A 61,573-nucleotide genomic window follows, 5' to 3' on the forward strand; every position below is an offset into this window, starting at 1 on the left:
AAATTGTTACATTGTAATAGGAAATTAGCACTACACAAGTGGCAACGGTGGAATAAATACAGGTGAAGAATACAAACGGGAGATAAGCGGGGAGTTCTAGACCTCCACCTAGCCATTATTTCCATCGAACCGGTCACCTCGTCGACCGTTATCCCTTACATGTTTACTTTTGTAAGCTTCAGTCTTAAGAAGAATAGTGATAAATGAAAAAAAAAATACATATCAGATTTTTTTAAAAATTGCTATATGTTGGTAGCAACTTGGTTAGATGAAGAATATTGCTATAACTCATTAAGTACATGCTTTGTTTGACAGGAGTGTATGTTTCAAAGTACTCAGACTGCCTGGACGTGAAACGATGGTACTGTGGGAAGTCTGGCCATATTGCTATAGTAAGACTTACAAAGGTAACTATTGTTTTCTGTTGTGTGTTAAGCTTTACTGTTTTACACGTTCTTTCAGGGCTTACGTCACTGAACATTTTATCGGACATTGGCGTATGCCTGAGTTCAGGCACAGTGCCTGAAAACAATAAGCCTTGCATTATGTTCATTATATAGAATACATTATTCTATGCTAATGTCGTTTTTTAACATACTGTATGAAATGGAAATAAACTTTTCCACAACTGTTTTGTATGTAGTGATTAGAGCAAAATTGTGTGGTTATATACATCTTTGTCTAACTAACTATTCTGTCTTGTCACCAGGGCAGAGTGAAAGAAGTGAGTGACAACTACACTGTGAACTTCACTCCTCCCACAGAAGGGTTTGACTGCCACGAGTCAGATCAACTCAGCACAGTCACAGCCACTACCAGCTCCTTTCTGGCATTTGAGAGAACTCAGGTGATTCAAAAGAGCAATTATAATGTATATACCCTGCTAAAAAAAACAAATCTCAATGGGAAAATAACACCATGCTGGATATCAGTACTGATATTGACAGGGTTTTTTGGAAATGAAAATGATTGACCTGCAGAGGGCTGAATTCAAAGACCTCACAAAAATCATTTTAAAAATGATGTGGCAGGCTAGTCCGTTTTGCCTAAATTTCACAACTGCAAGTCGGAATGGTACTCAGAAGTGTGTATGGCCCCCACATGCTCCTTATGTGACAATGGATGATGTCCTGGGGGATCTTCTCCCAGATGTGGACACTCCCATCACTGAGCTCCTTAACAGTCTGTGGTGCAAGCTGGTGGTGTTGGATGGGCCAAAACATAAAGTTCCAGAGGTGTTCTATTGGATTTAAGTCAGGAGAGTGTGGGGTCAGTGGTATCAATTATTTCATCCTCCAGGAACTGCCTGCACACCCCTGCACACATGTGGCTGGCTATTGTTGTGTATCAGGAGGAACCCAGGGCACACCGCACCAGGGTCAGATTGGCTTTGAAAATTTCATCCCAATACTAAGAGGGTGCCATTGTCTAGCCCGTAGAGGTCTGTGCATTCCTCAAGGATATGCCTCCCCAGACCATCACTGACCCACCACCACACACCGGTCATGCTTAATGATGTTGCAGGCAGCATAATGTTCTCCATGACTCCATCTCCAGACCCTTTCACGTCTGTCACATGCTTAAGGTGAATCTGTGGAAAGCACAGGGCGCCAGTGGCAGACCAGCCAATTTTGTGTTCTGTGGCAAATGCTAATTGAGCTTCACGGTGCTGAGCAGTGAGCACAGGACCCTCTAGAGGCCATCGGGCCTGTTTTGGGGGGGTCGTCTCATAGTTGCCCCTCTAGTGCACCTGTAGTTCATTTCGTTGACAGCAAAGCAGATGAAACTGATCACACTCACCTCTGTTACATAACTGGCCAGATCAATATCCTTTGAAACAGTGTTCCTTTATTTTTTTTCATCAGTGTATTTGTCTCATACAACATCCAAGTCCACATTAAAAGTGATGGTTATTTCAGTCACTCTGGCAGAATGTTGAAAGCGCTTATAATTTGAGTTGCCTTGAATGCCCTTTAAAGTCCACAACAACACACTTTCATTGATGTGTATGGCAAGTATTTGATATAGCCCGCCTTGGCGTACAGCGTGGAATTGGTCCAAAGCAAAGCTAGCTGATTGTCATGCTACGCTTAGTGGATCTGGACAGCATGGAACATAAGCCGTTTTTAACATTACATCAAAATGAGTACTCTTTTTCCATTTTTTTATTTAGAATATTTTAACTAAAAATTCTACACTTGGTGTTTTTTGGTAGGCTTTAAAGCTAGACAATATGACTAAACAGCTCCTGATGATATGCTGAGGTCTTGATTGACACAATGAAAATGTTTTTGTTGACTTGCAACCATGAAAGTAGTGTTTTTTTTACATGTAAAATGTGCGTTCCTGAGCCATGTTGTGTTTGCATCTTACAGCACTATATGTATGAGCTGATGAATGGAGGTAGAGACACAGAGAAGTGTCCTCGACATGTGTGTCCATTCGCAATAGTGGCATTTTCTTATGGCAAAGCACATCCTACTGTTCCTGAATCATCAGAAAAAAGGTAACTCTATGGCTTTGTTGTAGAGGATATACAGTATGTAGTATTTAGCCAAACTCAACCTTTGATGTCACAATACTAGCAAATGTGAACCAAATGCACGGCAACAAGATTCTTTCGGATTCAGTGGTAAAATTTAGGAGACGCACAGTATACATGTATACATTTAAACAGGAAGAGACAGAACAAAACTAGGGATGTAAATACACAGAACTTAGGCAGACTAATAAGGCACAGGTGGGAAAGGAACAAGGCCATAGACCTCTGAAGTTCGCCTACAAAAAAGCTACCATCTTTGCCCAAATAAAGTAATCCAGTATCTTGAGATTTTTTCTATGGGAAACTAACATGGGGATTTTGAATTATCGCACATGTTAAACTCTCGCGGGGACGAAGAAATTGGAAATGCACTACAAAGTTTTGCCCTCTGCCTTTGAGTGGATACTGTGGTCTTTGGTAGGTGAAGACGACACACTTTAATCTTTGCTACCCCAGAGCTAACTTACAATGCAACTTGCCATGGGGCAGTTAGCTTCAATTAACACCCGGATGTCCTTATGGACAAAGATGGCAGCTTTGGATCCTTTATGTAGTATAGGTTAACTTCAGAGATCTATGATAAGGGGAACAGAACGAGACTTGGGTGAGGGGGCGGAGACAGGGATACAAGGAAGAAGGAGCACATGACAAGGGTAGAAAAAGGAGCGCATTGTACAGGACACAGGAAGTAAAACAAAGGCATAACAGGAAGTAACAAGGGAAAGGAACACAAGATATGGCAACTAGTCTGAAACTGATGTCTCTGAAACTAGTTACTTTGCCCTCTTCCCAGCCACTTCCACTCGAACCTCATAATAGTGTACCTGTTGAACTGCTCAGTTTTCCCACGTGTGTTTAAGTTTCAAAGTGATACTTTTTCTCCTTGGAACAGGGCCTTTTGAGGCTGAGAAAAACATTTACATTTACATGGGGATTAAGATGAAGAATTTAGGCTAGCATTCAACTTGAATGTGAGAATTTTGAACAAATAATTGTGCAGCATACTAATCATGTTAACCAGATTTGATAGCAATTTAGCAACCATGCTTGCACAAATGTTTGGATTAGACGTGTGCTCAGGAGTGGTGTGTGTTGAGACAGAGTCATAGGGCCAAGGAGAGGCTTTGCACGGTTACAGTAGTTAGGCTCCTTCTGTAGGCTACAGTACTCTTGGTCTTTGGTTAAGTTGTTCTGCAATGAAAGAGCTATGAAGTTATTTATTTATTTATTTATTTTACAGCATAAAATATTTGTCCGTGTAATTGTATCACGATTCATTTTTTTCCCTCAACCGGTTGTAATTTTCACCCGTTTGTATACATTTTTAGCCAATTGACGGTGCTTCCCACTCAAGTTCACTCAGTAACAAAGGGGGAGTGGGTAGGGATCAGTTTTAGAAAGGCCCAAAATATCAAAACCCTAAAGTGTGACACAGGTAGAGCATAGAAAACCTTGTGTGTGATGTGTGATATCTTGTAGGTTCCCCAGATTATTCTGGAAGATAAATTAATGGTCATAAACGTCCACAAAAAAACTATGAAAATGGTTACAAAAAATGTTATAAATACATTGATGGTATTTTGCACATTTCACTTGTGGAAGTCACATATTGGATGTTCACATCTTTTCTGTCATTTTTCTTTCAGTCAAGAGAAAACAGGTAAGAGTTGCTACACATAAATATTTTAACCTTAGATTGGTGTTGCACAACGGCCACAGAAGTCTAAATTTCAGTTAACAGTTAATATTTTTCGATATGGCTAAGTGCTGATAACTTTTTAAAAAACTGTTTGTGATGTCAAGTCCTGGACATGTATACATATTAAATGTTACAAATTGTATATAGATTTTGTGTGTTAGACGTACATCATCAACTAATGTAGTTTTCTACTGTATTTTCTAATTTTTTTCTAAACAACCATTCTTTTTTTAAAACAGTGTTTTACTACCAGCCCTGGACAGGCCAATTGGTGGTGGATTCTTTAGTCTATGAAATTGGACTAAAGTCCAGCAATGGAGCTTTATTACCAGCTAAACTGTATGTTCCAACGTTTTACTTTACATTTACAGTAAAAGGCTTGTTACATTCGACTTATTAATCATTACTTATTTGACAACCAATATAATTTAATCAATTGATGTCTCATTGCACGGATATCTTAAAGGAATATTTCGGAATTTTGGACATAGGACCTCATTTCCAACTTAGTCGGGGTGATATAGGTCGGTGGAGACCATTTTCAGTGAATTTCTGCCCTTCCTTAAGTTGTAGCGTTCATCTGTTGCTAATCTGGTGCCGAGATAACGCAAATCAATGGTAATATCCAGCCTGCCACTGAAAACAGTCTTAATCCACTCCACAGAACACCCTAAACCAGTGGTCGGCAATAGGCGGCCCGCGGGCCAGATGCGGCCCGCAAGCAAAAAACATCTGGCCCGTGAGATCTTTTGAACCAGAGAATGAAAAAAAAAAAAAAAACTTTTTAAAAATCGGACTGCCAGTCTCAAACATGCTCTTTATTTTGAAACGTAACTTTCCAGAACAGAAGAATTTCAATCAATCTAAATGCTTAGATATTTGTTTCATCTGAATACGAGTGAAGCACGCAGCGAGGTGCAGCGTGAACGCACAACATGCAAAATCAAATGAAGTCAGTGGACAGCGCTGGTTCTCAAATTCCAAGCTAGTCCCTAAAACACATGTTGTCATTCAAACAACGGACATAGGCTTATGGTGATAATTAAAACACGACTTCTTTTAAACAGGCCTGACATCAAACAGGCAATTTACGCACATAGAACTGTGAAAAGTAAAACACGAGTTTCAAACATTAATAGCGTGCGTGTTATTTAGGAACGCAACCTTTAAATTAGCATGCTTACTTTCGTGGTGCCGTCTTGTACTCTTTGCATGCAGAGAAACCCTCGTTAGTTGTTACAGATCAGGCATGTGGGCTTTGCATTAATAGGCCTACAATTAGGGAGGATGAAGGCATAGTTCTCTGTCCATTCATCATTGAAGATCCTGTTTTCGCTGTTAACTTTTCTCTTCAGATTTTTTCATAGTGCCATTTTTTGACAGCTAACAGCAACGCGTGGAAATGTTTTTCTGGTGTTTTTTATTATTATTTTTTAAAGACACAGGCATATAATAGCGCCCCCAATGACCAGTCGACAAATTTAACCTACATCAGCCTGCTTGAATGTCTCTGCTCTGTCATTTCAAGAGCGCCTATAATTTTTACCTCCTCCGATATTAATTAATTAAATTAGCCATTGTTTTGGTTGTGAACTTGTGGCCCGCTATGTAATGGCTCGGAAAATATCTGGCCCGAGGCCAAACTTAATTGCCGACCCCTGCCCTAAACAAATAAATTATAACGGCAGACTATCGATGCACATGTCTGTGTTGATAGAACAATGTTAGAAATAAAACGAACCTTGCATCGCATTGCAATAGCCTAATTTGTTCCCTGTATGGCAGTAGCGGATTGATATTGAGAAACTAGTCCCTCAAAATGTAATAAATCATTGAGTTGCAAGGTTAGTTTTATTTCTAAATAAATAATAAATAAATCAATTTACTAGTCTCGGGTGTGCTGTGGAGTGCGTAAGACTGTTTTGGATGTTACCGTTGAAATGCGTTAGCTCAGAACCAGTTTAGCAATTGGGGAATGCTGCAACTTAAGGAAGGGGTTAACTATTCCTTTAACATTCTTTCATGTGCTGTCTTGTTTCATATCTTGTCATTTCAGACCAAAAACATTAAGGATCAAAACTGTAATCAGAGTATCTGATCTGAGGATATTATTGCCAAAGGAAATTTTTGAAACCTGTTTTTCTGGTGAAGGTAGGGGTTGGATCAATTTCAGCTTGTGAAATAAAGCTTGCTGGTGTTAAATGAAAACAAGTCTAGACGTCCATATTTGTGTAAAGTTCATTTGTGTACATAATGTCTAAAGGCCAGTTTTGTGGTAGATTATTTCAGAAACAAAGTACTGTTTCCTCTGTTAGAGCCTCTGTATTCTAATTCTGTTATTGCAGTTATAGTGGGAGGAAAATGTTGCACTCTTTTTGAGGTAGTATCCACTGCAGCAGATGACAACCCTCTCTCAATTCTCACTAAGGAGGTGAAAGAGAAAGACATGGTAAGTTTTTGGAAACATTACTTTTTCTAGAAATATGTTACACCAGTGGTCTTACCTTAGTACAATATTCTTACCAAAGTACTTATCTGCCCACAGGCTCTTATTTTTCAGTTGGATGATGCTGGGTTTTTCGTGCTGATACACTCATCTTACTTCCTTTCATATGAAGGTAGATCACTTCCTTCCATTTCTGCAGTTCCTGTTCCAGTTATGTTACAATGCATTCAAATTACAATATTCAGACTGTAATCTTTCTATTGATATCATGAATCTCAATTTTGGTGTCATGGTAATTGACATTGACAATCACATTTTTTTTATGAAGGATATATTTTCAGATAAAGGCTATAGTTCAGATCAATGAATCACAATTCTTCCAAATCTTGAAGTCAGAAGTTCAGAACTGCAATGAAGTGTTCTAAAACAAGTGGATAGTTTTGAGACAGATTTGGTCGGATTGGTCAAGTATCGGTAGCTGACTTGCTGTCACTTCACTTCCATTTGACTTTTTGACTTTAAACCAAATTGTTTATTGTTTTTCTGTCTCTACTCTGTCTCTGACACTAGCATAATATGTTGTTCAGCAATGGTTTCATCTTTGTAGACAGTTTGCAGATCAGACAGACCCTCGTTACAGCTTATTGTGACAGCGCAGTAAGGCTTGTTTGTTTTTGGAATTAATTCCAACTGCGACTTTATTGTTTCAGATGCAAACTCAGAGAAAAAAGAGGCATTACAAGGCATGTTTATATTCCCAGACTCTCGGAGTATACAGCGAGGTAAATCTTTATAATTTTCATAAATGCAAATAAACATTGAATTTATGTTATTTTTTAAAACAATACCTATAGAGATTTAGCTATCTGCAATAATGATAATAATAATACACTCTTATTGTATTTTAGTTTAGTCTTGTTAGTTCAATCTCTCTCTTTGAGATTCCTTTTTGAATATCTCCTATCCATTTCAGATACTAAGAGTTGTCGGAGAAAGTCACCATTTTCATCGGAAGTTCTTCAAGTTCTGCCAGCATTGAATTATGCAGAGACAGAAATGGAAAAGTCTGGTCCAGGCCAGCATGAGAAGATTACAATACTCCTGGAGAAACACCTTGAGCATTATGGGACTCTGATTCATCCAGGGTTGCAAAGCAGTCCCCAAAGGGAGGCCAGTATGTTTCCTGACCAGTATGATGTGCCTTCTGTGTTCAAACACCTTTTTCCAACACCAAAGTGGACAGAAGTAATCAAGTTACAAATGAGGTCATATTTGGATCAGCCCTGCTCCTTTGAGTTTCCTGTGAAAAGGGCTACTGAGCTGCTTTTGGCAGGTCGAGAGCAGCGCAGGGACGACCCAGATGATGAGGTGTATTACTGCATCTCATCACCAGAGGAAGCTCCTAGGAGCCCAACAGTTGTGTGGCTTGAAAAGCCTTTGGAAACAGATGTTAGTTGCCCTACTGACACTTTGGAGATTCAACCTGCTGAAGAGTTATCAGAAAGTTGTAAGCCGCCAGAGTCACCCCCTAAATCTGAACAGCCTGACCTGTCTGACTTAAGTAAACTCAGTAATACTGAGATACTGAGCAAGGAAAACATTCCTGTCTTAAAAACTTTACCTACAACCTTATCCATGGAGATATCGCAGCCTGCAGCTGCAGTAGTCACACCGGATGTCTTGACACCTTCTTTCCCAAAAGAGAGTGTCACTGTGAACTCTTGTGATGACAAAGCACTGCTGATGAGCTCAGCTGCTCAGGAGGTGGTGACTAATGAAAGTAGACTTCCTATCAATTCAAAGACCAATGCACTTTTGGAGGCTAGTCATGCCAAAATTGTTAGGACTGAATCAGGTCCAGATATAGAGAAGAGAGAACCAACCCAAACTGACTGGAGGAGCCAACCTCGGGGTAGAGGCAGCAAACGCAAGAGAATATCTAAAGCGTCTGTGTCAAAGGTGACGTCAGTGCATTCCAGCAGTTTATCCCCCGGTGTTGCAACTAAGGACTCAGATAGTCAATGTATGGGAGCTGAACAGAACCAACCCGATACTGAAAAGGACCAGTCAATCCTACTGAAACTGAACATTGCAGATAAGCCATCTGATCAGGTTGAATTGCCAAGCAGTAATTCAGCACCTAGTGAATGTTGGACAAATAGTAATTCCCAGAGTGAGGAAAGAGTAGAAAACATTTCATTTGAAGCTGATATTCTCCTTAAAACTAACTGGAAGAGTCTTCCTAGACGTTGCAGGAAAGACCAAGACGGTCAAACTGATGTACCCAAAAGTGGTAAGGAAGAGCCTTTGGGAGAATCTAGTAAAGAGACTACAAAAATCCATCCAATGAAAAGAAAGATGGAGAGAGAGAGTCTAAGATATGGTCTAAAAACTATAGTCACTGACTGTGGAAGGATATTTGTTCCCCATGGCTCTGAAGTGCTTAATAAGGATTTAGATTTAGTAGTGAAGCGTCAGAAAACAGCTGATGGCGAAAGTGGTTTAAAGAAAACAGAGGTTGAGGTTGAAGAGTCGATTTCACTTTCTCAGTCATCAGATACAGTAGACAGCGCAGATATCAATGAGACCATAAATGCTGATTTGGTACCAAAAGTAAATACCAAACAAGATTCACTACCTTTGACCAAAGAAATAAGGGCAACTACAAAACACTCGGAGGAATCCCCAGTTCAAAATTCAGACACACCATGCCAGACAGTCCAGACATATCCTACTGTTCATGAGCAACAAAACACTGGAAATGAGTCTTCAAGTGCAGCAAAAATAGCTACAGATGGAACTCAGTCAACAGATCCTGAGAAAGGTAAAGAAACGGGTAACACAGAACCTTCTCAAAAGAAAAAGAAAAGAGGCACTGAATACACTATCATTTCAATCAGTCAGTTAAGAACTGTTTTGAGGAGAGGCAAAAAAGATAGTGGTTCAGAGAGGCCCCAAGGTGATGATGACAAAAGCAAAGATGACTGTAAAAGCAACAGTGACAGTGTCACTCAGGGTTACCCAGATCAAGTCAGCTCAGCCGTTACAACAACTGAGGATTCAGTGTGCCTTCAGCCAAGTCAGAAACCTCAGAGTGCGCCAAGTTCGGAACAGAAACCATCTGACAAAAAACACTTGGAGCCTAGCATAAAGCTGTCTGAAGACTTGACAAAGCAGGCTCAAATCAAGCACGTTTCATCTGATGAAAATGTGCCATTGCCTAAAAAGGCATCACCAAAGGGAAAGAAACGTGCCAATTCCTCAGGAAAAGGGCGTAAGGGGAAAGCCAAGGATGTCTTCAAAGAAAATGGTGAGTATGTCATGATATTACAATGACTGTGTTACAAGACAAGTTGATACATATCTCTCGCGTTTCAATGCATGCACTCAAAGGCTCTGGCGAACGGCGCTACTGATAGCACTTAGCTAGCCTAGTTCATTCACTCGGATCCAAACAGAGATGAAGTTAGAAGCGACAAAACACCATACTTTTTTTTTAATTTTATTTTGTCTCACCATACTTGTAACTACTTGTGTACCTGTAATAGGGAAAACTTTAATAGGAAAAACGTGGAGGTGTTTGGTCGCTTCTAACTTCATCTCTGTTTGGATCCGAGTGAATGAACTAGGCTAGCTACTGTAAGTGCTATCAAAGTAGCGTCGCGCGCCAGAGTCTTTGAGAGCACGCATTGAAACACAAGAGGTATGTATCAACTCGTCTTAGTTAAGAGAATAACGTAGTTTAATACGAAAAAAAAACATTTTTGCCATTGGACAAGAAAAATGTCCTAAAGATGATTTTATATTCCTCTTTTTAGTCAACTTTAGCATGGGTTCAAATAGTTTTAGCCCGTTTGTTCGTATAGCATGAAATTTGGCACTGCACACACATTAGGATGACACCCACCAAATTTGAGAGCAGTCGGATGAGTGGTTCGAGAGTTATGCGTGGAACAGACAGACAGAGTGACACACAGACAGACGTTCCTTGCATTTATAGATAGATAGATTCTCCCCACTCTAAGTGTCTTTAGCCTTAGTAAATGCATTTCTATTTCATATGTCATATATTTAGCTAAACTATATTTTCAATACTTTTGGCTTATCAAAGAAAATGAAAAAAATATTAGTTCATTAGCAAACATTATCTATCTTTTGATTCTATCTGTCAACTCCTACTACTTATTTTTTTGATTTTGTGCTTTTACATATTTGAATGTCTACCTCTTGTCTGTTTTATCCTTACAGAGCATCTCAGTTCTGACACACCAGCATCTCAAAACACTGAACAATTAAAACAAGCACAGTCTCAAACAGCCAATGACACCCTTACTGGGCATGGGTTGGAAGAGCCATGTGTTGGCTCAGGCCAGAAGAGCTGCATTGTGGAAGAGATGGTCAACGCTGTCTGCATGCCAGCTGATGCTCTGACCTTACTGGCTGACTTAGCCCTCAGTGGCAGTAGTGGGAAAAATGAAATAACATTGCAAAATTATGGACTTGATTCAGAGGGCAAGCTCGGTCAAAGACGGGGAACGCGAGATGGTGTGAAGGAATCTGGCTCTCAAGTGTCTGTCCTCCATTCCCTATTGAGACACCCTAAAACATTAAACATCCCAATAGCTCCGAAGTCACCATTGTCTAAGGGTCTTGTTATGAAGGGAGAATGTGTTGTGGTAATTTCCAAAGATCACTCTTACTCACAGCCATCATCTCTGGTGTTGGGTCTGTCAGGTGCACATCTCCAGGCCTTACCTTTCCAAAAGAGTGCTGATTCCCTCACTATGCCAAATTCTGTGGAAAAGTTAGGCAGACCTTTGAATAGCAGAAATGAATGGATACTGCAACAACGTAAGCCAAGGGTAAACAGAAATGGATGGGAACAACAGCCACTCATAAAAAAGCTACCGCCATCCAACAACAAGGAGATGCGAAGATGCAAACGGCGGAGACAGATTGTTGAAAAAGATGGATCAATTAAAGTCACAAGAGTGTGGGAGGAACAGTATGACTTCAGTCTGGATAGCAAGTTCACAAATGACCCACACGATAAGGCTGTCACAAGAGCACTGCATGGGTATGTCACAATTTGTTTCTCCTATTGTCTCAAAAGAATAATTGTGTTGTATGTTCTGATAGATGTCCTGATAGTATTGTGGGCGGGTTGGGTCAAAATCACTAGATAGCAACATTCGGAGTAGCAAATATCATTGTGCAGAATTGCTTGTGATAGGCTAGCCTTTGTACTCGGCTAAAGTGGGATTTCCACTTTCTTGTCTCCAAATGCGCTTGCACACCAGAGGGTATAGGGTCTCCATTGTTGGTTGGATACAAAAATACTCTATTGGAAGGGACAAAACCAGTAATTTCCTATGTATAAGCTGCATTGTGTATAAGCCGCAGGGCAGTGTTTTATGCAAGTTAAAGGAAACAAAACCATATTAATACCATACTACAGTAAGCGTTAGTGGTGCAACGGATCATCATTGATCCGTGATCCGTTCGGATCAGTATCTTCGGTTCGGCACACACATGATCCGCGGATTGATTTATAATAATTATCAATAATAATGTCCGTGTTTTCTTTTGAAGTAACATGCGTGTCCACAAGGCATGCTTCTAGTCCGTCCCTACAGAGCCATAGGCTCTGCTCCCCTAGCCTGCCTGCGCGTCTTTTCTGCTCTCACACACGTTATTAGCGGTCATGCCATAACCAGCAATACATGGCTGCTAGTTTAAGTGCTGATGTGGCTGCCTAATATCAAGTTCGTTTGTACACACTTACATCTCTCAAGTTTGTTGCGCACTTACCTACCTATGATATTTAGGTCATTTAGGCTTAGCCTACTGTTGGGTTCAATGTCAGCAATAAGCTACGCAACCTTGGCTAACTTGTACATCTGGAGATAGCTTGTGCTCACTAAAATCATAAAGGAGCATTGCAAGACTCTCATCTCTTTTTTGATCCCAGAAAGATTTTCTTCGACTTGTTAGTTTTATTAACATGTATTTTATCTAATGACATAGAAAGCATAACGAATTGCATCCACATATCCTTGTCATCATGCACTATATCCAACTTATTTTCACAAGAATGAAACCGTGAGACTGAAGGCTAATTACCCTCACGTAATTTCTTAAAGCGACAGGGGATCAATTACACACACCTCCTATGCGCACTCCTACACACCACATCAGTACACAAATGACTAAACATTTGTAGCTACTAGTAATTATGCAGATTGTATGTGGAGGGTCAAGCAGAATCTTGGATGGCCACTGGTGTGAATGATCACACAATATTCAATATAAGGCTACTGGTGATTAAACACCAAATCAACAAAAATTGTAAATAAGCATCGAAAAGGTCATTCTTGGCTTAGTATCGGTATCGAAACAATATGGTATCGTGACAACACTAGCCTACTTTAAACACATGCTGAAAGTGCTTGAGCCACGCTACAACATCCCGTCAAAGACAAAACTATGTTTATTTGTCTTGTCTTTTTTTTTTTTTGCTGATCCGAAAAATGATCCGATCCGTGACTCTTGATCCGAGGAACGATCCGAACCGTGACTTTTTCGATCCGTTGCACCCCTAGTAAGCGTTACTTGAGAATGGCCATTTCACTCACGCTTTGCCTGATTCACGTTCAACGTGAAATGTATTACAGCTGCATTACAACTTACCGCCACTAGGTGGCAGTACAGTCCGCTGTAGCATTGCTGCGGTGTGATTGATACTGTAGCCCGGTTCTACTCATTCAATAAGCGGCCAGGAAGCAACCTCTGTGGCCCAGCCCATATAGTAGCCTATATTTCGGAAATGCCAACAGAAATCCCAAGGACCCTAGTCACCTACAGACTGCAACACTGCAACTCTTTTATTGTTGTGTTTTTCGGGTGTTTGTCAATTCAGTCTGGCACTCTGAAAATGTTCGCAAGGCTCTGCACTTCGAAAAAGACGAGCATGAACTAACAAACTATTTGTCATAGTTCAAAATTGCCATTAGCACAAGCAGCAGATTGAAATAACACTTTATGTTTCATTCGAGAGTTTGACAACAGTGAGGATGATTAGCACTATGCAAACAAGTTTTATTGAGTTAGACTGCGTCTCTATAATAGTGCCGTAATCTGACGTAGGCTTCCTCATTCATGTAATTCTGTAATTTCTCTTTGGATAGCTATCTATCTATCCAAGGGCGTCAGTTTAGTTTTCAGGGGACAAAAACGCTATTTTACAGCGTGGTTTGATAAGTGCTGGGGACATACATTTTATATGATCTTAACGATGTTGAGGACTTGTTGCGTTTCTGACTCTGCTGCGCCGTTGCCGCCAGAACCAGTTTTAAACGCACGCCTAGGCTATATTTAGGTTAGGCCTACTTTATCAGCTTCGTACTTAAATGGCTCATTCCGAGGAGAATTAAGGCTAGTTCGCTGGCTTCTATCATGTCCTCAGGACTCGGCTCGCGCAAAAAAAACCGAAACCAGAGCCAGAGTGATGCTGAAACCGGTCTGTGTCCCTAGTTCATTCTAACTCCACGAAAATTACCACCGCTGGTTAGTTTGCTTTACTTTATGGAGTAATCCATATAGATTGGTGAATATGTAGGCTTTAGACCTACTTTCTCGGGGGGCAGAGACATTTTTCAAGGTGGTGTAGGCCCTGAAATACAGTAGCCAAAGCATAAATATTTTAATCGTAGTTGGGCTATTCGAAATTGCGCTCTGATCAGCGGAGGACGGGAGAAGTGAATCTAAGGCCCTGTACACATTAACACGGGTAAATATGAATACGCTTAATAATGTCTCCGTTTACCCCTCCCGTACACACTAATACGGTGTATTCCAAAGCCGTATACGGTGCTTTTAAAATACGATAGCTAAGGTGGATAAATCGGAATACAACACGAAGCCGGAGTTGTGTGTACAGCGCAGCCGGCGAGATTGAGATACAATGACGTTCGGTTGCCATGACGATGACGAAAGTTTATGCCAAAGATTCTAGAACAGAAGCTTTGGTTTATGCTCGAGACTCCAAAACCACCATAAACATGGCAGACGAAATGCTGCAGATGATGCTTTCTCTATATCATTTACTGTTATATCTTCATGTACAACTCACTCTGCTGTAGCCTATAGTGCACGGGTGTTGCTACAACGGAAGAGGCGAGCGCTGTATCTCATGTGTTAGATAGATAGATAGATAGATGGATAGATACTTTATTGATCACCAAGGGGAAATTCAAGAATTCAGGAAATGTTTGAATGATGGCCAAAAGTTGCAGCGGCGTTTCAGACCCTGTGTAGCCTACACCGACGTTTCTGGACTCGGTGTTACCGTTACGGATCTCGATGGGATCCTGTTAACTGGGGATAAACAATGAGTGCGAGCAGGCAGTTTTACCTAATGTAGGCTACTGCAGATATGACTCCGATTCTAGAAATGGTACGTTAACCACACTAACTTTGCATTGAGCCCATTGGACCTATAGGCTAGCCTACTTCTGTGCAATGAAGACGTGGTTTCCACGAAGAGGTCCCCTTAATTTGTGTCCAAGACAAATAAAGCGATATATAGCCTATGCCTGACTAAACCTTTTTTTTACCGTCCATAAACAAAAGGCAACATGAGCCTTTGGCAAAAACACCCACTGAATATTCGAACCTGCGCCTCCTCAATATAAAGTCAGGCTGATGCGCTACCAGACCACCTAGCAAATACAACCTTCACATGATTACTTAAACAATTTAGTCATAGGCAACGTTGCCATGTTAATTTTGGGATCGAAAGCTTTCACAGAGATAGCCTACGTTTCCCGCAAATGCAACAATTGCAACGTTGCACTGCATTATCTTGATGTAGGCTAAAGAGTAACTCTTCCAAAGACGAAATCAAGTGCCGAAAAAAATGCCTCGCTGTTGGCTAGCCTATTGGTGTAAAATCGCCAAAGTTAGGCTGCATTGCCCACATTTCAACGATGTATCAAATATGGAGTTGGTTTTAAAATGCTTGTGTTGGCGCTCCCGTAGCCTAATCTGTCTGCCTGGCATGCATCCTGCCGTTGGTTCAAGCCCAGATGTTGACATTGGTGTTATTCCCAGTAGGCCTACACCTGTTTATTGTAATTTAAACCCTTCCTCAATAACACACTTTAGCGCAACCATTCAAAATTAGTAGCCTATATAGGCAGGCCTATACCGAAGCGAGCGAGCATACCCAAATCAATGAGCTGCAGGCTGCACTCTGCCAAATTTACACGAACTATGGCTGTAGAGCAATAACTGGTCTTCAACTGATCGCAGAAATAAGGCTAGTTTTTGTATTATGGACACCTCAATAGCCTATGTTCGCGCAGAGTTCTGTATCGCGCAGATAGTCTTGTTTTATGATCGACTATTTGTTGAGTCACATCTGCAGTAAATTAGGTAAAACTGCCTGCTCGTGCTAATTATCCCCAGTTAACTGGATCCCATCGAGATCCGTAACACGACTGGTGGGACAACTTTATAGGCTATAGGCCTATGAGGTAGGCTACTCCCCGAGGAGTGGAGAGAAAACTTTCGGATGACCAACTAAGCCAAAGTGATCTCCTACACGCCCGCACATTGAAGGTCCGACAACTCGGTTGAGAGAACCGGTGGATGTGGTGAAAAAGGCTATTGGTCGTTTATCGAATAACAGTAGCCTACCATGCCTTACTATTATCTTTGATATTTCATGTGCATGGTTTTGAATATTTTAACAGTTGCCAAAAAATATAAGGGATTCAGTCAGTCGAGTATATTTGATATTCGCGGCATAGGCCTACACTTGAAACGCACAATCAAAACGTGTTGTTTCTGCGTAGACAGACCCTCGGCTACACTTGACATGCAGTTGTGTTCTGTTCTCAGAGCATATGCTTTCTCTGTCTATGATTGTTAAGGGTAGACGTGGTCGGCGCGGTGTGAGGTGGATGGAATAGCACTCAGAAAAAATGGGATGAAATAAGATGGGAATTTATTTGCCCAAATAAGGCCCAATGGGCAATAATAAAGTAATTTTAACAAAAATAAAAAATAACAAAAATACTTTTGATAAAGAAAATAAATAGACTTGGTAGTCAAAAACAATAATTCAATAATGCAACGAAATACAGTCAACTGTATAGACTAATTACACTAGTCAAGGGTAGGCTTATTCACCAAAACAGAGTATCAATTAGACTTACGTCTCAACACTATGAACTCCCCTTCAGACTGAAACCATCAGTTTAAGTAAGCCTGAACGCACCCCTTGGAATTGGATGAAACCAATACACTGAACTTCAACAGGGGTGTTTACAGGCAACACAATATAAATGCGCTTAAAACAGCTCAAAATAACATTCTAACAAGCTAGAAAATAAACAAAATACACAAACAGTCACTTGCTACAGTTTGGCCTAACCAAACAAGACACAACAGCAAAAGCACACATAATTACAATTTAATTACAATGTACTGGACTTCCGGGTGACCCAGGAAGTGCCAGGATGTTTTTAACCAGACGAGACGCGGCATTCACTCCTTTACAAACAAACTGAAGACGCGACAATGGAGACCGGTAGGACAAACATGTAACGACTTGATAATGGCATGATAATCCTTTGAAGCTAAATAAACGGAACATTACGACAAGACATTGTGTGATTATTTTAACGGACGTGATGTGATTGAATGGGGAATGTCTTAAACTGTCGGGAGTTGTGATGTTAGGTGTAGCTTGGCGTACGCCTCGCCGTAGTGTTTGATTGTAGGCCTATACATGTAACAGCTACGGGAGAAACGGGGAAGGGTCTGATGAATGACATGTATGACTGATGAATATAAACGGTACACGGAACAACGGGAAACAGACACATTCGACAAATATATACTTGCAACCCGACATAGACAACGAACATAATGAAGGCAGTACTATACTGCCGTGACGGTGGCTACTCGCCCCGTCACAATGATCTGCAGCTTTTTTCACGAACTGCTGACCTCCTCCACACTCGACAGAAAATTCGGCCACTGAGTTGCCGATGCGATGCATGCTTCTCAAGTCTGATAATTTGCAGCACGATCGAATGGTATTATGGAATCATGGACTGAAAGAAAAATTAAATAGCCTAGGCTACTTAATTTAAATACTTCTTAATTTAATCCCACTGTCAACTCAAATTGGTGAGGGTTCTGTTACATCTGCGACCAAGTGATTTGAAACATAGAAAATATTATAACGATTAGTCTAGTCTAGTCTTTGACTTTTGAGTCGTTTTCCAAGCATCTGCCGTGCCGACTGAGGCATTCCATTCAGATGGCTAGCCTACCACAAAGCGAGCCATCAAGTGTTGGAAGCTAACTGTACCATCCCCCCTCTGTGAACTGACCTCTGTGCCTTAGAAGACGAATTACCCCCCCCCCCCCCCCCCAGAGCAGTTTCACACATCATTAGCAATCTTATGTTGAGTGTGCGTCAATTTCAGTTACTTTAACTGGAAGTGAAAGCTAGGGGTATTTAAGTATCTTTGCCTCGGTCTTGTCTTGGTCTTACTGTCTTGGTCTTGCCGTCTCTGGTCAACATAGTGGTCGGGAGATTTGCAACAAATTACAAACAACAAATTTCTGGCGTAGGGGCCTACCGAGGTGTTTGCGGAAAGAAAAACAAATCAGGTTCGCGGATAGAACTCGGTCAGATTAGCGCGATATGGCATTGAACATTTTGACATTTTTGAAAATAAAATACATGTAAAATATTTCCCTCACATCCGTCTTCCTATGTGCAGAAATGTGTTAAACTACTGACAACAAAATACGTGCGTTTAAGCCGCACACACAGATATCCGAATCGACCCTCTGACTGATCGCATGGCTGATTTTAAAAATCGCGCACTCGTCATCGCTCATGAGCATCCAAGCTATCTTATTGTAGGCTACACGGCATCTCACCAGAATTCTTGAAATTGTCCATTACCCATGCAAACATTTATTTAGTAGCCTATTTACAAACTCTCTGTGTTTATTTTCAATTTCTCTCGTTTCTCTGCGTTTCTCTCCATACCAACTAGGCAATGTAGCCAACTAGGGCGACAAAGGGAAGGAAATATGATTTGACATTTAAGCTGACAGTTGTCAAATTTGCCGAACAAAATATAGGAGAAGACAAAACAAAGACAAAACATGTGTGGCTTTCAACTTGTATTGATTGAAAATAGGCCTAATGTTACGATTTTCAAACCTGTCAATATTCAATAGGCTTACACTGCAATGCAGTGATATATGAGATGCATCCCCTATAATCATTATAGGTCAAAAAAGACAAGTAGAACGGCAAACAACGGGATTCATGAGGTCATATCCTTTTGAAATAAATGAAGCTACCGTTAATGCCACGGGGCAAACGTGTTTCTTAGCGTCTTGAAACTTTCTTCTGTGAACTGAAAGTCCGATCAAATTTCATTCAAAGGCAGTCCATAATTCAAATGAAATTGTTTTCTAACGAAAAAGTCCCAACTTTTATAATAGGCCCAAATAATAGAATATTTAGGCAAGATGTTTGTAGTGCTTCGGAAGATGGGACATTTTATATTTAATCAAAACCGTTCAGTTCGTAATTCATTCTCCCTCCTTCGCATTCGGTTTGGAAAGAAACAGCATAAGAGAGCATAAACCATAGTTTCTCCAGTACAGATGGTACGGGTTGAGAATGCTCCTTTCTTTCCCGCACATCGGGACTCCCGAAGCATCGGGAAAACTGCAACCGCAAGGGGGCAACATAGACCGCCCTAATAATATGAAGGTTCGGCTCATGGAAAAACCCGAGGACACCGCGCTGGTGACAAGCGGAGAAAAGAGACATGACGCTCGGCATGTTAGATTGCAGTTGCAGAGTTTTCGAATGTTTACAGCCTACCTCACAGCTCTCTCACTCGACGTAGCCTATAACTCAGTCAGTCCAGCAGAGATGCCAGAGCAACGTTTGGTCAATGGAGAGGGAGAGAAATGCTCCGCATATCCGTCTCATTTAATCATTAAAATGAAAGTGATTGGCGAAATTAATCAAACGACGTTTCAATAAACCATTGTTGAAATGAATGAAAATGGTTTTAGAAACCTATAGGCCTATCAGAAGGAAATAACCTTCAATTCAACCTGAAATAGGCTACTCGAAAGGCAACCTTTTAGATTAATTCATGAATTCATTACGGTTACAAGACCGCATTTCCGTGAATAGGCTATTATTGTCAACGTGAAGGCGAAGACGAAAGAGATGGACAAGATGGACATTTTGGCAACATTTACATGCTAGGAATACTTAAAAATGTGTAAGCTATTTTAAAACGGAGGCTTGTTCATTTTAACCGGCGACGTTTCAAGTACATATCCCGAATAAAGCCTGTCGAAGCTTACATCCAGCTGTGGCGCAAGTGGTTGAAGCATAGGTATCGTACGCCAGCGACCGGGGTTCGAAACGTAGTCGAAGAACCTCTCCAGAACCCATCAAAACAAAATGAATCGATTTATTAAAAGAAATGAAAGATTTCCTGTTTTGAGATTCTTTTTATGTTTGCGATGTCTGCTGAAAAGAAAAGTTAATATGTTAATTCGTGGTTCAGCGCGCACTCACACACATTTTTACATTGACATAGTGTCGGGCTCAAGTGTCGTCCTCAGTGCCGCATATAGGCTATAATGTAGTGAACTGGTTAGACGAGTGTGGGGGAGGGGGAATGATCGCACAAGACAATTGCTCTTCATGAAATGGATCTCACAGGCGGCTGTCGGTTTTTAAATGTAGCCTACTACACCACTTGCGAAATCGGACGTGGCACATAGCCTAATTATTAGGCTACTGGATAGCAAATCCATAGTTCATCCTATATCCTTAAAATGAAAGTGATGACTGGCGAAATTAATCAAACGACGTTTCAATAAACCATTGTTGAAATGAATGAAAATGGTTTTAGAAACCTATAGGCCTATCAGAAGGAAATAGGCCTTCAATTCAACCTGAAATAGGCTACTCGAAAGGCAACCTTAGATTAATTCATGAATTCATAGGCTACGGTTACAAGACCGCATTTCCGTGAATAGGCTATTATTGTCAACGTCAAGGTCGAAGACGAAAGAGATGGACAAGATGGACATTTTGGCAACATTTACATGCTAGGAATACTTAGAAATGTGTAGGCCTAAGCTATTTTAAAACGGAGGCTTGTTCATTTTAACCGGAAGTACATATGCCGAATAAAGCCTGTTGACGTTCACATCCAGCTGTGGCGCAAGTGGTTGAAGCATAGGTATCGTACGCCAGCGACCGGGGTTCGAAACCCAGTCGAAGAACCTTTCCGAAGCCCATCAAATCAAAATGCATCGATTTATTAAAAGAAATGAAAGATTTTCTGTTTTGAGATTCTTTTTATGTTTGCGATGTCTGCTGAAAAGAAAAGTTAATATGTTAATTTGTGGTTCAGCGCGCACTCACACACATTTTTACATTTACATAGTGTCGGGCTCAAGTGTCGTCCTCAGTGCCGCATATAGGCCAGTGGTTCCCAAACTTTTCTGGCTTAAGGCACCCCTAAACATATCTCTCTCCATCCACGGCACCCCCATTTTTTTTTTTTACTTTTCACTCAACCTCCTTTGTGCCTTATTTGTACTTCATGCCATTTTCTTTAACCTTGTGATATGTTGGATAGGCCAAAACTGCTTTTATTATAGGCATTACTAAGATAAGGTGAAGTTAATATCTTTTTTTGTTTTATTCAAATGAACTACTTTCATTCAACTCATTTAATTGAACTTTTGAATGAATGGTGAACAGGATAACCAACTTGATAACCACCTGACCTCGGTGTGCAGTCTTAACCCATTTCACTGCAGAGGGCAGTGAATAACCGTGTTTGAAGGGGACGTGATTTAACATAATTAACTATTTTTACGATCTATTTCAATACATCCGTCAGGTCTGGAGGCATCGTTTTTGCAGTAAGAGCCTCCCGATGCAACATGCAATGCGTCGCTACCATGGAAGGATTCTGTTGCATAGCTTTCGTTACAAAGCCTTTGACCCGACCTGTCATTGAGGCCGCCCCGTCAGTGGCAGTGCACACACTTACGCACATATCCCAGCTAAGATTATTGTTCCTTAAGTATTCATCTGTCACCAGAGATGGGGGACTCGAGTCTAATGACTTGACTCGAGTCAGACTTAAGTCGCCAGATTGAGGACTTGTGACTTGCTTGATCAACAGTGAGAAAAGACTTGACTTGACTTGGACTTGCTACTCATGACTTGAGACTTGACTTAGACTTGCATGCAATGACTCGACAAGTCATTGCTGTCTTGGTTAATTGGTGAATAATAATAATAAAAACTATTTTCGATTGGATATTTCCTGTTGCATGTGGGCGAACCTGGCAACCTCTCTACTAGGTGCTAGGTGACGCGCCCGCCATCTACAGTAGAGCGGTCGGGGTTTAGAAGATGGAAACTGTTACCAGTTCTGCTGCTACTGCAGCAGACAGTGTTCCCAAAATCATAACATTTTACTATTCAACTCAACAAAAGAAACGATTCGCCGAGTGCAAGGTGTGCAGCGCAAACATATCCGACACATCCAGCACCACGTCAAATTTGATCCGCCATCTCCGACTACACAAAGAAAAGTAAGAAATGTCTCTAGCTAATTTCACATTATTTTTAATCTAACTTTAGCTGGCAGCTAACATCCCATCTCCATCAGTAAAACGTGACAAGAGCTTACTGTTTGCATCACATTAAGTTGTATCATGTTGACTTAGTTTCACATTGATCCCGCCTATCAAATAACAGACAATTTGACTGAAATACGGTAGCCTATCTGAAATCGCCACTGCCAGATTGATTCACTTGGCAGATCAGGTCTAGCTAGCGCTAGTTGCTAGTCAAGTCTGCTAGAAAATCACTCAGAGTGCGCAAATCTCCTCCAAGCGAACACATCACCTCCTCTTGCATCCATCCATAACTTTTTGAGTTATCTTGCGAACAAACAAACATATACAGACAAACCAACAAACCCCGATAAAAACATAACCTCCTTGGTGGAGATAAAAACTTCGAAACGGTATTTGTCCCGACGCACATAATTGTTGACATTCTCGATAATGTGGTGGGGAAGCTGAGACAAATCATGCATGACTGCAAGTAGGCTACTTCTTTGCTTTGGATGAGAGTAGGCTAGGCTACAGATGTGATGGATGTTACATCACATCTGCACTCACCATGGACGTTAGGAAATATCTATACATTCTTAAAAATGGAGTGGGAGCATAAATGCATTGAATAGGCCTATGAGCCTATGTTGCACTAACTGGTTTTCAGTTTTGTGCTATCATTGAATGGTGATTTATGTGAGCCCTTTGCACTGAAATTAATACTTTCACTCATGTGGCTGTAAAATACTTGTATTTGTCGTTAGGGAATGTATAGGCCTATTAAAAATGCATTTGAGCATGAAAAAAAGGCCTATATACTATATACATTTCATTCTTATTCAGAATTATTTTGTAGCTTCTCTCATGTCAGATGTGCGAAAGTGCACAGCCACATTTGGCCCTCTGATGGTGATGATAAAAAATTGTGGCCCTCTTGAAAGTTGCCCATCCCTGGTCTACCACACCATAGCTGTTAGTTTGTTAGCGCTCTGCTTTTATTTTTGTTAAATCATATAGCCTATATATAAAGTATAACAGCCAAACAACATGCACAAACCCTATTACTGTAAATGTATGTATAAGTATATGAGAGATGTATGACATAAATGAGAAATGGGCCACTTTCAAGAGTAAATCGTAGTATATAGCCTAACATAGAAGTGTCTCCATTTCATTTCCGTATGGTATTTATTAATGGAATATTATGCAATGAAAACATGAGCTGAACACACATACACACTATCTCTCTCTCTCTCTCTCTCTCTCTCACACACACACACACACACACACACACACACACACACCCTCCCCCCCCCCCCCCACACACACATTCACAACATACAGTATGAGAGAGTGAGGCCTTTTTGAAGGAGTAGTGGACATAGAAGTTGTATTTGTTCAAATTCATTCCTCCTTGCACTTCTTTGTCTTTTGTCTTTTGCAACACATAAAAAAGGACTGTCTTTTGCAACATATCGAAAAAATGGTTGTAAATAAATGGAAGTGGTTTGCTGCTGTTCCCATGATCAACTACCGTGTTGAGTACTCTGTCTGGTAATTATTGTTTGGTACACCAGGCCCTGTAGTCGTTCCTAGTAATTCTGATCCTGCTGGTCCTAGTGAGCATTTATAATTATTCTTTAGCCTTATATCCCCTTCTTCTATTTGTTAGCCCTTTTGTGCAAAGGAGGGCTACATAAAACTTAGGCTGCCGTCTCTTCAAGTTTTAAGACGGTTGTCTTCCAGCTTATTATATGACTTGACTTGTGACTTGCTTGACCTAAGCTATGACTTGACTTGACTTGACTCGACCTAAGCTATGACTTGACTTGACTTGACTCGACCCTCACAAAAACGACTTGGGACTTGCTTGAGACTTGAAGGTTAAGACTTGAGACTTGCTTGAGACTTGCATATGTGTGACTTACTCCCATCTCTGTCTGTCACCCTGAATATCTCATCTCCGGCAGCATGGTTGGTCAGTTCTTTGCAAAATAAAAAGTTATCTGTAAATGTGTCCTCATCGACATCTCACGTTAGCGAGCAGCTGGCAAAGGCCACTAGCATAAGTGGACTCGTATTTGAAGCGCAAACTTCCCCAATAGCCGTAGCCATCGTTAGCCCACGTCTCCCTGCAGACCAGGCATACTGGTCTGGTGTGGGACACGTTACCTCGCCAGCCCAAGTGAACCCATACTGGAGGTAGGAGTCGTTATGTTGCCTCACTTTTCTCTTTGCTGATTTCGTCTGGTCAGATTCCGAGGTCTGTCCCTGTGGAGGTGCATGGCGTTCTCTTTAAAAACGTATCCATTGCGCCTATAACTGCACTCCGCCATACGGAATAACGAACGAAGTCACCGAACAAACAATAAGTAGCCACTGTATACAGCACAGTAAACTGTAGCCTATTGTTTGTGCTGCAAATACGTTTTTGCAATAAAATGAATTTTGAAATGGATATTATGCTTTTTAAATTTTCATTAAATTATCAAGCCTAGACAATTCCGCGGCACCCCTGAGCATGCGTCACGGCACCCCAGGGTGCCGCGGCACCCACTTTGAAAACCCCTGATATAGGCTATAATGTATAGTGAACTGGTTAGACGAGTGTGGGGGAGGGGGAATGATCGCACAAGACAATTGCTCTTCATGAAATGGATCTCACAGGCGGCTGTCGGTTTTTAAATGTAGCCTACTACACCACTTGCGAAATCGGACGTGGCACATAGCCTAATTATTAGGCTACTGGATAGCAAATCCATAGACTTTGTTCATCCTATATCCTTGGCGGAGATAATAATTAGGCCTATCAAATTAAAAGCACACTACGACAGGTATACTTGTGTGATCACGCAACACAAGAGAGCATTTAGCGATGGGACAGTTGTGAATGAGTGCTTAACACCCTGGAGTCTAAATACCCCCGGGGGATTTGAAAAACTGTTCCAAACACACATCTCAATCTCTGCTTTTATCATATTATAGAAACACCATTAGAAGCCTTTAATCAACTCGTTTTCAAATATAGCCTATGTTTTAAGAGAATATGGCAATGATAATGGCACTTTCTAAAAACAATAAATTCTTAGGATTTGTCCTCACCTGCAGCAGGCCCATTCAAAAGCCCATCCACCTAATTTGCATTTGAAAGAGCCAATCACTAAAGTGACACATTTAGTCTAGCCTACTTTATGAGTTTTTTTTGACCCCTCTAATAAATTGCCTATAGTCCTACTACGATAATGAAGGAAGGGCTGCCTAACTGTTCCCCCTAAAGAGTTTTTTCATAAGATAAAATGTTTACTCTATAAGTTTAGGATTTGGTAGACAAGACAACCTCGGAAAGGTTCTTCAGATAAACAATGTTTTATTGAATTAAAGGAAAGAAAATGTATCGACAGGGTTTCGGGGCTTGCGAAGGCATTCGTTGATCTTATCGATGCAGTCCTTGCGGCCAGTTCTCCCCATCGTAGGAAACTTTCTGCTTAGTGTTGACAACACAAAGGTCTTGACGTTGTGTGGCAGTGCTTGCTTGCCCTTCGATCCATCCCAGTTGGTGGTTTTGCACCAGGCTCTGTAGTGCTCCTTTGTGGTGATGGCTCTGAAGAGCAGGCATCCGTATCTACCAACGTTGCCGCGACTCTGTTGGTGAATCCGAGCATGTTGTTCTGGGCAGTGCTTATGGCAAGGCTATTAACACCTGTCACTGAGCTATGGACAAGCAGTTATGCTCGAAAATTATCATAATAACAGACACACCTAATTGTATGGCTCTATGTTTGAACACATCAAATTAGCAAGCATTTCCTCCCGATAGCAGCAACGTTTGCTTTCTTTTTCTGTCAGTCCGCGGTTGCTTGGTCAATTGCGCAGCAAATTATCAGATGAAGCGGACCTAATTTCACTGTAGTGTGTGTGCATTGAGTAGTTCCTTAAAATACGGAACAAAGAGCGTCCCGTAGGCTATCTGTTCAATACAGAAGAAGACTTTTACTTATATATTTCTTATAACGAAACGCGAAGAAAAAATACGAGGACTGACCATCTCGCCTCTCCGCGTTTCCCCCAATACCATGGCGACAAAGAGAAATAAATATGATTGGACATTTTAATGTTTGTAGCGCGCCAGTTTACCCAGTGTGTGTGCATTGAGTAGTTCCTTAAAATACGGAACAAAGAGCGTCCCGTAGGCTATCTGTTCAATAAAGAAAAAGACTTTAACTATTACTTATATATTTCTTATAACGAAACGCGAAGAAAAAATACGAGGACTGACCATCTCGCCTCTCCGGGTTTCCCCCAATACCATGGCGACAAAGAGAAATTAATATGATTTGACATTTTAATGTTTGTAGCGCGCCAGTTTACCCAGTGTGTGTGCATTGAGTAGTTCCTTAAAATATGGAACAAAGAGCGTCCCGTAGGCTATCTGTTCAATACAGAAGAAGACTTTAACTATTACTTATATATTTCTTATAACGAAACGCGAAGAAAAAATAGGCTACGAGGACTGACCATCTCGCCTCTCCGCGTTTCCCCCAATACCATGGCGACAAAGAGAAATAAATATGATTTGACATTTTAATGTTTGGAGCGCGCCAGTTTACCCAGTGTGTGTGCATTGAGTAGCCTAGTTCCTTAAAATATGGAACAAAGAGCGTCCCGTAGGCTATCTGTTCAATACAGAAGAAGACTTTAACTATTACTTATATATTTCTTATAACGAAACGCGAAGAAAAAATACGAGGACTGACCATCTCGTCTCTCCGCGTTTTCCCCAATACCATGGCGACAAAGAGAAATAAATATGATTTGACATTTTAATGTTTGTAGCGCGCCAGTTTACCCAGTGTGTGTGCATTGAGTAGTTCCTTAAAATAGCCTACGGAACAAAGAGCGTGCCGTAGGCTATCTGTTTAATACGGAAGAAGACTAACTATTACTTATATATTTCTTCTAACACTGGCTGTAGGCGATTTCTATAACCATTTTCATTCATTTCAACAATGGTTCATTGAAGTGTCGTTTGAATGATTTCGCCAGTCATCACCTTCATTTTAATGATTCAATGAGATTAAGGAGTCGACTATTGACGGATATGCGGTCTTCATCATTAAATGCAGTTGAAATTTTCTGCCACCTGGTGGTTGTTTGGGTACATTGCCTTAGCCTCGAAAAAAATCGGCTTGACGCACTGCGGGATCTCTTCGGGAGTCCCGCGGGAGAAGGTGCATTCTCAACCCGTACCCACTGTAGGTCTATTTTATTTTACAAATTTGACAACAGCCAGCTTACATTTCAAATAAACATAGCCTAGAGGTTTGTTGTGCGTCGGAAAATGGGACATTTTATTTTTTAATTGTTTCCCGCATTTAGAATCAAGAATAACATTCGTGAACCATTTTGTTTTGTTGCCAGCATAAAAACAAGCGTACCATCGGCCTATCCACACATTTGAAATAAAATGTATGAATTGACCCAAAAACGAGAACACAGTTGTGCTTAGGACATAGGCTTATGCTTTTAGTGGTTAGGCCTACCTCATGAAAGCACTAGTGACAGCAAAACAAACCTAAACGAAACAGCCAGATGCCTCTTCATAAAATAGGCTAACAGAAGACACCTTCATAAACAATAACAAGTTTTGTCGTGAGACTAGGCTATTAAAAGCAGAAAAGATGTTCAGCTTGCTTCGGGATTGAATTCAATTTGGGACTGTTTGGCTAGTGGTAAATGCCGACATTCCTAACCCTGCTCACAAGTGCCACCTGGTGGTTGTTTGGGACATTGCAGTTTCACTTGGGAAAAATAAATAAAATACACGTGATTCACGTGTGATACTCATGAGAATCTCACGTGAAAGCGGCCAATGTCAACCAACGCCCACTGTAACTGTCCCTGCGTATTAACCTCATAGCTGCAGAAATGTGGCAAAATCAATGTATAAGCCAGCGTTTCTCAAACTGTGCCAGGTGGGGCGCGAGCTGACGTGAAAAACCGGAGATTTCTTTTTAATCTGTAGCCTGTGCCTTCCTTTATTGATAATTACGAGAATGCACCTCCATCTCACAAAACACACACAAGGTAATCTAGACTCTTGTAGGCCTATTATTGACCAGATGAAAATGTTAGTCTGTCCTGGAACCATAGTCCAAAAAAAATGATTGATGTCGGAATTTTAATTGCAGCGGAAACAAAAAACCTGTTTATGTTCGAGACGAGCGCAGTAAAATTGAAGGATATCTTGGCTATCTGTCCGACGACACAATTGCTGTTCTGCGATCTCGAAGAACAAGTGCTTGACAAACGCAAACAATGTTTTGCCTTGCAAGTGGACAAGGCCACCGACAGTTAAGGTGGTTTAGTTATTGCTTATGTCCGCTTTGTTAACTTGACAGCGGGCGAAGATATTCTATTCTTTGAGTATGCCAAAAGTAGGGCCACTGCAGATGAACTATTCAACATTGATCTCAACAATTAGTCTACCTGGCAGAACAGGACATCAAATGGGAAAACTGGGAAGCGCTCGCGTCAAGGCTTGACCTGAAGAAGATTTTGAACGAGGTTGAGAGTGTTGAACTTCATTTATAACACAATGGTAGCATGCAGTTGGCCCTTTTGCTGTATTATTGGAAATCAGCTTTTTTTGAAGCAAGGATTTGACACCTTGTCAATGACAAAAAACTGACGTTATTGGTCATTGATTTAGATTTTTTTTTCTCTATTTTTGAACTGATATTTATCTTTTGTAGCCTAACTGTTATTTGTTAGGCCTACTGATGTATATTTAGCAAGTGACGTTATAAATATGACATTTTGAGCTTGACCTATACTTTCTATAGAGCAATGATGGACAGGTGGGGCTCGAGAAAGCCCCCTTGATCAAAGTGGGGAATGAAAGAAAAAGTTTGAGAACCACTCGTATAAGCCACGGCTAATAGTTGGGAAATTACGGTATCCACACAATAAATTAACGTTCTTTGAAATTATCCAGACAATACCCTAAATGAAGCTTCTATTTCGTAAAACACCTGACGTGTAGCATTTATGCCAGATCCTTACCAGTTATGTCCCTGCTGATCAGTTCACTCTGAAGAAAGTTCTACCCCAGAAGAAAAGTAGCACAAGTTACTTCCATACAAGTTGCCACCTCGCATCTCTCCGCACTCTAACAGCTTGTAGGCTAGTTCAATTTCGTTTTATTTTATAGTTTAATATTGTACAGCCAAAATCAGTCCAATCTTCTTTGTTTTATGAGTGTTTTCCCTAGTCGTAGCCTGCAGCTATTGTTCAGATTACACCACCAAAACCTAGTTGATGGTCAGCAAGAGAGAAGATAATATCAGCCAATATTTTGTATGTTTGTGCCCGACATACACCTGAATGTTTATAACTGAACCTGAACCCTAGACCAATGCACTTAATGTCATACTGTAGACTGACTGTCTGACTGTAGACTGTCCCATGGTTATGCTACAGCTTGTCAGTAAAGTTACTTTGATTACACGTTGTGGATACCTCTTTTATCATTATACAACCCCAACACAGAAAAAGTTGTGGCATTGTGTAAAATGCAAATAAAAACAGAATGTGATCATTTACAATCTAATGAACCCTTAGCATTGCTAAGCCATTAGCATTGGGTGTCCAAATGGGTCGGGGTGTGGCTCATTGAAACCCCTGACCTGTGCATCACTACTGTATCCTGTCAGATGACATACTTCATGAAATGGACGTCCCCTGCTGAAAATGTTGACATTATCATGTTTTAAATGGGAAACCATGTCCAAGTTCCTACAGGCGTTAGGTATTAGTGATTCATTCTTTTAATTACTTGGACATTTCTCCTTTTATTGCTTTAATAAATGGAATCTTTGTCTATCTAATGTGGCTTTAATAATGATAGTAATAATAATAATAATAATAATAATAATGATAATGATAATAAAAATCATTTACAAAAGCAAAGGTAGTAAAATTGCAGTATCCAGATGTGAAACCCTTACTGAGACCTATCTACGCAGTAGATGCAAAGGAGCATCTACTCAATGCTGACTTAGAGGGGTGAATATTTATGCAATGACTTATTTTGCATTATATATTTTTGATTACTTTGTAGAAATGTGGTTTCACGTTAACATTAAAGGAAAACTATGCAGGATTGACGATTTCATCGCCGGTGTCAATTTCGCTTTTCGCTTTCGCTCGTTTTATGCTTGCATATTTCTCTGCAGAGCTTCCCCTACAGCTTTAGCATACATTTTACAAAACACCTCAATCTGCCTGCCTCTATGGGAACTGAGCACATACAGTAGGGTTAACAAAGGGTTGCCAACACTTATGACCCCAGTATTTTAAGGAGGAACATTTATTTATTTATGATACATTATTCATTCACAAAGAAAATTTGTGTCCTTAAAGATTGGATATATCCTATTTTAATACTTAAGGTCAATTAAGGCATTAAGGTCAATTTCCAAAAGATGATTTTATATTGCTCTTTTTAGGCATCTTTAGCATGGGGTGCCAACACTTTCAGCCATGACTGTCACTGTATAACAGTATGGAACAAATTGATTAACTGAAAATCGTTGCATAGTTTACCTTTAAAGGAACACTTCACCGTTTTTTCATATTAAACTATGTTATTCCCTTAATTAAGACGAGTTGATGCATACCTCTCACGTTTCAATGCGTGCCCTCACTGGCTCTGGTGTGCGGCGCAACATTGATAGCACTGAGCTAGCCCATTCATTAGGATCCAAACAGAGATGAACTGAGAAGCAACCAAACACCTCCATGTTTTCCCTATTAAAATACAGTTACACGAGTAGTCACATGACCAAATGGTGAGACAAAATAAAACGTGGTGCATTTATAAGCAGGTAAAAGGGACAACTATATTGTGTGGCGGAATAATATTGGGAGCACTTAGACTCTGCGCAGTAATATCCTCACTCCAAAGTGAAACTGAAAGTGCAAGAGTGAGGATATTACTGCGCCACACAATATAGTTATCCCTCTTACCAGCTTAGAAATGCACCACGTTTTATTTTGTCTCACCATATTTGGTTGTGTGACTACTCATGTACCTGTATTTTAATAGGGAAAACATGGAGGTGTTTGGTCGCTTCTAACTTAATCTCTGTTTGGATCCTAATGAATGCATTGGGCTAGCTAAGTGCTATCAAAGTTGCGCCGCGCGCCAGAGCCAGTGAGTGGACGCATTGAAACGTGAGAGGTATGTATCAACTCGTCTGAGTTAAGGGAATAACACAGTTTAATATGAAAAAACGGTGAAGTGTTCCTTTTAAAGAGATGATTCTTGATAATTATTTTTAAAAGGCCAAATAAAATGGATCAAGGTCAAGAAAAGCGGTAAAAGTGGAAATGTCCAATGGGTGAATACTTTGTAGGCACTGTATTGCTTTGAAGGGTCAACCTGGCCAATTAGAGTCAAACCAAAAGCGTTGGTATAATTTGCACAATAAACAGATTGTATTTGTTAAAAAAAATTCTTTCTGTCAAATAGCCCATGGAACATCAGCATTACCGACAGTCCTGAAGAAGTCCACCTGATCTTCCACATGTGGATAGGTCTGTTCTATAGCAGATCAGCATCTAGATTCTTTCACATCGACCCAATTGGTTTCATTCTGCAAGATGGTGGATATACAAAATTACCTGAGGAACTTCATTCCACGGCAAGATTGTCTATGTCTGACTGGATGAACGTCTCCTCACAGAAAAACACCTCTTTGAAGGCAGTACCCTCTCCACTGCCTGCTAATCCAGAGGTTCTAAATCTAAGTGATAAAACCAAGAAAGTCTCTACGTCTGCATCTGAGGTGTTGGATCTCTCAGTGAAAGGTTGTAAACCATTGAATCGTACCACTGCAAACACCAAGACAATTGAATCCTCTACTGAAAGGCATGATCCACACTCTTTGAATCTTCCAATGAGTGAAAAACAGTCACAGCTAGACTCTACACGCACAGATTGTCAGATCAGAGTAAGTAGCATGGAATGAACACTACTCTCTTCATATTTTGATTGTGTTATATATATAATTTTCCGTGTGTTCCTTTTTTCAATAGGTCAAGGATGTTGCTGACAGCACTGGCGATATCAAAAAGGATAATATCAGTGTACATGGAGTCCAGACAAAGAATAACACTTATGAGAATGCGAGCAACACCAAGTCCTCCAGCAACCGTGCCCCAGAAAGTAGTGGTTATGGTCATGCTGAACAGGCAACAAATATATGGAGTGATGGTCAGAATTCTTCTGATGTCAAGAAGAGATTAGATGGTTTGCCTGGCATCAAAGGACCGGGCCATGGGCAAAGTAGTACATCTGTTGTTCAACTTAACAGCACTGATAGAATTGTTAGTAAAGAAGAAACCATTTCCTCCCAGATGCACTACAGTTCAGCTGTGAAACCTACATCTCCAAAGCACACTGAAAATACCTTTGTTTGTGAGAAATTTACAACAGAATCTCTAGCTAATGAGAGTAAAGTTTGTTCCAATCACAGCAGTGATGTCACACCCATTGGACTAGTGCCAGTAGAGAGTGACTATTTCAGAGCTGAAATAGCAGCAGAAGTTGATCAGAATCATTCTAAAGGTACTAACGTGACAGTGCAGGATATGAACCACTCTAAAGATGGCACTACCATGACTGGGCAAAATCTAAGTGATTCTAACACTGAGACCATTATGATTCTGCAGGATGCAGAAGCTTCAAAGGAGACAGTTATTTGGGCTGCACAATGTCCATCTGGTTCCAAGGTAAAGATAGTGCAAGAGCAAAATGTCCCCTGTACAGAGAGCATCATGTCTGTGCATGATCTGAATGATGTACATTCTAATGCCATCATGGTAGTGGATGATCCAAGTGACTGTGAAGTTGGAAAGGAAGTGATTGCATGTGAACAAAATGATTCTAAAGCTGAAAGCACCATGACTAGGCAAAATCAGGATGATTCTGATGCTGAAAAAATAGTGCTGCAGGAGTGTGATTCTGCATCTGGTTCTGATTCAGTCATCAGTGAAAGGAATCAGAATGAGGCTAAATCTGAAACATCAGTGAGGATGAAGAGACCAGATGATAATGAAATTCAGCCTGTTCAGGCTGACTTATTTGTGAAGAATCATGAACAGACAAAACCTAAAACAGCAGTGGCTGCAGAGGTACCAATGAATTCTGAAGTTCAATCAGTGGTTATGGAGCAGACCTATATTGAGACTAAACCTGAGGCAACGGTGCAAGCCCAAGCTGATTTTGAAATGAGGGCTGTTGTGAACATGGATCGGAATGACTCAAAATCAATGGAGCCGGTGGAAGAAGAAGTCCCTAACAGTGAAAGTGAGACACAAGTAGAATTGGATAATCTGGACACAGCAGTGTCAACGTCAGAAGAGAACAACTGTTGTTCTGAAGATGCAATGATGATGGATTTGAGCAAAAACATTGTTCAAAAGGGTAGCATGGCAATGAATGAATATGAAGGTAGGGCTCCCATGGAGGTACAGCAAGATTGCAACTTGAAATGTGAGATATCAGCTGCAGGTAATGAATTTCAAGTCGACACAGGCATGGAAGTTGTGGAAAAGATTGATCATGAAAATGTGGAACATGAGATTTTGCCTGAGGTCGCAGCAGTGAAAGCATGCGATCAAGTAAGCAGGCATGAAGGAATTGTGAAGGAAGATTTGACATTAACAATGGAGCAAAACAAACAAATCAATCCATCAAGAAGTATTATTGTTGGAAAGACAGAGGATAAGTCCAGCACAGAAATTGCTGAGGTGCCACCTGGTCTAGCAGAACAACAGGAAACAAGCAAATTGGTCTATCCAGAAGCTGTGTTGACATTAAGTCAGATTGCACATGATTCATGGCACATAACCAAAGATCATGAATTAAAAGTCATTGAGAATGAGATGAGATGTCCCACGCCTACTGTAGATGAGCTGCCTTATAATACCATGGGTACAGACAGTGCCCTTAACCAAGGCTCCACCCCAACACAGGATGAACTACCATCTGACTCTGGATCTGCTGTTGGTGAGCAAAGTTTTCATGAGCCATGCTCAGACCCTTATGATGATGATACTTATAACACGGAAGGACTGGATTTAGCTGCTCTTAGCCATATGATTACATGGTTCAGGAACAAAAATAATAAACAGAAGTTAGATTCTGTGTCAAGCCAGAATCTAGAGCCCTCACAGTTCAAAGTGATGGAAAGTGTTGAGTCATATAGGATGGAGTGTGAGGATATTACTGGGATTTATCAGTCAGAGGATGTAATGTTTCAGAACAGTGCTGATGAACTCTATAATGCCGTGGACCCATACACCAGGGATTCAACAGGAAACCTTTCATTTTGCGCTCTGTCAAAGACTGCATCACAGGAAGGTTTTCACTCTATGCATGAGGACAGTACAGGGGAGGCCATGAAAGGAAAACAAAGCCTAACTTATCGAAAGGGAGAAACTCTTGACACTGGATCAGTTTCAGCAGCCAAAATGAAAGATGCACAAGAAAGGGCTTATTGGAAATACGTTTATACAAGCAAACAAAAGCACTCATTAGAGAGCCTTTGTCAACAGAGAGGATATCCAGGAGACATTGATCATTTTGATCAGACTTGGCACTGGAATGAAGAGGAAGATCATGATTCACGTCACTACTGTATGAACAGTCAGTTTTTTAGAAATGATGACAAAGAGGAATCTGTACAAAGCTCTAGCTCTAGTTCTAGCTCTAGCTCTAACTCTAGCTCTAGCTCTAGCTCTAGCACATCTTCGAGTGAAAGTGAGCTTGAATCTTCATCATGTAATGAGTCCTTCATGAATTACAGAAAAGGAGAGGGACTTCGAGTAACAGTAGATTTCAAACGAGGAGATGGCACCTTGTCTGGTCATGAGACCCCCATATTTACAGTCCTGGATAAGGTAGACAAGCAGAAGACTGCTAAGAACTATCGTAGAAGACCTATGCATTCTAAAACCATTCAGAACCCATGCCATAAAGGCACACAGCGCTATGTGGATAAGTTTCTTCAAAAGTGGGATGATCTGCATCAAGCAGATGATGACATCACTCAGTCTTCAATGGATTTGGAGTATCTGGTCTTTTCAGATAAAATGAGCAATATTCTCCAACACTGCAAGTCAAAAAGACAACAGACATTGAATGTGGCCTGCAAGAGCCCTGTGACCATACAGTTCTCAAGTCTTAATGAACAGGATGCATCTGAAATATGTGATGATCTTTCAATGTTTTCTGAGAGCAAGATTAAGGTTGTTTTGCCTGATAGGAAAGAGAGGAGAGAGGAGGATTCTAGGCACATGCCCCTTCGCCTCCAAAGGCTCTCCTATAAGAAAGAAAGTGAGGCAGCCTGCTCAAATATTTCAGCTATTACAGCTGAATGTGCAAAGTCATATTATGCAATGATGAAAGATGTTTGTACAAACAAAAATACTGTCAGGCAAACTGACAGGATCAAGAAACGGCAGGATTCTCCAAAGATCAGAGCGAGTAAGCCGGTTGAACTTTGTGGAAAGATGAAGGAAGATCTGTTTGAGCGCCTCCAAGATGGTCTGAATTCTGTTGTGAGACAGGCATGCAAGACTAAATACAGATTTTTTATTCTGGTGACATCAGAGGATCCTTTTTTCAGCGAGACAAAGGTATTAACATTTATTAGATTTGGTCATGATAATCTACATTTTTAACTATTATAGACTAAAAGTGTGTTCCTTTTAGGATCTGTTGGAGAATGAAGGGCACAACAGTGTGGAGCCTGACCAGTTTGATCTAGAGACCAATACACTTTCCTCTCCATTACTCATCATTTTGAGGAATGAAGACATCGCCAGTCATATCTGCGAGGTAAGGAACAATGTTGGAGGTAGTTTAAATTCAAGTTGTTTCAAGGGGTGAAAAGGAAAAAGGGGAACACCCAGAATCTAGAAGTCAACATCCAATTTCAGTGTAAATGAACTTCATTAACTGCAGACTGCTGGTCAAAGGTTTGGGGTCACTTAGAAATGTCCATTCCACTCTTATTTCAGACAGAATCCCAGCTGACTATCTCTTCCATATAAGTTTCCTGCAAAGTTTGGAGCTTTGCTTTGGGTCACTGTCTTTTTTTTTAAACAAAATCTCAGACTATCACATTCCCTTCACTATACTTGACCAGAGAGTCAAACACATTTGATTGGTATTGGTATGTTTTTTTTTCTTTGTGAAGGGAGTAGCACAACATTGTATGAGAGCCTCAGTTTCTTAGGCATTTTTCACATGTTATACTGTAGCTGTCACTGGTCACGTTTTAAGAGCAAAGATAGTTACACAGTAGTTGACGCTCCAGATGCTCAACTCATTTTTATTGCTTTGTTGAAGCTGCCGTTGGTAAGTCTGGCAGATTGGGGCGACTTAATAGGCAACATTTTGAATGTATACAACTCTCATGCACTACCACCGAGCACGCTCCCATCAAGTTTGTGCTTGTTAGTGACTACACAAACTGTGATGGACAGTCAGATGGCAGTCAGAATGATCAAATTGATTATTTATCATGACCATGTAAATTGCTTTTCCCATTACAGTCTACTATTCTGTCTCATACACTTTTTTGGAAAACCTCAGCAAATTGTTCTTAACAATCTTCTAGTTGTCCTTCCAGTATCTGTAAAAATCCAGCATACCTACACAGTCCAGTCCTGACTTTCTAAATGGGAATGAAGCATATAATGGCACGGAGCAAGCTATTAAAGGAACACTTCCCCGTTTTTTTCATATTAAACTATGTTATTCCCTTAATTAAGACGAGTTGATACATACCTCTCACGTTTCAATGCGTGCACTCACTGGCTCTGGCGCGCGGTGCAACTTTGATAGCATTTAGCTAGCTCAATGCATTCATTAGGATCCAAACAGAGATGAAGTTAGAAGCGACCAAACACCTCCATGTTTTCCCTATTGAAATACAGTTACACGAGTCAGTAGTCACACGACCAAGTATGGTGAGACCAAATAAAACGTGGTGCATTTCTAAGCAGGCAAAAGGGATAACTATATTTTGTGGCGGAATAACATTGGGAGCACTTAGGCAAGGCAAGGCAAGGCAAATTTATTTCTAAAGCGCATTACTGTGCAGAGTCTAATCACTTAGACTCTGCACAGTAATATCCTCACTCAAAAGTGAAACTGAAAGTGCAAGAGTAAAGATATTACTGCGCCGCACAATATAGTTATCCCTCTTACCTGCTTACAAATGCACCACGTTTTATTTTGTCTCACCATACATGGTCGTGTGACTACTCGTGTAGCTGTATTTTAATAGGGAAAACATGGAGGTGTTTGGTCGCTTTTAACTTCATCTCTGTTTGGATCCTAATGAATGCATTGGGCGTGCTATCAAAGTTGCAGTGAGTGCACGCATTGAAACGTGAGAGGTATGTATCAACTCGTCTTAGTTAAGGGAATAACGTAGTTTAATATGAAAAAACGGTGAAGTGTTCCTTTAACAACCCCAGGCAATCAACATGCTTCAATATACTTGAAAAATATAGTCATATTTCTGTCCCTTAGGTTCCTCATCTACTAGAACTTAAGAAATCATCAAGTGTGATCTTTGCTGGCATTGATCAACCAGATGATTTTGTGAATCTGACGCACCAAGAGCTGTTTGGTAAAGGTGGATTTGTGGTGTTTGATGGAACAGCCCTGAACAAACTGACACTGGGTATGTCCTGAGTTACACTTTGAACAGCATTTCACAAAGCAAAGAATTATACTGTATGGTTTTGTAATCTTGTTTAAATTTCTTATCAGAGAACATGAAAAAAATTGTTGTCTTCCTGGAGAAGCTCAGCAAAAAGGGAAAATGGAAATGGTTTTTGCACTACAGAGACAGCCGGAGGTTCAGAGAAAATGCACGGTAAATGTTGTGTATACCAACTCTTAACTCCTGGCATTGTGCCGTGTACACAAAATAATGTGCTGGTTTGTATCTCCTGAGTCGCAAATTCACCCAGTTTGCTTGTAGGATCAGAGCACAGTCTACTAGAGTGTTCCGCTCATAGCATTTTATAAAATTACTTATGCCATGGAGCTTATGTTTTCATTTCTGTTTGTTTTGCTGGTCAGTTTGTTTATAGTATTACACTAAATGAGTTTCCACCAAACTTGGTAGAGGGAATTGGGCAGCGGCCAGGAATGAATCCGTTATATTTTGGCGTGGGTCCAGATCGTATGTGGTATATGAATTTGATCCTGCAAATGAAATCATTTTGGTTATCTCAAATGTTAAACTTTTTTTTTTCTGCCGCCATGCAGGTCACATCAAGATGGGCATGAGAGGAAGCATTTCCTGGACTGTTGTCAAGAAGCAGGAATTGTGGAAGTGCTGCCCTACCATGAATGTGATGTGATCTCACGGGATCAACCAAACTACTTGCACTGTCTAGTCCGCCTCCAAGTTCAGAATGCTACGACACGATATCCGGTTTTTGTTTCAGGTAATATGACACAAAATTTTGGGAGATAACTGGGTTGGGTAGTAGCTAGTTACATGTAATAGTGTTATGTGATTTAAACACAAGATAGAATGGAAAATATTCTTTGTTGACTGAGGAGAGTTAGGTGCATGGCCACAAAGCTATTTCGAATCCGAAACACTGTTGTTTCCTCGTTCTGGCCACATTTTCACAAACAAGCCAATTAGCTGCCATATTGCTGGTGGACACAAGATTATGTTATCTATGTGGACTGGCGGTTTCCAAGCTGGGAAGATCAGCCAATACATACATGTATGGACAACATAATTTGCATCCTATTGGCTTATTTGTGAAAATGGAAGTTAGCGCATCAGACGCCATTTTTGAAAATGGTGGCAGTCAATAGAGGATACTTTTGGTTGAAGTAGTCTAGCAAGGTCTACAAATGAGTGGAACTTTCTTCCTCCAGTTCATTTGGCAGCATGTGCCTTAATTTGGAATGTTGTGAATGTTTAAATTGCCAATTGAAGAATAATATTCTTTCTGTCTTTTTCAACAGATGCACCATGCAAATCTTTTGAAAAGAATGGGATTTTGACAATGAATATGAACACTTTCTTACAGATACTTTCAAATGATTCCTGTACCATATGTTAAATATGATTAATTTGTATATAAGCTTCACTTTTAAATTATTTTCACACTTAAAAATGAAACAGTTTTTGTCAACTCTCAGAAACTTTCACTTTATGAGACATTAAAATCATGAAGAAAAATAGGTTTAATGTTTCTGTTTTGGGGAGGAAAATTTCTCATTAGTGGCAGCATCAGACTTCAATTGTGCTGTTTAAAAGAGCCTTCAGCACATGCTCTTGGTTTATTTAGTATCTGTTATCTGTTTAGTATCTTGTTATCTGTTACTGTTTCCGTTAGCAATAAACGGCAACACATGTGACTTTGGAACTGCCTTTGAGTCAAAGGTAGCCTGATTAACACCGTATCTCGATCAGAATTGAGAGCAAACCAAACCAAATTTGCTAATGGTTTGTCGGGGAATTCCCAAGTGAGGTCAAAGGTAAAGACCAGTGCAAAATGCATTATTAACCTGTGACTCAAATTGGGTTGGACTAAAATTAGAGAGTGGCAGGAGAAAGTACAGAAGATTGTCAAAGTATTCTACCCACCTGAAAGTCACAAGTTTCTGGCTTACATTGTTAACACATATTTACACACAAGCAGCCAGCTTAATTGTATTGTAACAGTGCAAAAACAGACAAGGTACGAAGAAACACGGTTAATAAATAAATAGCCATTCTAACTACCATACTACCATGTAAAAAAACAAACAATGTTTACATTTCTGTCGTGGGGCGTTGTGCGTTACAAATTGTTGTTGTGAGGACTAAAAAGAGCCTCCACCTGAAATCACTGCTGTGTGTAGGGGATGTGAAGTGTTGGGTCATACACTAAATAAAAGACAGAAATATTTATAATAGAGAATAGACTAAATAGAACTGAACAGAAGAATAACCATAAACAATACAAACTGAGATTCTGTGAGGAGAGTTAATTTCTTAGATCTAATATAAACAGATTATTCTTTACACACTGTTTGAAGACCCCAAAACTATTATCATATATAAAGTAAAGTGGAGAGAATTATTTGAACCCATGCTAAAGTTGACTAAAAAGAGGAGTGTAAAGTCATCTTTTGGATATTGATCTTAATGCCTTAATTTAAAAAAAAGAGTAAAAATCCAGCCTTTAAAGACACCAATTATGACCACCACTAGTGTAGCTAGCGTAGCGGTCATATAGTGATTGTCAAGGCCTTGAGGTCCTACCTGGTGCAGAGATGGATTACTAAATGGGTCTACTGGGTCCAGGGGCTCAGGGGGCCCTGAAGTTCAAGCTTGTGTGAAGTCACTTAAGGCCTATTCGGACGGGATTAGTTTTATGGGGGGACGTAGAGTAATGCAGGTTTATCATATGACCTCTGTAATATAAATGTCCAATTCGGACGGGACTAACATCTCTGTCATTTTACCTGACATGGGAGGAGTAACTACGTTTACGTTCTGCCGTCACATCTTCGTCGCCGTGCACGTGATACTTTGCGTCAGGTACGTGCGGCATTTTCAGATTTGAAAGACTACACAAGTTGGTTAAACTAGCAAATGTTAGCTTTATGTTAATGCCATAAGTAGTTTGAAATGGCTAACAATATCAAGCTAATAGGCAAACTAGCTAACGTCCTATTAGGAGCTGCACAGCATGTTATGTTTTCATTCAGACTATGGTGGAATTGTTTTCAAATCAGGATGTGACGAAATATTACAGACATCTTTACAGAGGGTCGCGTTCGCACGGGATTAATTTTACCTAAGGTAATTTCTCCGGACCGTTTTACGGAAGGTAAAAGTGTCTGTAAATGTCACCGACATACTCCGTTATGTTTACTGACATGGCGCGTCCGGACGGGACTACATTACCTGGTAATTGTTACTTTACCTGATGTCACCCCATAAAACTAATCCCGTCCGAATAGGCCTTTAGTATGTTCTCAACCCCTGATATCTGAATAGGGCACCTCTGTCAAATAACACAGGTTGTGTTGTGTTATGTGATATGTCTTAATAGGGCCCTTTTTTTATCATATACTATGTTATTCACCCCTGATATTTGAATAGGTCCCCTCAGCCATAACACAGGTCACACTATGTGTGATAATCATGTGTACTTTTGCTGTGCTTTTTTCAGTTATTAAAACCCCCCGACAGTGGTGCTAATCCACTTTCTCATCTCATCTTTAAGGGGTCATCCATCCCCACCTATTACCACTGCCCACTTTCTTCCTTATCAAGCACTGAGGAGGAGGTGAAAAATAAAAGCAAGTTAGATAAATCTAACTTCTATTTTAGTATCATATTTGCATTTAATTCGCTTGAGTTTTGTAATGTTACTAATACAGTATGTAAACCATTCCTGTTTCAGTTTGTAGTCGGGTGTAGTCAGATAAGGGATGAAGACCTTCCAGACAACCCCCTCTGTTTCACTTCTGTTGCAGCAACAACAGACAGTCACATGATAGTCTGAGGAGTTGCAGCTTTATTCAGTTGTCAGCAGTTGAAACTATGCTTCAGTTTCCTTCATCACTCCGCTAGCTTTTTAAAGCAACATTAAAGCACTAATCTTCTGTCGCACGCACACTATTTGTTTATTCAGCAAATAACAATGTCCACAGACAAGGTAGAGTGATTTTATGATAGTATGATGCATTGTGACATCAAAGCAATTCAAATTCTAAAATGTCATTCCATTGAACTACAGATCCGACCCAATCTGGTAAACTTGCATAGTCCGGTTATAGCCGACATGAGGGCTGAGAAGTAAATGCAGAAGTGCTGTTCACCCTGTTACGAGTTGATGAACCACTGAAATGATTTTGAAACATTATTTTAAGGTACAAAAAACACTTTAGTGTTACTTTAGGTTCAGAGAACAATCATATTGACTTAATTCTGAATCATTCTGGGACATAGTAGCCTTGAAATGGTCTTAGAAATTCCTAAATTGAGCTCCTTGAAACCTGAGTCCACACATATGTACCAAGCGGCAAAAATCATTGATTGTAAGCGAGTAAGCCAGGTGATAAGCCCTGAGTTTGGTTCTGAGAGAGTTTGTTCTGTAGTAAAGAAAAAAGGTTCACCGGAGCAACTCAGATGTGAAGAGTTTGTTCTGTATGTGTTGTACCTGCAAGGATCAGCTGCAGGACGAGGCCAAGGCTTGCACTGCACTGCAAACCTTACCTCTGACACTCATAAATACACACACAGACACACACATACACACACAAGCATTCATACAGTAACATATCAAGAAAAACTGACACACACATGCCCGTGCACACACACAAGCAGTTATACCATAACATATCAAGGAAAACTGACACACACATGCACGCACACACAGCTGAACAGTTGAAGGATAGCTGACTAGCTGAACCATTTCTTGGCTGTCCACAGTAATTTAGGATGCGTCCCATATACAGTGCAACCGGAAAGTATTCAGACCCTTTCAGGTTTTCCACATATTGGTATTCAGACTCATCTTAAATTGGATTAAATTATTTTTTTCCTCATCAGTCTACATACAATACTCCACAGCTTTCTGGGACTTCCGGACAAGTAAGCCAGACATAGACTATTATGACACCATGATTTAAACTCTATACACATTCATAGACATCCATTATAGTAAGTAAAGTAAAGTAAAGTTTATTTATAAGGCACATATAAAATACAGTATACACTGACCATAGTGCCGTACAGGTGCAAGGTATGACACAGTAAAATAGATAAAAAATAAAACCAAATTAAAAGTAAAATAAAATAAATAAATACATAAATAAACAAAGAAGAGGGAAATAGCAATCATACACTGCCAGGGAGAAGAGGTATGTTTTTAGCTTAGATTTGGAGGTGATGGAGGGAGCATCTCTAATGGGGGGTGGCAGCTGGTTCCACAGGCGAGGTGCAGCTACTGCAAAAACTCTATCGCCTCTTTGAGTCTGGAGCGTGGGACATGCAGAAGACTCATGCTGCAGGATCTGAGGGCCCGGGGGGCTGAATGGGGATTGATGAGGTCTGATAAGTAGGTTGGGACTAGACCATTAAGAGCTTTAAAACCATCAATAAAATCTTAAAATGAATTCTATACTGGATTGGCAACCAGTGGAGAGAGGCTAGGATGGGGGTAATATGCTCCCTCTTTTTTTCCCCAGTCAGCAGTCTTGCAGCTGCATTCTGAACCAGCTGTAGGCGTGAAAGAAGTGTCTGAGGGAGTCCCAGGTATAAAGAATTACAATAGTCCAGCCGCGAAGTAATAAAAGCATGAATGACTTTCTCCAGGTCTTTAAATGTCAGAGAGGGTTTAAGTTTATTAATAACTCTGAGCTTTACCACTGGCAATTTGCTTATTAAAGCAAAACTCAGAGTCAAAGATGACACCAATGTTTTTAGCAGAAGATGTGACATAGGGGGAGAGAGCCCCCAGGTCTGACAAGAGGGGGATTCTGGCCTTAGAAGGCCCGAGAACAACAACCTCTGTTTTTTCCTTATTGAGTTGAAGGAAGTTATTTCCCATCCATGCTTTGACCTCCTCAAGACAATCTAACAGGGTCTGGAGGGAATCAGCAGACCTAAGAGGTAGGTAAAGCTGAGAGTCGACTGCATATAAGTGAAAGGAGATGTTGTATTTCTTGAATATATTGCCTAGGGGGAGTATGTGCAGGGAGAAGAGGACAGGACCTAGTATGGACCCCTGGGGCACCCCACATGGCAGAGAGGCGGAGGTGGAGGAGAATTGCCCAATGGACACTGAGAAGGATCTATTGCTGAGATATGACGAGAACCATTGAAGAGCTCCCAGATAGCAAAACTGCACTGGGACGGAACTGGGCCACATGTACCACAACATTCGGCACGGATCTTTATAATGGACCTGATCCGGCGTCCAAACGCACATCGGTCCAAAATTGTTTTGGATCTGTTTGACGGATTTGCGGCAGATATGAACTTGCACTCGTCCAGGTCCGTCCCAGATAGCAAAACACACCTACCACGCCATCCGGCACGGATCTGAATAGTGGACCTGATCCGACGTCCAAACGCACATCGGTCCAAAATTGTTTTGGATCCGTTTAACTGATCTGGTGGCAATAAGGGCTGAGACTGCTCCCAACAAACAAGATAACGTCCCGGCGATGATTCAGAGCTTTTTAAAAAACGTATTTTGTCACTGCGACGTAAAAAGAGGAAAAATCGAATTTCACCCAACTACCTGTTCACCGTTTAGCATTTGCGCCATGGAGATTACCCAAGTCAATCTGTCACGAAGCGTGTGGCGTTAGGATACTATTTGTGTGAGTGAAACAGCTGTCAACGTTGTTAAGCAGTAATTGGCATGCAGTAATGATTTGCAATTAGGTCTACCGTCTAGTATTTCATGTCACTCACTTATTTATTTTACCTGTGGGTGCGGCTTGGAGATAGATGATCACGTCCAGATGAATAATAATTAGATTAGTTAGCTGGATATTTATACCCGGTTAGGTCTAATACTTTCACGACTATGGTGTATTTCCCCCCTAATAAATTACTAAGTCAATGGTCATATCTGGTAATGTTGTTGTTCAAAACATCAGTGGAGTAGGTTAGCCTATAAGCTAAAATATCCCAACCACATTGTTTCAAAATTCAAAACTACACTGTAAAATGTTTCACTGTGAATTTACAGTAAATTGCTGGCTAATAATTGCATGACTTTCACAGTAATTTACCGGTACTATCTCACAGTAAATTACTGTGAATTTCATGTTTTACTGTAAAAGTCATGCAACTCAGCAGCCAGCCATTTGCTGTGAATTTACAGTATCATGTTGTGTATAATCACAATACCATACTGTATGTTTTCATTTTTACTGTAAAAGTCATGCAATTATTAGCCAGCAATTTGCTGTGAATTTACAGTGAAAGATATTGTACATTTGAACATTTGATTTGTGATTTACCTGACCTATACCAACATGTTTTGGATCTGGTCAATAAAAGCAACAACAAAGAAAATACCATTTGAACTTTTAATGAACACTTTTCAATGAAAATCATTGAGCAGGCCATACAAACATTATAATATGAAGACATAGGATTGAACAAAAAAATATTGTACAGGCCTGAGACGGTGCAGCATAACTTTGTCTGATTTGACACGGAATGAGTCAGGGGGTAAATAGTGCAGTGTGTAAGTGCAGTATGGCAAGTCCATGTAATGTAGTATGTGTGCTCAGGATGCGAATGGCATGAGGAAAGAAACTCCTCCTCAGTCTTCTGTTTTAGCCAAGTGGGATCAGACGTCTGCGTTACCTCAATGGTTTAAATAGTCCATGGTCAGAGTGTTAAAAAATGTTGGCCCCCTGTCCGTCCTCTTCTGGTCCTGCAGGGGTAGGGTGGTGCTCTGATGGTACCTTCGGCAGTAAATCAAGTATCTGTAAAAGAGTACAATAGGCCCTGTCCATGAATATAACTAATACAAACTACTCAAACTAGTAATCTTTAGTGACAAATAAAAAAAATACCCACATTAGCAACCTATAAGTCAGATGCAATAGTTACAGTATAAGTAATGCAGATGTCGGGTGCTTTTCTTTTGATAGGAAGGATATTTCAAAGTGACCCCACAGTTCTGAGCAATAGTATATCTGTGTGATATCATACCTAAATGCAACACTGTCTCCAGCAGCTCCAGCCTTTGTACGTACACCACCTTTCTGATGCCTTACATCGATCGTCCCCCATCTGACTTGCAATAGCAGCCTTTGGCTCCACACTGAGATTGTGACATGGCACCTAAAAAATAAAACAGCAATTGTCATACACCTTGTCATTGTTGAGCAAGATTTTTAAAAAATGAAGCATTAAAAAATAAGTAAGACAAGTCAATGAAATGTACAAACAGATATTATAATTACCTTGTGAAGGCACCCTTGTCACCACCACCATCACCATCTACTGTATGTTAATTCCTGGTATCAGTTTATTTGTGAGGGCTCTGTCAATAAAAGATAGGATTTAACATAAGTATGCATTCTATACAATACACTTGAAATAATGAATATGCTCAGTTTGGCAGATATTCACAACACTTTACATTACCACCAACACAATGGTAAACATGGATATTTCAAGAGTATAGTATTTTAAGTAGCTGCATTCATTCACAGTAGAGCACTCACAATGGTACCAATAAATACATTCAAAACACATTAACACTTACGCCAGGGAAGCAGCTATGGCTTCTAGACGTCATCAATTAGCAAGTAGTGCAATCAGGACAGACCGACTTTACCCGGGATGGTTGATGGAGCCCACTACACAATCATAACAACAAACAGACAAGGAAGAGAGGGGATAAACATACAAATAAATGCACACATCATAATGCTATATGTAATTCTGTACAATTTTTGTATGTGAATGTGTGCAGGGCCGGACCTACATTATTCTGGGCTGTCTTCGTATGGAAGTGGCACAAATTTGGAATTTTCGAGAATGCGCTCAGTGTTCCCAGGGCAACAGTCCTCACAATGCAATGTCTGTAAACAGAGGGAACAGAGGGAGACTAAGATTAATAAGTTGCAAAACACACAGAAGATAAAAAGATCATCACTGAAGCACTACTACACTCATATGCATTTTAAATAAACACATAGTTAGGCGCAGATTAGGTACTATATCAAACAAGGGGTAAATAAGGGCTATGAAATGAAGAACATGAAGCCAAACACTACCCTTCACAACCTAAAGTGCATCATACCCCCATTCACATCCTTGACACGTCTGTTAATGACAATGGCCATACTAAACTGCAGTTTAGTTAAGGTTAAGGTGGGAGATAAATTACTACATTCATTAGTTTTACTGGTCCTTTGTATCGGCACTACTGTATATCAAATTTAAATTAAGTTATCTACCTAAGCCTATGTCCCATGACAATTCTTAAGTCACGTTAGTTAGGAAAGTAACGTTAACAACTCTCATCTGTGTCTGCAATGTTAACTTAATGTTAGCCTGCATGGCTACAATCAGCCACTTTAAAGATAGCTAACGTAAATGTTACTTGCGCCTGATATTTCATTCAAACTTAAACTACATTCACAACGACATCTTACACAGACGTATTGTTGGATATGATATTAACTACCATTCCAGATATTGCACATAATCGTGAAGTTAGCTATTGAAAAAGCTAACTCTGCAAATGTTAGCGATTCTTAGCTCGCTAGCTAATGGCTAGCCAGCCACTTCTAACACAACCGGTTTTGGTAAACATTACAGTATAACGCCAATATATATTTTTTAATTAAATTCCCGTTTCTAAATAACATACAAAAGCACTGCACTTCTTACCTTGGATATGATGGCAGAGTTTGTACAGCTTACACATGCAGAAAAGTGATGATTGAAGTCATTGGTGGACGGCTGAGTTGAAAATTCAGTTGAGGTTGGCAGGTGCGGGTGGGAGGGGTGAACGTTAGAAATCGCCCCACAATGCTGCGCGGTTCAAGTGCAATTCAAATTTCACAACAAGGTGCTGTAATGTGATAGAGCTACTGTGATTTTACAGTAAATGTTTGAGTACAGTAATTTACTGTGAAATAATACTGTAAGGTATTGTGAAATCACAGTAATATTTAACAGTGTAATATTTGCAATGCATGCTGGGAAGCAGACAAAGCAAACAAACAAGCAAACAAAGTAGGCCTACACAAAATATAATTAAAGTTATCAGAGAATGTCTAGGTTATATTTTATATCTAAACCATGAGGTTTATAAAGTCATAAAATTGTGATAAGCATCCTTAATTCTTCTGCAAAGTTTTTTATAGTGGTGACCAGTTGGGGATGTTGTGAATGTCTGCTTAAAGTCATATGTGATATGGGACCTGCATTGCAGATCCGTACCACACACAAGAAGCGGACCCGTACCACACATAAGAGGCGGAACCGCATTGCAGATCCGTACCACACACAATAGGGCTCGGGCACACGACTTGCATTCTAGGAATATTGCCGCCATGTTGGTAGCGCACTGAACGTGATGTCCATTCATTCAGATGCAGAAGACAAGAAGCAGAAATATAGTATTAGCTGTGCTGTGCCCGCAAAGTTTTCACGTCATGATCCCGAGCCCTATAAGCGGACCCGTACCACACATAAGAGGCGGAACTGTATTGCAGATCCGTACCACACACAGTAAGCGAACCCGTACAGGTCCGCTTCTTGTGTGTTGTACGGATCTGCAATACGGGTCCGCATATTGTGTGTGGTACGGGTCTGCTTCTTGTGTGTGGCAGAGCCATAGAGAGAGCAGAGAGAGTTGCGACACGCTTTGATGTCGCCGCCACGCGATCAAAAGTTCCAAAAAACCTGCGCTGAATGGCTGAATTCCAGGAGGGTGGGATGTACTTCTAGATGCTGGAAGGTGTAATAAATTAACTCATTAACTACTGACCAAGAGATTGGCTGTAAATAGTTCCAAAAGTCCTATAACGAGGAAATAGCCTGGAAAAAGCACTGCCATTTTTTCCTACGGAGGTCTATGGGAGTGTCGCCACTCTGTTTTATCTACCGCTCTGTTGTGTGGTATACGGATCTGCAATTCATGGGTTTCATCAGGTCCCTTTCCACAGGTGTATAAAATGAAGCACCTTGATTATCAATGCAGACTGCATGGTGATTGATACACCTGTGCAAAGGGACCTGATGAAACCCATGAATACGGGTCTGCCTATTGTGTGTGGTACGGGTCTGCTTCTTGTGTGTGGTACAGATCTGCAATACGGGTCCTTTTATTGTGTGTGTGTGGCACGGGTCCTCTTATTCTGTGTTGTACGGATCTGCAATACGGGTCCGCCTCTTGTGTGTGGTACGGGTCCACTTCTTGTGTGTGGTACGGATCTGCAATATGGTTCCGTTTATTGTGTGTGACACGGGTCCGCTTATTCTGTGTTGTACGGATCTGCAATACGGGTCCGCTTATTGTGTGTGGGCCACATCTGGCCCACAGTCAGATACCGTAGGTCCGCTACATACGGATCTAAAGGCTTTCATGCGGATCCGGCCCAAAGGAAATTGCTATCTGGGCTGTACCTCTTAGACCAACACACTGTTCCAGACGCAGCAAGAGAGTGGTGTGGTCAACAGTATCGAATGCAGCCTTAAGGTCTAGTAGGACCAAAAGGGCATTTTCACCAGAGTCGAGGGTGAGGAGCAGGTCATTGGTAACCTGCAGGGCTGTCTCAGCGCTATGCAGTGCTCTAACACCGGATTAAAAGGGCTCTACCAGCAGTTTAAAAAAGCCAATAATTGTGATAGAACAACCTTCTTCAGTATTTTTGAAATAAAAGGTAATTTTGAGATGGGGCGGTAATTACTTGGAGCCTTTGCATCAAGGTTGTGTTTTTTTAGCAACGGCTGAACAACCGCGTGCTTAAAACACACTGGGACACTATACCAGCTGAGAGACATGAGTTAAGAATAACCTGAATACTAGGGCCGATGGTGTTAACTCTTCGAATGCCACATTGTTTTTGGAAGCTATGTCCCAGAGCGCCGGCAAGCTAGATCATTTTTTACTATTTTTGTAGAGCCACAGCGTATTCTATGTTATGGACACATACTATGGCTCATTTGAAAGGTGAGACTCTGAGCTCTCAGTGGGTGAAAACCGTTTATTTCTATGTGTCTCCATTTCCGAGATATCCCAAGCCAAACAGTGGCTGGTTTTCATCAAAATCCCTGTTTGTCTTCTAGAAACGGAGATATAAGCCGCTTTAAGACAGATGTACATTTCCGCAATGTTCACAGACTTTTTACGGAGGGGGCTTTTTTTTGTTGTGCTGTCTGAATTCATATGTCCGTATATCTACCACCGGAACCTTTCCTGCTGCCGACCTATGTTGCTGCCACAACTGCTATGTGCATGCAATCGCGGAAACTTGCACTTGTCAGTGATGATCAAAGATTCTAGAACAGAGCTCTGTTCTACAATCTTTGGTGATGATCAAGGGAAGTGTTACCCTACGTGTATTTAAAGCGCCCTATGTCAATTAACAGTTTGATCTCTCTAACACGCTGCAGGTAATGCAGCAAGGCTCCATAGCCTAGACTAGCCTACTCCCGGGGTGGTTCTCAAACTCTCTCCTCGATCCTCGATGCTCGGTCCCTGATTCGACACAATTCATGCGGCAATATCAATCAAATGCTGCGTTGTGATATAATGTCCAGATAAAATTGTAGTGTGAGATTTCATGAGTTTTCGATCGTCATCTACTTCAGTTCTCTTCATGATAGACTTTCAAAAATCACACTTAAGGTGAGTTAGAGTGTCTAGTTTCATAATTATATATAAAAAAAGCGAAATCGAAAGCTAAAAATGCAATATTATGTTGTTGGCACTCAATGAGTTAAAGGCATCTTTTATGATGTGGGAAGGGACAGCATCATTAGGTGAAGTTGAGGGCTTCATGTGCTTCACAATGTCCCTTAGGTCCTCAAATGACACGGGTGAAAAAGAATCTGGTGTTCCCAGTCAAAAGTGACCGCCATAGGAAATGAATGGGTATCCAGAGTAAATTCATTCAACATACAGAAAACATCCCCATACACACTGACCCAGCTCACACACACACTCTCTCACACTCTCACACACACACTCTCTCTCTCACACACACACACACACACAAACTCTCTCTCTCTCGTCCCCCTCAGAAACATTCTCCCTGTAACTCGTGGCTCCGGGAGATCGCGCAAACCAATATTATTTATCTATTTCGGCTACTCGCGCATTAGGCTAAAAATGTTCAGTAGCCTATTCAAGGAACACATAGTTTAAGCCAACAAACAAAAATGATTAATTTGCTTGAAACTGAAATCTAGTTTGGCCTAAATTAACAGAACCGCCACGAGATGTCCCCCTCAAAAACATTATCCCTGTAACTTGTGGCTCCGGGAGATCGCGCGCAAACCAATATTATTTATTTATTTTGGCTACTAGCGCATTAGGCTATAATGTGGTCGATTTCAGACAGACGTACATTTCCGCAATGTTCACAGGGTTTTTTTTTTTGTTGTTTTTGTGCTGTCTGAATTCATTTTCAGACAGCACAATGGAGATCGCGCGCGAATGGTGTTCCCAGTCAAAACTAAAGTGACCGCCATAGGAAATGAATGGGTATCCAGAGTAAATTCATTCAACATACAGAAAACATCCCCATACACACTGCCCCAGCTCACTCACACACTCTCACACACTCACACACACTCTCTCTCTCTCACACACACACACACACACACACACACAAACACAAACACACACACACACACACACACACACACACACACACACACACACACACACACACACACACACACACACAAACTCTCTCGAGACGTCCCCCTCAGAAACATTCTCCCTGTAACTCGTGGCTCCGGGAGATTGCGCAAACCAATATTATGTATTAATTTCGGCTACTCGCGCATTAGGCTAAAATCTTCAGTAGCCTATTCAAGTACATACATAGTTTAGCCTTAGCCAACGAACAAAATGATTAATTTACTTGAAACTGAAATCTAGTTTTGCCTAAATGAACAGAACCGCCACGAGATGTTCCCCTCAAAAACATTATCCCTGTAATAACTCGTGGCTCCTGGGAACGTGATCTCACGGCTTGGCGTAAAATGCCACTTTTATAGCTATTTAGCGTCTTATTGTACGCTGTTTGGCCGTGCATGTGATAGCAGACAGGATTTTTGCGTGGTAATATAATAACGGCTCGGCGTAAAATGATACGCCACTTTTAAAGCTATTTGGCGTGCCATTTTACGCATTTAAGGCTTTTAGCATCTTATTGTACGCTGTTTGGCCATGGAGAACAATGCAGCCCAGCCTACACGGTCACAGCTGAATCAAACGAAAATGTCCGAGCAGCTACGGATTGAAACGAAGTCCGAAAAGAAGACGACAGCAAGATGAGTTGGTCGCAACTTGCATGTGATAGCAGATAGGATTTTTGCGTGGTAATATAATAACGGCTTGGCGTAAAATGATACGCCACTTTTAAAGCTATTTTGCGTGCCATTTTACGCATTTAAGGCTTTTAGCGTCGTATTGTACGCTGTTTGGCCATGGAGAACAGCGCAGCCCAGCCTACACGGTCATAGCCGAATCAAACGAAAATGTCCGAGCAGCTACGGATTGAAACGAAGTCCGAAAAGAAGACGACAGCAAGGTGAGTTGGTCGCACTTTGCATGTGATAGCAGACAGCATTTTTGCGTGGTTATGTGTGATCTTGTAGGTACAGTACAGTAGCTAGCTAGAATTTTACCCTGTAACAGCTAATGCTAGCTTGCAATAAGAAACATTGAAAATGTAATTTTCGCATATGTTTCTTGCATTGGCATGGCCATAATGGACATTTTAATTGCATGTATTATGATATTGAGCTATATTGACAATACAAAATTATATAGCACGTCGTTAATTCAATGTTACCATACATAAAGCGAGTGATGATAAAAGTTATCAGACACGCATGTGTAATCGAATCTAAACTGCTACGGGACAGAGATCGGGAAAGGGCGAAGATAAGAGGATGATGGGTTAAAAGTGATTTTGCATCACTTTTACATAACTTTTACTGTGGTTTTGCTATGGTACATATGGTTGTTTGGTATGCTAAATATAGGCCCATATTGTAGATTGAGAAACCAGCTGTACATTTTGGCCTAAAGTATTAAGGGACAGCTGAACTGACTACCTGTACCATATATTTTCTGAAAGCCTATAGCCTCTAGATGTCAATTCATATGAATTACAGCATGTTCCACCTGAGCCATATATTTTCTGTGAATTTGCTTTGCCTTTCAGCAAATATACAAAATAGAACCATGTATAGATTTATCTGTAGTGCTACTGTTTCACCAGTAGATGGCAGCAGTACATTAGGACATGGTGCATGGTTGTTGAAACAGGCGTATAAGAAATTTTGCAACACTCACTGTTGTGGGGCTGTCTCTTAAGTATAATTGTGAACATAAGGCCTGGCAAATGTGCTGATTAATTTTGATAAAGATGAGATATCTGCTGTCATCTAATAGGTGTTTTCTTCCTTTTTTGGAAGACAAACTCCATTAAACTGATCAAGTATGCACAAAAACGTGTAATAAAACTTTTGGAAGCTTACAGATGTTTTGGATGTCCTTGATATTCCTACTAATTCAACATTTGACTTCAATCTAATCAGGCGCCTGTTTATTGGATTATATTCATGTATTAGCCCTTAAGATCGTCTTCAAGCTGTACCAGATATTGGCTTATGTGAATACTGAAGGAACATTGAAATCATACACACATAATATAGACATTTCATGTAAATGCTTCAGGAATGCATTTCATTTCTTCATGGGTAGCCTATATCAAGTATTTATAAATGCATTATGTCTGCAAACAAGTTTCTTTTTTTTTTCTTTTTTTTGAATACATTTTGTTCCATTCTATTGAATAGGCTTACCTTGTATGTTGTGAAAGTGCCCAGGCATTGCAATCATGCCTTTTTATGGCATTTATCATCTGTTGAAAGCAAAGATCATAGAATCAAAGTGAGTCTGCTGTTGTGAACATTACATGATTTCAGCAGGTATTTGTTTTAACAACCTTTACATCTTGTCAGTTGAGTTTGCTTGTACTGTCTTCCTAGGAAGAACGGAGAAACAATCTTGAACAAATAGTCATCTGGTGACACGTTTCCTTTTCCCTCGATGGCCATTGTTTAATTTAGCTCCTCTTGCCAAGCCATACATGTCTGGTATTTATAGCTTGGACATGAAGAACTTGACAGTGAGAGTGACTGCCTAATCAGACACTTGCACCACCCAAGGGAGAGTGCTGTGATGTCTGTCAAGTGACAAATACAACTCGTGCAATCAGGAAAAATCTGTTAAAGCACAACTATAAATATCACATAGGATCCAGGGAACATCCCAGGTAGCTGACGTTGGGCCGAAGTTGTGTTGGCCCAACGTTGGGCACTGACATGGGCCAGCGTAATTTTGACCGGTGGGCCAACGTTGGCCCAACGGTGGATAGGTTGGTTTTTGGTTGGCTGAAGGTTGGCAGGGTATTATGAAGATATGGTTGATTTTAGGTTGGCATCAGGTTGGCTCCTATAAAAGAACAGAAATGACTGTATTATTGTTTTGCTTGCTTGAAATAACATCAGTTGATAATTTGTGTATAAACAAGAGATGAAGACGAAATGTGTAATATATGAATAATGTTGTCTCCCAAGTATAATCTATTTTATTCACTGGTGCCAATGTACAATCTATGGAGATAATTTCCACACTTGTCTAATAGTCTATGGGCTAGGAGGGGTCCATGCGCTGCATATTCATGTCAACAGGAAATCAGTTCATTCCCACTATGCATGGCAGACCACTTTTTAAAGCGTAGCCTACCGCACCGTAAAAAAGAAATACAGATTTTAAAACATGGGGGAAATTTAAGATAAACCAAATTATAATCTGTTGTTTTGTTGGCTATTAACAGATTATTGTAAAATACTTTGTAATGAAATTCAAATTCCTTTGTAGTGAAATTTAACTTCCCCGGAATTTCATGCAGGGTTCACCCAGCCTAGGGGTGCATGTCACATGTCCATAGATTATCACCATTATCATGGTTATCTTCACTTAGCATTAGATAAAATGAGACAAAAGGTAAAACAACTTATGACTATGCACTGAAAAACATACATTGTCAGATATATTTATGAGTAGTATGTTGTTCATGTTGCAATAATTACTTGGATAAATTCAACTATGAACCATAAAATGTGTGTTTAGATTGGATATGTGCAGCAAACAAGTGACTCTCTTACTCTTCCATTGACTTCCATTGTATTAAAAGAGCACCCCATGTGGTGCAAAGAGGTACTGCAGATCCAATGCGAGTTCAGTGGATTATAGAGAATATTTTCCAAAAATCATATCTCAAATAAAGAAAATCAGCAACAAGCCCAAATTTTGGACAGATGGTCCTCACATACAAAATGATATATGGTAAAATTTTTAAAAATCCTGTTAACTGTCCACATGGTGAAATGACAATACGACAACGGACCGACAACGATTACAACCAAAGTTGATGCATGGACATGACCTTATAGTCCATATTGTGACCTTATTGTGCCACAAACCTTATGAAATTTGTGGCACATACTTTACGAATGAGAAACCTTCAAAGGTGATGATGTCTTTTCACATAATGAATTTATAGCCATTTTCAGAGCTTTGCAGAGGGGAAATTACACAAGATACCTCTGATCTGATTAGATCTTTTAATTCAACAGGAAAATGTGCTTCCATCCACATAGTTTCACTGATGTGTGTGAAATACCAAAAGAACCAATAACGTTGCAAGTTGACCAAAAAGGATTGTTCACCACAATTCTTAAAATGACTTGAAGCTTCAAAGGGCTGTAGTTTTTAAACCATTAGTTATCCAGATATACTATTTAAGATTTATTCATAGGTTTAGTCTACAAACACCTGTGATTTATTTCAGATTTTTTTGGAGAGGGTCACTTTCCAAATGTAGCTGAAATTGGGTGATTTGGTTATGGTTATGGTTATGGTTATGGTTATTTAGCAGACGCCTTTGTCCAAAGCGACATACAAATAAATAACAATACAATTAAATAACAGTGAACAATTACAAAAAGGGAGAATAGCAATATTATCAATAAAACAATCAATTAAGCACTAACCTAATGAGAAATAAAACAATGAAATGAGAATAGCAATCAAATAAGTCACTCAGTTAATTAAATAATAACAATAACTATAGCATGGTAAGGCTAAATTTAAGGACAATAGCAGAATAAATGTCAAATTCTAACAATGGACAAATTATAACAAAACAATACTAATATACAAACCATAACACATAACAAACGCTCAAAAGACTAAGTGCATATTAAACAAATATGCCTTAAGACCCCTCTTGAAAGATCCAACCCCTCTTGAAAGATCCAATTTGATGATTTGACACGGAATGACCCTAAATTATTTTCCTCACCAACAAGTTAGCTAAGCGTAAGCTAGGAGAGTCAACAAATTAAGCAGGAAACAGTAAATATCACTAATTATTTTAAGTAAGGTTAACAATTACTTTTTTCAGTGTCGTAGTATGCACCATTATATACAGTAGGCTATCAAACCACCAAGATAGCACCTCAAAGTACAAGCTCAGTGAGGATGTCGATGCAGTGGGCTCAGTGAGGATGTCTATGCCGCAGTGGATGTCAAGCCTCCCTTGTACCATGCGCCATGAGGGTGAGATACACTGATGTTGATTATGGCATCCTCATTCTCCCTTACTATGTCAGCCACATCAGAGTATGCCTGCCTGATCTGGTCCTTGGTTCTCTGCAGTGGCATCTAACTATTGTATCAACAGTCAACTACAGTACATCAACATTACAACATTGTATAGGTCAATCCTCAATGCTGCCTCAAATGGCCAATATGATCAACACTGGCCCAGTGATTTGAATGGGTCTGCCAAAAAGGTCAACTGTGTTAACGTGGGCCCAACATTGCTCATACGTTGTTAGGGTCAGCCAAATGGCCAACTCTGCCAACGTACTGTACAATGTTGGGCATACGTTGCATAGGACAACAAAAAATGGCCAACTCTGCCAACGTTGCATAGGCCAACGTTGCATAGGTCAACAAAAATGGCCAACTCTGTCAACGTAGGCCCAACGTTGGGCCTACGTTGCATAGGTCAACAAAAATGGCCAACTCTGCCAACGTAGGCCCAATGTTGCATAGGTCAGCAAAAAATGGCCAACTCTGCCAACGTTGGCCCAACGTTGCATAGGTCAGCAAAAATTTGCTGCCAACTCTGCCAACGTTGGCCCAACGTTGCATAGGTCAACCCAACCTAGCCAACCAATCCCAACGTTGGCCCAATGTCAGCTTGCCTGTGGGATAGAACTCTTTGTCATGTTCCAGTTATATACCATTTATGTATGTTTATAAATCTGGATAAGTTGGAACAGAGGACCCTGGAAATGTGAGTGACCAAAGCTTGTGTGGTGTAGAGAGATAAGGTTAAGGTTTACTTGTCCAACTTTCTCTGGTGTCTGGAGTGAAAGAATGATCAACACAGTAGCGGCCTCTGTCAAGAGGGTGGGCCATGAGGTAATTGAGTGTTTTCCGTTGCCATGGCGAGGCCAATCCGTGGCTAATGGGAAAGGTCGTGACACGGCACATTCATTAGAGCTCTGTGAAGGTAACAAGGCCAATGTTCTCGACTATTCGTGACATTAGTCTCCCGCATTTGCTTATTGGAGAGGATTTTTTCAGAGGGTACAGCGGGAGGTCAGCATTTGAGTGTCCAGGAGAGCGAAATAACTTCATTTAAACAACAAACGTCAGCAAGAGAAGTAACCGCAGCCAACCCCAGCAAGCAAGCCTCCCCCAGGTTCAACTGTAGCGCTGTTCGCTCGCAATTTCAGTCAGGAAACGTCTGCATTCAATTACCTCAGAGAAATTGCTTTACCGTGTTCGGCTTGATTAAATATTCATTATGTTAAACAAGGCACTTTGTATATAAATCCATACAAAATTTGTCTGTCTAGCAGCCCTGGGGAGAGCCGCAGAGAGCACATCCCAGTGTGAGACCGCGGCTGTTGAGCTCTCCATAGGAAACATATTTCTGGATGACTGCATTGTTTTATGATTACTGTTGCCTGGTGTTAAAGGGAGCGGTGAGGTGGTGGCTGGGCTGTCCAGCCTTCTGAATATGGATGCCAGGCGCTTTCTTCTGTTTATCTGTGTGCATCTATGTATGTCTTTGGGTGTGAGTGTGTGTGTGTGTGTGTGTGTGTGTGTGTGTGTGTGTGCGCGCGTAAGTCTGCAGTAATATCAGTCTGTGTATTTGTGCTCTGTGTGTGGATGCATTTAAGTCTGTCGGTGTACTGGTGCTGTCAGGGTGTTTGCATGTGCTTGTGTGTGTGTGTGTGTGTGTGTGTACATCAGGGTGAGTCAATACACCAGTGGGGGGGCTTTACCCAATCTCGCCGACCCAAGCACAGAGCACCCAGACAGATGGAGGCACAAGGAGGCGAATTCCTCTTCAAATGAGGCCGGCTTCCTCAACAATATTTACGCAATATTTGCACTTCCTCCCCAGGCTTATCTTTTGATTGAAAAGATTGGCCACCGGACCCCAGAGTCGTTTTCATTTTAAAACCAATCTGGATCCACTGGCCTAACTTCCCTCAGATCCCCAGTGTGCTACGGCACAGCGCAGGCAGGGGGGGACAGGGGTAGCTTTCGCATGTGTCATTGTTTTCATGGCAAATTCTTTTGCCATGAGCAGACAAGGGGAAACCGCGAACAAGCCCAGGTGCGTCGTGTTCTGACTGTGAATAGTTTCATGGTGAAGCAGTTTTTTTTTTTTTTCCTCTTTGGAAAAACTTTGGTGAAACTCGTCTTACTTCATCAGATGAGCATCTGGTGGTGAGGTTACCGTTTTACTGCCGCAGGGGTCACATGTGTAGCACAGAGAGAGACCGTCTCTTCTCTCTTTCGCACTCTTGAATCTTCATGGCTACAGAAAAAGGTTGTACCACATGAAGGGCCTCCTTGATGGAGTCTGGTCCATGATGAGTATCTATGGAGGTGTAGATTAGTACGGTGGCTGGGGGCTCTGGGGATCCTCTCAGAGTTAATGCACAGGTTCAGCTTTGTCTGGAGGGGATCCTCAGATCAATCTCATTACCTGGGCCTCCCCTGGGATCAATCCTCCTCTACATCTCCACAGAGGGACCTCGGGAAAAACCACCAGCACGTTCGCCCCTCTCTCTCTCTCTCTCGTAGTTAAACTTCTTTTCTCATTCCTCTTTATCTCCCTCTCTTTCTCTCCTTCCCTCACCTGTGATTCTCTCTCTCTATCTCCGCATTGTTCTCTCTTCCTTTCCATCACTCTCCCTCCCTCTCTCTCGGCTGTAACAGTGGAGAGCTCATCTGCTGTGTCTCCTCTGGCTCCGTTTCAATTTGCTCTCGCTGGAGAGTGACTAACTGCGCGACGAGCCGGCCCCTCGTGAGTGGGGTCAAGGGCTGCCAGCTCCATCGTGCTCATCGCGCTCGTATTAAACTCACTCGTGGCCTGCACCGTCGCGCTCGCGTTTGGGCTCACTCGTGGAGCTCTCTCTCTCTCTCTCTCTCTCTCTCTCTCTCTCTCTCTCTCTCTCTCTCCCTGTGGAGAGCCGCGCTGCCTGGCCGTGTCAAGCTGCTGATGAGCCACACGATGATATAATCACTGGGCCCCGGCCCGCCAAGAGGCCTCAACGAGCCACGGAGAGCACAATCTGATGCGCTGTGAAACACTCTATCTCTCTCTCCCTCTCTCTCTCTCTCTCTCATTCACTCTCTCTCTTTCTCACTCACTGCCTCACTGGAGGATGAGACTGGGTGAAGGAGAAAAGAAAAATGGAGAGAGAGAGAGAGTGTGTGTGTGTGTGTATGTGGTGATGGAATCGGTTCCCACTGCCATTTCACTCCAGTGACTGGAACATTCTGGAAAGATGGGGTTCTTTTATCACCTCACTTCTGCTCACCTCTTTCTAAGGGCATTGGTGTGCTTCTCAGTTAGAAATGCTTTGAATTTATTGCGAGTCATTTATTTGACTGTGGTAATCATATTATACACAAAGAGGATTCCTTTGCTGATGTCTTCTTCATAAGAACACATTTAGAAACACTTTTCATACAGTGCATATTCTAAGCCTGTGTCATATTTCATATTTCAGGTCCTGTCCTAGACTCACAATGAAGCAGTGGAGATAACCACCCCCCTGCAACTTAAAGGGCAAAGGAAATGAATGCTGCACTTAGTGCCAGTTTCACTATCAGTTCAGTTGCAGTATCACTAAATAAGGCTGGCATACTTAGACTGTGCAGCAGACAAATCCCAGGCTCTTTTATTTATTTATTTCCCTTTTATTGAGGCGGATATTATGCCAGTAGTTGAGCCTTTAACCTGCAGACTGCACATCAATGCAATTATACTCGTTTGGAAGGAATACAAAGTTTCCGCTTGACTTGGCGTTGTTAATTAGTCCGTCTAGCTTTTTTGGGAATGAATGATTATGGTGGTTTATCTGCTGCCTGGCTGAGTGATTCTCATGGAGACTTTTCTCTGCGCTGGCGTCTATCTGCTCGGTGCGAGAGGGATGGACTTGAAATGTAATTTCGAGTCAAGTGAGCCTCTAATGAACTCCAGCGAACAACAACAGCGCTCTGTGCTGGCCTGCTTTACATGCTAATCCTCCTGTGTTTCTACTGCGCGCTGCAATCAGAGCACATAGGCCTGATACACTATGTGAGTGTCTTACACACACACACAAGCACACACATGCACTCACACGCACACACACACAGAGATACCACACGCATACACACACAGACACACATAGATAGACACCACACGCACACCACTGCCTGAACTCTCTTTAAGTCTCTCTTTCTCTCTCTGTCTCTCTCTCTCTCTCTCTCAGGCCTACTTTACTTCAGTCTCTTCCCATCAATTCACATCAAGCGTTCCATATCACCCATGCAGCACAGGAGGAAGAGGAGGGGGGGGGGGAAGTAAACAAAATAAATCATTCCACTCAATTGCGCGTTGACTTTTGATCCATATCTAATCTGATGCGAGAAGCGGGGAACGCTTGAGCTTCACAGCGCTTGTCAGGTCACGTCAGTGCGAGTGTATCTCCGCCGGGCGGCTAGCTGCCGCTTAGCTGCGTCCCTGGCTCCTCGTCCTCGTCCGCCATTGTGGCGTGCCTATATTTGGCGTCTCCCGTGACTTCGGATTCCGCTCCGTGGCGAACGCGCCGCTTGTTGACGGCATGTGTTTGGCCGTGTGTGGCCAAGCATGCCGCTGACAGTCCGTAAACACTCCCCACCCTCACTTCAAGACATCCCAGATCTGTTTCCGTGGCGATCCAGCTCAGTTGACTGT

The 61,573-nt window shown here is 41.0% G+C and overlaps 2 protein-coding genes and 1 long non-coding RNA gene across 5 annotated transcripts in view; 2 read left to right on the forward strand and 1 right to left on the reverse strand.

Moving 5' to 3' along the window:
* The window catches only part of LOC134094728 (protein TASOR-like), a 19,342-nt gene extending 16,331 nt beyond the window's left edge, over nt 1–3,011 (forward strand). Inside the window, exons 5-7 of the mRNA XM_062548356.1 lie at nt 316–407; nt 710–847; nt 2,376–3,011. Of these exons, the coding sequence (XP_062404340.1) occupies nt 316–407; nt 710–847; nt 2,376–2,510 (365 nt within the window). The 3' untranslated portion in view covers nt 2,511–3,011. The remainder of the gene's footprint in view (nt 1–315; nt 408–709; nt 848–2,375) is intronic.
* Nucleotides 3,012–4,099: 1,088 nt separating this feature from the next.
* LOC134094729 (uncharacterized) lies at nt 4,100–40,348 on the forward strand. Its single transcript, XM_062548357.1, has 15 exons — nt 4,100–4,202; nt 4,481–4,580; nt 6,298–6,392; nt 6,587–6,690; nt 6,787–6,859; nt 7,398–7,469; nt 7,661–9,997; nt 10,936–11,764; nt 31,934–32,414; nt 32,500–36,105; nt 36,182–36,307; nt 38,012–38,165; nt 38,255–38,360; nt 38,759–38,940; nt 39,479–40,348. The coding sequence occupies exons 1-15, from the start codon at nt 4,115–4,117 to the stop codon at nt 39,574–39,576; spliced, it is 8,451 nt and encodes a 2,816-aa protein (XP_062404341.1). The 5' UTR covers nt 4,100–4,114; the 3' UTR covers nt 39,577–40,348.
* A 5,339-nt stretch (nt 40,349–45,687) lies between these two features.
* On the reverse strand, nt 45,688–47,944 carry LOC134094056 (uncharacterized). 3 transcript variants are annotated; one of them, XR_009940412.1, is made up of 5 exons: nt 46,975–47,813; nt 46,753–46,846; nt 46,448–46,527; nt 46,238–46,325; nt 45,688–45,964 (listed from the first exon to the last, which is right to left on the reverse strand). It is a non-coding gene; the product is annotated as an uncharacterized LOC134094056 (long non-coding RNA). The 3 variants fall into 3 exon arrangements; XR_009940410.1 differs by lacking the exon at nt 45,688–45,964 and adding an exon at nt 47,886–47,944 and having other exon boundaries at nt 46,210–46,325; nt 46,975–47,071; XR_009940411.1 differs by lacking the exon at nt 45,688–45,964 and having other exon boundaries at nt 46,200–46,325; nt 46,975–47,808.
* Nucleotides 47,945–61,573: the final 13,629 nt, after the last annotated feature.

Source organism: Sardina pilchardus, chromosome 10 (genome assembly GCF_963854185.1).
Source record: "Sardina pilchardus chromosome 10, fSarPil1.1, whole genome shotgun sequence".
Taxonomy (NCBI): Eukaryota; Metazoa; Chordata; class Actinopteri; order Clupeiformes; family Clupeidae; genus Sardina; species Sardina pilchardus.

Coding starts and splice junctions, on each gene's coding strand:
- LOC134094729 (XM_062548357.1), top strand. CDS start 4,115: ATGGTATTTTGCACATTTCACTTGTGGAAGTCACATATTGGATGTTCA. Junction 6,691..6,786: donor AGGTGAAAGAGAAAGACATG/GTAAGTTTTTGG, acceptor ATCTGCCCACAG/GCTCTTATTTTTCAGTTGGA. Junction 36,308..38,011: donor TCGCCAGTCATATCTGCGAG/GTAAGGAACAAT, acceptor TCTGTCCCTTAG/GTTCCTCATCTACTAGAACT.